At 43.4% G+C, this 60,948-nt stretch overlaps 1 protein-coding gene across 1 annotated transcript; it reads left to right on the top strand.

Moving 5' to 3' along the window:
* The first annotated feature begins 491 nt into the window (after positions 1-491).
* Positions 492-24,854, top strand: FAXC (failed axon connections homolog, metaxin like GST domain containing). Its single transcript, XM_035110680.3, has 7 exons — positions 492-720; positions 817-1,355; positions 9,551-9,686; positions 13,016-13,212; positions 18,850-19,067; positions 20,580-20,696; positions 23,460-24,854. Exons 2-7 carry the CDS (start codon positions 1,102-1,104, stop codon positions 23,744-23,746), a joined length of 1,209 nt encoding a protein of 402 aa, XP_034966571.1. The 5' UTR covers positions 492-720; positions 817-1,101; the 3' UTR covers positions 23,747-24,854.
* The last annotated feature ends 36,094 nt before the right edge of the window (positions 24,855-60,948 follow it).

Below are 60,948 nucleotides of genomic sequence, written 5' to 3'. Positions count from 1 at the left end.
CCCTTCCCCTCCCAAGAGCGGTTTGGAAGGACAGTCCATGCCAGTAGGCCTTTGCATCAATGCCATTTGAGTAAGTGGCAATAGGGTCCATCAGAGACCCACCCCATTCTCTGTAAAAAAAGCAACAACGGTCCTCTGCCCAACTGGTTGCTGACTTCTGGGCCAGGGGTATGGTGAATGAAGCAACCATGGTTCTGAGGGCCAAGAGGAGCTAGGTAGCAAATCTTTTGTCTGGACTCTGGACTCTTAGCTGAGAGCCAGCCCTATGGAATCTAGAGTGAGACTCGCTCCTAAGTAAACATGCATAGGATCACACTGTTCTGGCCAAACATGGAAGGAAAACTAATAATTAAAATAAATAAAAACCCGCATCTTCTAAGAAGCAGGGGTTTTGTTTACCAACGAGAACGCATGCTTTTGTTTGTTCGGATGCTGTGTCGTCGTCCCCCCGCCCCACACCACACACACACATACACCTGAACGCCACCCACGTGACACGGTCCGGTCTAATGTTGTGAAAGCTGCAGGGAAGGAACGACAGCACCATTATGATGAACCAATGAAGCAGACCGGGGCGCGCTTTCTCCCTCCAAACCAGCCATCAATCCCGCATCGATCCCCGCCCTGTTTGTCCCAGAGCTCTCGGCAGACCTGCCCTTTTGCCGCCGCGACCTTCCTCGTCCTCCCTCCAGTCGACGCCACAGTGGGATGCAGGCTTGGGTGGGTGCGCCTGGATCGTGGGGAGGGGGGCGGCGGTTTCCAATGTAGATGAATTGATCCTAAGGTTTATTTGTTTGTTTGTTTGTTTTTCCCAAGGCAGGAGAGCCATGACATCACCCCTCCTGCATGCAAAGGCACAAAGGCGAGGAGTAGCTGCAGGAGGAGGACGATGATGTTGCAGAGCTCGCCAAGGAGACCCGGCGCGGCGGCGGCGGCGGCTGCTGCTCACGCTGCTCTCGCTTTCCTTTTCCTCTTCCTCCTCCGCCTTTAACTAAGCCTCCGGCTCGCCGCCTGCTTCTCCCCCCCGATGCAGACGCCTGCCCTGGCTGCGCCCGTGCTCGTTGGGGGAACCGGGATCCAGCGCCGCCCTCACCGCGCAGCATGCCCTGGGGGGTTGGCTTCGCCTCGTCCAGGTCGTGCGTGGTGGATCTCAGCCGGAACCAGAGCCTCTGGTGCGCGGGCTCCGACGAGCGCTTCTCCTTTTATGGGGAGATCATCGCTTTCCCTCTGCAGGATTACGGCGGGGTCATGGCCGGGCTGGGGTCCGATTCGTGGTGGAAGAAAACCCTCTATCTGACCGGGGGAGCCTTGCTCGCCGCCGCAGCCTACCTGCTCCACGAACTCCTGGCCATCAGGTGAGAGGGGGACACCTCCGGGGGGGGGGTCTTTTGGAGAGAGAGATGGAGAGCTAAGAGGTGCAAAATAGCGCGCAGGAGGGCACTCCGGTCCCCTAGGGAGGAGGGTTGTTTTCCTAGGGTGGGGTGGGGATTCTTTGCTGGGTGGGGGAAGGGACGGGTTGTGATCAGCCATCATGCATCTATCAAATGGGGACCAGGATACCGGCAGAAAGAGAAGCTGCACCTCCTTTGTTTCAATGTGGACCATAACAACTGCAGGCCTTAGTCTGAGCCCAAGGTCCATCAACCCCGGAACCTGCTTTCAATGGCAATGCGTCCGTGAAACGCTTGTCATGGGCCTCTGAGCATATGTAGAGTGTATTTATGGCACTGAGAAAATGCAGCCTGCAGCTGAAGGGTGGGGGGCTTCCAGGTGCAATTTGCAGACAGGTTTAATGCCCTCCCCATGAATAAAGCTGAGTTTTATAATATGCTTCACGCTGATCAGGCCATGCCAACTATGTTTTAAGGTTAGGGGCTATGGAAAAATAATATCCCAATAATAATATATACAGTACACAGCTCTTAAATGCTAGCAGTTGATGTGGACTACTTTACAGGGCTGTGGTTTGTTTTGGGTTTCTTGCAACCTGGTTATTATGGAGTACTTGACACACAGCTAAATAATACTCGTTGGGCATGCAGAATAGTAGTCCCTATGGGCAGCCTCCTGAAAAATAGGGCTTGCACTGGAGACTTCCTGGTGGGTTGTGCCATTGGTTCATATGGCCCTCTCTACCCTATTATAGGTATGTGTTTATGCTGCAAAGCATATGATATAAGCACCAAATATGATAGAAATGGGTGTAGAAAACAGGGAGAGGGGGAGAATCAGAGCAGAAACTTTCGTTAACTCATTTTCATGTGTTGGATAGCAACTCCATTCAAAGTACAGCTGTACCAGTTGGGATGTGCCTTCTGTTATCTCTACTTCTGTTATCATTTTGAGTCATAATACGTCACCCTTACAAAACTGCTTGCTGTGGGATTTTTTCCATGGCACACAGCTGTCCATTCCCTGCCCTCCACTAGTGTTTTTAAACTCTAAATGACCAGTGTGTTGTCGGAGGGGCTGGAGGCAAAAGCAATTGAAGGAACAAATATAAATTTCACATTGACACACTAGGCTAGTTTCCACACCCCTCTCTATCACCCATCCAGGCAACCAAGGGGCATTATGGGAGTTCAACAAAACATTTCAGCCAGGAAAAGACACTCATGAGAGATATGAAGTAGGACTGGGGAGAGGCCCAAGGGCCAGGCAGGGAAGCCTGAGGGGCTGCATTTGTCTCCCAGGCCTGCAGTTCCTTGTTGTTGTTTAGTCGTTTAGTCGTGTCCGACTCTTCGTGACCCCATTGACCATAGCACGCCAGACACTCCTGTCTTGCACTGCCTCCCGCAGTTTGGTCAAACTCATGTTCGTAGCTTCGAGAACACTGTCCAACCATTTCGTCCTCTGTCGTCCCCTTCTCCTTGTGCCCTCCATCTTTCCCAACATCAGGGTCTTTTCCAAGGATTCTTCTCTTCTCATGAGGTGGCCAAAGTATTGGAGCCTCAGCTTCAGGATCTGTCCTTCCAGTGAGCACTCAGGGCTGATTTCCTTCAGAATGGATAGGTTTGATCTTCTTGCAGTCCATGGGACTCTCAAGAGTCTCCTCCAGCACCATAATTCAAAAGCATCAATTCTTCGGCGATCAGCCTTCTTTATGGTCCAGCTCTCACTTCCATACATCACTACTGGGAAAATCATAGCTCTAACTATACGGACCTTTGTAGGCAAGGTGATGTCTCTGCTTTTTAAGTTCCTTATACCTGCTCTAAGTCTTCAAGTTCCACCCAAACATAGCAGTTCCACTAAATATCTGGTCAGCCTCTAACTTTCTGGGAATGCTACTTCTTTGGGGAAGGTATTGGGAGGTGGTAATGGTGGGATGAATCCAGACCCAAAAAACTTCTTGCTAATCCCACTGGCATAAATATGTCACCACATCTTCCACACACCCCTCTCTCTTTTGCAACGGGAGAATCAGTTAGTGTTTCTCATCTGAGACATGTTCACATCCTCCCACAGTTGCTGAATTGTACCCCAAACCCTCCAAATCCGTCCCAGATCTGTGAAGCCCCTTTCTTACACTCCCTTACCTTCAGACATGAGGGTTTGTTGACATAAAAGTCAATATAGATGTGCCTACTACTTCAAAATGATACCATCTCCATCTATTTGCAATGGTCTTCTATAGTGTAAAGGTAAAGGGACCCCTGAACATTAGGTCCAGTCGTGATCGACTCTGGGGTTGCGGCACTCATCTCACATTATTGGCTGAGGGAGCCGGCGTACAGCTTCCAGGTCATGTGGCCAGCATGACAAAGCCACTTCTGGCGAACCAGAGCAGTGCACGGAAACGCTGTTTACTTTCCTGCTGTAGCGGTACCTATTTATCTACTTGCACTTTGACATGCTTTCGAACTGCTAGGTTGGCAGGAGCTGGGACCGAGCAACGGGAGCTCACCCCGTCGTGGGGATTCTAACTGCCGACCTTCTGATCGGCAAGCCCTAGGCTCTGTGGTTTAACCCACAGTGCCACCCGCGTCCCTTCACTGTAGTGTAGCTTGCTGTAAATGCCACAAGCAGCTTAAAATAAGAGACCAACAATGTTTAGATAAATTATGCAACTGTGATTGTCATAGGCCAGAACCTGAAGTCAACAACTAGTGTCGTAGTTGGTCTTTATTATTCTTGTAAACTATATTAAATAACGGTGGCTGCGAGTCCTGGCTGTCTTGGGGCAGCACCTGGCAAACCATTTCTCCTATAGATCTAGATGATAAGTATGGAGTGGTGGTGGTGGTGGAGGCAACATCCAGAGATTATTGTGACAGATATATTCTGGTAGACAAAGGAGCCATCCTTGCGCGAAGCAGTAGTAAACAGATTGATATCTTTGACATCTGAGAACTGTTAACAATTAAAGATGGAAATGCATGCCTTTATGCTACAATTTTGAGTAAGCTTGTAAAATGAATTAGGTGGATTTATCCTGAATTGCTGTTTGTGCTGGCCTGAGTCATCAGAGGAGAAGACTCTTGTAACACTAGTTAGTCAGTGCTCCAGAAAATCATTAGAGATTTTGCTGTGGTTGCAATCAGGAACCGGAACACTGTAGTCATTTATGCACTCATTTTGGTCTTTGACACCAAGCAAGGCCAACATCACCTATCTGTTGCAGTAGAGATGAGAACAGAGTGTCACTCTATGCACAAGTGAAAGCACCTGATAAGGGACTGGTTACTAAGCAAGGGGAGAGATAACTTTGGCTCCCTAAAAAAAGTTCAACAACTCTGGTACGTAAATACAATGCGTAGATCACTGCCAGTGTTTTTTTAGTGGGAGTAGATCACAGTCTCTCAGAAGTTGGACATCCCTGATCTAGGCCAACCCCCTGCAGTGCAGCTGTGCTGTATGGGGATCGAACCTGCAACCTTGGCGTTAACAGCACCATGGTCTCTAACCAACTGTGGTTAAAGACACTCAACAATTCTTTTTGTAGCAGGAGCTGGTGGAAGCTCAAAAGCACAGAGGAAGGCGAGTGGAGTGAGATTTCTTCCTTATTCCAAGGATGAGGGAAACAGTGCTTCAGAGTCCAGTGTAGACACCCCCCACCCCATCTCAGAGGATGTTGAGCTTGCCACAGATAAGGCACTCTAACCAACTTTGCATTCTTTGTAACTATATTTACTGCAATGAACAGCACAGCCTTAAGGCCAATGTCTGTTCCCTGGCATTAGTACGACGATACTTTCTGCAGCTGAAGCTAGACTGGACTGTGTCTATGGGAAATTTTGATATCCGGACATTGCATTAAGAGCTCAACCTATTGGAATGGAATTTTCTAAAAGTGCTGGGTGGGAGATACTTAGGTTAGACACACATGGTGATGAACAGTTGTGTTGTCATGCATCATATTTGCAGGCCAACCTCTGGCGCCAGAGTTCATGGTGAAGTCACTGGGTACCAAACTGATGCCTGACAGCAAGTGGAAGGTTTACTGTAGCTTTGATAAGGTCTCCTGTTCCATGAAGGTCTGCCTTTGTGCTACACAAGGGAAGGACATTTCCACTTCATCCTATGTATCCTTACTGCCTTGTAGCTATGTTTTATTCTCACTGTTCCTTTAACAGTGTTTTTGGTTATATTTGTTCACCATCCTGATATCTTTGATGATAGGTGACTTATAAATCTTAATTAAATAAAAATAAATAGGATCCCTGCATCATACAGCTTAAATAAGATGTACCTACCGGTAGATTTTATAACCCTTTAATTCCAACTTGTTCCTTTCACCTACTTTTACAGTCTTCAATAACTGGGCGTAGGCATGGGATGAACAGACCAGAAGACTTGCATTAGTTTATTAAAGCTCATTTAATATAGATCTACATAGAGGTATTTAAGCCAACAAATGTTGTTAAATAGGTGTTCACTTTTAGTCACCTTACAAATTGTTGCTGTAAAGTTGTGATTGTTGCTCAATATTCCCTTGTTCTCATCACTGTGCAAAACCAATAGCCACTTCTCCCTTTTGTCCTTCCCTGGTTAACTCATGGGCTTCAGTTGCAAGTCTTCTCTGTGGTCAGGGTCTCACTGAAAATATGTACAGTATTGTAAAATAGCCTCTTAGCCAGGCATCCCCAAACTTTGGTCCTCCAGATGTTTTGGACTACAATTCCCATCTTCCCTGACCACTGGTCCTGTTAGCTAGGGATCATGGGAGTTGTAGGCCAAAACATCTGGAGGGCCACAGTTTGGAGATGCCTGCTCTTAGCTGTTACTCACACTAGACTCCACCTCTTGCAACTATGGCTGCCCCTCTGATAGATTTGCTGCAGCTCTCATCTCAAGTCTTCCTTCTGGTCAGCTACTCGACGGCCAGGGCTCATGCACAATGATGTCAGTTACCTCCTGAAGTATTCCTGCAGCTGAGTGTCAGCTGCTGTCACTTTGACCAGTAATTATTCTGGAGAACTGAAACTGGAATGCCCTCATACTGCCTTCCCTCTGTGTGATTCTCTGTTAACCTTCTGCCTCTTTCTAGTCTCTTCACTCTCTGACCAACTGTTCTCTCATGATTGACTCCATACAGGGCAGTCTTTCCTTTCCCTTTCCCTACTTCTGTTCCCTTCCTCCACTCCTGCCATAATCCTCTGAACAATCACCAGAGTTCTCTCTGCACTTCTGAATCCCATTAGCCAATAAATGTGAGGACAAATGATATTTGAATAGATTGTCTGCTAAAGAACCTATGGCAATTTGACCCTTTTCAATTCTCCTGACCCAAATAAAAGCAAGATTCTTTGGTTAACTGAAGCCTTGCAAGTATGTAACAAAAAAAACACACAATATTTTGAAACTTTTATGGCCTAACCATTTCTTAGCAGACTGCCTGCTGAACCCAAGCACTTTTTCCTGGCTCTCTGGACAGGAGCAGGAGACCAGGTTCTTTCCTCTCACCTCATCCTGCCCCAATTGACACAGTGGACAATTTTCATCCAAACAGTATGCATATCATAACAATATTATTGTATTTGGACTTTACCTTAACTGTGAAGTTTCTTCACAGAGCTACTGTCAGGTTGACTTTGGTAAAGTACAGTGGTACCTCGACTTACGAACGACTCGACAACCGAATTTTTCGACTTACGATTGGGGGTAATGGCTGCGCGCTTACGAATGTCTCAACATCCGGGGGAAAACCCGCGGTGGTTTTAGATAGGGATTTTTTTTACTTACGAATCTTTAGATAGGGTTGCTTCAACTTACGAATTTTTCCGTTTTCAATGCATTCCTATAATGGCGTTTTTCGACTTACGAATTTTTCAACTTACGAAGTTGCCTTCAGAACGGATTAAATTAGTAAGTCGAGGCACCACTGTATATGAAATCCTGTAAGAGATTAGGAGAAGCACAATAATAAATACTGTTGTTGTCATAGAACTAGCACATTTTGAGTTGTATGGGACAAAGGCTCATAGTAAGAGTTTAATTCTATCAATCTCTTCATGAAGGGTGCCTCATAGCAACTGAAGCCCCCTATAACCAGAATTAGAATCATAGAATAGAATCATAGAATCATAGGGTTGGAAGAGACCACAAGGGCCATCCAGTCTAACCCCCTGCCAAGCAAAATTCCTTTTGGGTTATCTAGCTTTTATTTATCCACAAGTTTTATGTGTATCCCATCTCATTAAGATCAATGAGATTATAGAATGTGGAAATCTGATTAGCACCACTGAGGGAAATAATCTATGAAAACAAAGGATTTGCTGATCTGCATGTTTTAGTTTCCATGGAATTAACAAGCTTTTTGTATCATTTTAATGATGTGGCAGATGCCGAACCAAAGTGGGTGGGTGTTGTACATTATATTCAGGGCTCCATGTGTTTTATTTATTTTAAAATTCAAAATAGCCACATACAGGAACTTTGTCTGTTTGCATTTTACTTACTAATACACTTGCATATACAGTACCTGCATAACTTATATTCACTTGTAGGACAGGGAACGAGCTGTGCAAGGCACTGGGGCCACATTATCTTGGCCACTACTGCCCCTGCCCTCTGCCAGTGTCTTAAGTAGCCCTGCCATGTGGCAGACCTGGGGCAGCATTGAAGAAGATAGTTCCATTAGCACAAGGATTTCCTCTTCCTGTGTTCCTCCTTTTTGCTCTGGTTCCTCTCCCAACCCTATGGAGCAGATTTGTGTGGGCACACAGGGCAATGAGAGGGAGGGGAAGATCAGTTGCACAAATGGAAATTCTTATGTTGATAGAACTACTTTGCTGGACACCGCTTTCAGGAAGTGGACCTCATGCACCATAAAGCCTGGGGGCTGCGTGCGTAAGTGGGTGGACGTGTGCATTGCACATCTGTTTCCTAGAGTGGTTATTCTAAGGTGGTGCCATATTGGACAAGGTGGCGCCACCCTAAAGCAATCACTCTAGGAATCCTGCTCTTCCTGATGCTCCTGGGATTAGGATAGGGGATGTAGGCAAAGGTGGAGGCAACAGGCCATATTGAAGAGCCTGAATGGTGTAGTGCTGAGATTGTCAGACTAGGACAAGGGAAACCCAGGTTCGAATCCTTCCTCAGCTATAGACTTTAATAGAAGATACTGGGCCAGTCACTATCTCTCAGCCACTAGGCTGTTTCATAGGGTGTTGTGAGAGTAAAATTGATTGAGGAAGAACCATGTACAGTATGCCACCCTTATATAAGAAATACCTTTGTAAATATTTGCACCCCAGGGTTCTGGGACTTTTATTAACCAAATCTGTTTCAGCAATCGTAGTGGATTGAACCTTTCTTTTAAAATAGAAGTAAACTGATCTTCTCAGGATGTTAACTTCCTTGGTCAATACTAAATGTCCTGCTTACTGACATTGGGATTTCAGAATATACACAAGCCTTGTTATATATTTATTCTGAATTAGTTCCCCACAGGCTTAGAAAAAATTAAGTTGATCCTTGGATTGACTTGACTGAGTTTATTTGAAATAATGAAGGTGAGGTGGAGGGAAAGAGTATTTATCTCACCATGGGGACTAGTAGCTTGCTTCAAAAGAAATGGACTTCTCAACATTCTAACTTCAAAGGCTTTTGCCAAGTACTTTGGGTCCACGGCTACATGTTATCTTCTCCTTCAACATGTTGCAAGTACCATGCTAATTTTAGTATAGGATAATGTCCTGATGATTTTAAAGTAATACTCAACAGCATTAGATATGAAATAATAATAAATCAAGGCTCATGTTTTGCTATCAAGGCAGTTTCTGGACAAGATGGTAGCCCTACATGTAACACCTTCATCATAACTATGAATATGGTCATTTGTGTGTATATGAATTTAACTGTGGAAGGTTTTAGTTATTTTGAATATTGAATCATCTTGACTTGTTGGCTTATTTTGCCCTTGCAGTCCAAAGTGCTTCTTAGTGACTTAAAGCTTAACGAATACAAAATGGTGGCAGCCTATTGAATGACATAAGGAAAGTTTGCCTCAGCAGTTGCATTGTGCTTTGCAAGTTTGACATATTGATGCTGTATGACGCATAATGGATTCTGTTTTGTAAAACTTACTCGCTTGTTTTGCTTATAGGAAAGAGCAAGAGGTTGATTCAAAAGATGCTATTATACTGCATCAGTTTTCAAGGCCAAACAATGGTATTCCGAGTTTATCTCCTTTCTGTTTGAAAATGGAGACTTACTTAAGGATGGCTGATTTGCCCTACCAGGTAAACTTGTGCATGTTATGTTACTTTGGCTACTTACAGGCGCATGATGCCACCTATTTTAGGACCATTTGCCTCGCCTAGAGGATAGGTGTATTGGCCTGTTCAAATGAGAAAAGAGTCCCGTGGTACAGTCATTGCACAACAGTACCATCTCATGATGCACGTTTTTAGGCACCCTTGTTGGAAAAAACTCCCATATTGCACTCTTGGTGGAAAGCTTAAACATGGGAACACACATAAGCTTTGACATGTGTGTAATAGACAGGTTTGTGGGTGGGAGTGCTTTCAAAAAATGATCCTTGTTTATAAATGATGTAGTACAGTCATGCCAGAGTTCTGTACCATGTGATTGCCTCCTTCTTAGGGCTGCCTTCTGATTAAGGTGACATTTACCTGATTGAACACGTTAATTTTAATACATAGATAAATGTATTAGGTATGTCCATAAAAATAGCAATTCTGATTTAAAAAAACCATAGCTTAACACCGAATTTCAGTCTATCTCTACCATTTACACACACACACACACACACACACACACACACACACACACACACATACTTTTGTGTTTTTCTGACTCTTCATGGTTCTTGCTGCCTCCAAAATTCACAGAGATGAAGACTCCGCTACCCCTTGCTAAGAAAGTAACAGTCATATGAGTGTTTGGCTGCATAGCTATCTCACACAATCATTACCTTATTCAATGAACAACCCAAAATCCAGGAGAGCAGTATGCATCTGGACTGAATTTTCATGAAGACAAGTGGAACAGCCCAGGGGGACCAGGTCAGAAGAGCATTTCTAGAGTAGAACATCCCTTTTTAGGAAGCAGATGAACATAGGAACAAGTCAGACCATTAGTTCATCTAGCCCAATATTGTTGCCACTGTCAGGCTTTCCAGAATTTCAGCCAGGAGATTCTTCCCAGCCATAGCTGAGGACTGAACTTCGGACATTTTACATTCACAGCATATGCTCTACCACTGAACTACTACCCCTAAGTTTGCTTTAAAACATACAGAATCGCAGTGGGATCTGCCACATAATTTTGCTGTTTAATCTTGTGGTGCCCATGAGCCATGCTGCCCCCAGATATTCCCTTCTGCCTCCGTCAAGGGACACCCAGCATTTCATGGTCATTGAGAATGCTCTTTCCAGGGTGTCTGTATCCCCATTCTTTAGTTCCCCCCCACCTTCTGAAAACCTGGTGGGAGGGGGTTGTTTCCCCTGAGCCTGCTGCTACTTCCCTCTTGTAAGCGGGTGATGCGATTTTGGCTACGTAAGCACTGTTACTTGCCTCTGTACACTGGAAATAGAGGGAGTTGTTCAGATTTGCTTAGGGACCGCCTGAACACCTGCCTGGTGGTGTTAATACATTTTGTACCTGGCATTTGCAATTCCATGTGGAGGGGAAAGCAACTGCTGTTAAAAAGCAATTATTTCTTGGGTATACCCTGATTATACTGAAGTTTGTCTTTTCACATCCCTCGCTATTTTTGTCAAGTAACAGATTCAGGCAGAAGCTTTAATTATGGTTGCGCTTTCAGTAGATTGGGAGCTGACTGTTGTCTTAACTCGGCGAGGTCCATAGATGTGCAGAAGAGGTTCCCTCTCTTGCACGGCCTGCTGGAACCTGCCTGCCCAATGGTGCCATGCACATGTGCCAGGCTTGCGTCTTTCCCACTGCTACACGTGACAAGAACATAGAAACCATATTGTTTTTCTTTGTTGTAACAAACGACTGCTATTTTACAGCCCATTTTGAACTGGATTCCCCACCCCCAAATTTATTTATTTTTTCTGCTACCCTCCACAGATTTGATGTCCTTTAGCAGGTTTATTTGACTTTGTTTCCCATGTAACTAAAAGTAGAATTGCTATATTTGATTAGGGGATCCATAAAACACTTCATATGGTTTAAATGTTAATTTGTTAAAAATAATTCCCACGTAAAGGTGGGTTGTTTTTTTTTTGAGTACTTGTAAATATGTGATAGTGAGAAGGAGAGGAGAAACGTGTAGTGTTGCTGGAAGGGAAGCTGAGATATAAATATAATGACTCGGTTGCACACACTTCGCTTAAGTTGTTTAGATATTAAGGGGGTGGGAGAAATGAAGGCAATCAAAACATAGCAGGCCTGAAGAACTGTGCTCATGAATGTGCTTCCTAGGAATAGACTCACGAGAAGAAGTTAATTGCAGCTTTGATTTTAGATTTGACTGGTTTTGTCTCCATTCCAATTGCTCAATTTGACTAGCGTTATGTTGGTTCAGTATGTTACTAATTAAATTTGTGAAGCAATGAATTTCTAAAAGTAGAGAATGATTTACATAAAAATGTAGCAGCAGAGGTTTTTTTAAAAAAAAAAACATAATTTGAAAAAAAAAATCCATCATGGAAAATTCCCACCAAACATTTTTTCTATCCAACATCACTGGGTGTTATGCTTGCCTATAATCTATCTATCTATCTATCTATCTATCTATCTATCTATCTATCTATCTATCTATCATCTTGTCATCCCCATTATTAACTACTTGACAGGCTCTGTATGTTGCCTTTTTTGTTTTTCCTTTGCTGTTTCACCTGCCTTTAACCCTCTGCCACCTTCTTGTAGTGAGCCATATTCAAATGGGAATGAGAAGGCAGGTGTCCGACATGCAGAAAGAACTGGTTACCCATATTGGAACACTTGAAAGAATAAGGGCTAGACCTGGTTTGCAATTGAATCCTTCCACCCTCAGTCTAGCCATCTGTCTTGATTGGACTTGCCAAGGATTAAAGTTGGTGGTAGAGTCTCACATACACCCCACGCCCACAGAGTCTGAAGAATCCAGCTGAGGGCAATCTCACTTTTTGCAATTTTGTCTATTACCTACCATACTTTTGGTCTAGAAATGTCCAAAAATGTAGGCTGGTTCAGGAGATGGACATGCATACCTAGACAGGTCTAATGAGCGCATTGCAGTTTGGAATAGAAAGGTGCCAAATTTACCTTTAAAACATGTTTCTGACTCTAGAGGCACCTGTGATTTCTCCTGCCCAGTCACCCATCCCTGTCTGCTCTTGTTATCCTTCTCTGTTCCTCAACTGCTTTGCAATACACTTGCAGCAAATTTTCCTGCGGGCAGAGAATGAAAGTATAAAAGGTAGATAAAACACATCACCATTCATTCAGGAGCAGACATAATGCTTGGTTTTGACCTGTTGGTTTGTTGTTGACTTAGCAATAGAGTCTGAATTACTGATTTGTGATTGTTGTGTTATTTATTTTTTAAATGTTTGTTTGATTTCTCCCCTTGTTTTTGTTTTGGTACTTCTTTTCTTAGAACTACTTCGATGGAAAACTTTCCCCTCAAGGGAAAATGCCGTGGATTGAATACAATTGCAAAAAAGTGTCCGGCACAGAATTCATTATTGATTTTCTGGAAGAGAAGCTTGGAGTCAATTTAAACAAACATCTTGGCCCGCATGAAAGAGCTGTTTCTAGAGCTGTTACAAAAATGGTGGAGGAGCACTTTTACTGGTAAGTTGCCATGGATATTAGATGCTCTCTGATGATTTCAGACGTGGTAGCACACTTGTTAGACCCAATTCTCTTTTCTGTCTTCTAGTTATATTAGCATTGCTTTTCTGTTTACTCACACCACCTTAAAAGATTCCATTCACCCAAAAATACAAGAGGGCACAGATTTGCATAAACTTTGTAGATCAGGGGTGCCAACCTGAATAAAATATTTGGGGGGCTAGGTAGGTCCTGCCCCACATAATCGATCACAAAATGTGGTACACACACCATTTGAATGGCAATGCTCATCAACTTTGAGGGCCCCTGGCAATATCTAGGTCTGCATAGAAATATAGAGCTGCAGCCTCTGTTCATCTCTTTTTAATTTTGATGGCAAGCCTGCCCTTTCCCAAGGGCTACAGCAGTTCCCCAAAGTGGTTTTCTGGCCTCCTAAGGTTTTCAGTCTAATCAATCAGCTATAAGGCAACAAGTAAAGGTAAAGGGGCCCCTGACCATCAGGTCCAGTCGTGTCCGACTCTGGGGTTGCGGCGCTCATCTCGCTTTATAGGCCGAGGGAGCCAGCGTTTGTCTGCAGACAGCTTCTGGGTCATGTGACCAGCATGACACAGCCACTTCTGGCGAACCAAAGCAGCGCACGGAAACGCCGTTTACCTTCCCGCCGGAGCAGTCCCTATTTATCTACTTGCACTTTGATGTGCTTTCGAACTGCTAGGTGGGTAGGAGCTGGGACCGAGCAACGGGAGCTCACCCCATTGCAGGGATTCGAACTGCTGACCTTCTGATCAGCAAGCCCTAGACTCTGTGGTTTAACCCACAGCGCCACCTGGGTCCCAAGGCAACAAGTAGGAAGGAACAAAACAAAGGGATTATGCAAAATTGAAACGCAGATAATAAAGGTGGCTGAAAATACACAGCCACATCTACTTCCATTTCCTTGCACCTAGGCTTATTCTCTATTACCCCTCATCAAGTCAACAAATACCTGTCATGCACCCCAGGAAGAACAACACTGACTTGGAGGATTTATGATAATGGAAAAATCACAGTTAGAATGCCATAGAGAGATTTCATGTTCTTAGAAATTCAATGTTTGCTTCCATAATAAGTCAGTGAAAGCCAGCTGCTTCACCTCCCTAATCAAAGGCAGGATTCTTCACGTAGCAGCCTGTTTTAAGCCATTTTCTGAATTAACCTATGCTACCCCATAGTAGCATAGGTGGCACTGTGGGTTGAACCACAGAGCCTAGGGCTTGCCGAACAGAAGGTTGGCGGTTCGAATCCCTGCGACGGGGTAAGCTCCTGTTGCTCGGTCCCAGCTCCTGCCCACCTAGCAGTTCGAAAGCACGTCAAAGTGCAAGCAGATAAATAGGTACCGCTACAGCGGGAAGGTAAATGTCATTTCCGTGCACTGCTCTGGTTCGGCAGAAGCGGCTTTGTCATGCTGGCCACATGACCTGGAAGCTGTATGCCAGCTCCCTCGGCCAATAGCGTGAGATGAGCGCCGCAACCCCAGAGTCGGTCACGACTAGACCTAATGGTCAGGGGTCCCTTTACCTTTACCCCATATTATGTTTTACATTCGATTCATGTTATTTAACTTGTCCACTTCTTTTATAGCCTCTTCAGTACATTTAGTTAAGAATTGTAGCATCTAGATATGTCCACAAAGTCTCCTGAGTTTCAAGAAATTCCCCCAAAGATTCTGTATGGTTTTGGGCCATTTCAAAGCAGCTGACACCATACAATGGCAATGTGCTTGGAGATGCAAGGAGCATGTGTTGAAGGCAAACATTACATTTCTGAAGTCAAATGGGTTCTGGCTCTGTAAGCTGCCTGGATGGGAGGCCACCTATGGATATCAGTCCAAGGTACTTTGAGCTCCTTCATAGTTGCCACTGTCATCATCAGCATCAATGCATGCTAATCCCACATACTCATTGTTTGAACAAGGAAGAATTCCTGACGCAATGTTTCCTGTTGAGAAAGAAAGGTCCAAGAGCTCCCTCTAAAATAGGCACCCATTGCTATCTGTTAATAGAAATATTGGAAGCAGCCTTATACTGAATCAGATCATTGTTCCATCTGGCTCAATTTTGTCTACAGCGACTAGCAACAGGGTTTCAGACAGGGGACATTCCCAGACTTGTCTGGAGATGCTGGGGGATTGAAATGATTAAAGTTATACTTCTTGGTTTTTCCTTCTCGGCAATAAAAATGCAGGACAGAGGAGATGAAGCTGGGAGGGTTCCTCCCGTTCATAACATTCATTCTTCTTCAACCACGGCTTTCTTATTTCCTTTAAAGTACTGCTATTGATGTTGTCTCTCTCTTGTTCCATTTCAGCAAGTAGTTTAGCTTGATAAATAATTAAGGGTTTTGCTGTGCTGGCGTGACTCTCTCTTCCTCCCTCCTCCTCCTCTTCCTCCTTTCCAACCCTCCCCAACTCAGCATCTGCATCTGAGCTCTGGCAACCCAGAGTGCTTCCCAACGGACATTGCCCTGATTTCTTTTGCAGGGAGATTAGACTGTGTTGGCTATTGAATGAGCATGCATTCAGTCTTGGTTGTGGGGAGGTTAGATGATGTTGTGTCATCCCACACTTAAAACACAAGCAGACAAATAATTTTGGAAGGTTTTTTTTTTCATATTTCAGCGTGTACACATGCACATTGACTGCAGAATAGCTTCTGATATTATAAAAGTATATCCAAAACTAAACACTAAACAAAAGAACCCAAACAATCAGGGAGGGGAGAGAAATAAATATAACAAACATGTCATCATCATTGAACAATGCATCTTTATCTATAGAAGGCATGAAAAAACACATTAATGTATGCTAAACATTTCAGATTTGCATTCAGGGAGATTAGACAACATTGGCTATTGAATGTGCATTCAATCTATCTTGCTCGCAGGCAGGTTAGATGATGCCACATCAAAGCAAGTGTTATCCCATGCCTTCCAGTGCATCGTCCTATCGCGTTCCTCATTTCAAAAAAGTCTAATGTCACAGAACACCTGGTGTAGGAGCTGAGAAGCACTAGCAGTGATTTCAGGGCTGCTCTCTGGGGCTCCGAAGAAGATGCCCTGGCATGGCTCTCTTGCACAGGTTGCAAATGGGTACTCATTCAAGACCTTTGTATATAAGACCTAAAATGGCATTTGTTTTGCTCATTCTGTGTATATCTGGTTTTTAAAAAGAATATGGATAACGACAACAATGACAACAACAGCAACAACAACAGCAACAACAGCCCATCTGGCTGGGTTTCCGCAGCCACTCTCAGCAGCTTGCACCATATCTAAAAACATAATAAAAGCATAAAGCAAATAATAATAATAATAATAATAATAATAATAATAATAATAAATAATATTTATACCCCACCCATCTGGCTGGGTTTCCACAGCCACTCTAGGTGGCTCCCAATAGAACACTAAAAACAGAATAAAACTTCAAATATTAAAAACCTCCCAATACAGGGCTGCCTTCAGATGTCTTCTAAAAGTTGTGTAATTCTTTATCTCCTTGGCAATTTCTTCTCCTTGATCAATTTCTGCATGGTGTTGAATGATTTCTGTTAATGTGCCCCTGGCAGTTCTGACTGTTTTCTGTGAGCTTTATAGGCACTTGGAACTTCCCAAAGCCAGCTGGTTGAAGTGAGAACTGTGTGCTAAAAGCACCTTGCTGGCATGCTTGGCATATTTTCAGGGTAGGGGACCAAGTTTGTTTGTGTGATCTAACTGGAAAGCTTCCTCCCCCACCCCATAGTGGGGTCACCTGAGGCCACCCTCTGTCATTTTAGGGAAACCTTCACCAATCTGGTGCCTTCCAGATGTTTTGGATGGCAACTCCCATCAGTCCCAGTCAGTGTGGTCTTTGCATGCAGAAGCTCCCAGGTTTTGTCCCCAGTGTCTCCAGGTAGAGCTGGGAGAAACAACTGCCTTAAATCCTGGGCATCTGCTGATTGCCATTGTAAGATAGTACTGAGCTAAATGCTCTGGCTCAGTTTAAGAAGAAGAAGAAGAAGAAGAAGAAGAAGAAGAAGAAGAAGAAGAAGAAGAAGAAGAAGAAGAAGAAGAAGAAGAAGAGTTTGGATTTGATATCCCGCTTTATCACTACCCGAAGGAGTCTCAAAGCGGCTAACATTATCCTTTCCCTTCCTCCCCCACAACAAACACTCTGTGAGGTGAGTGGGGCTGACAGACTTCAGAGAAGTGTGACGAGCCCAAGGTCACCCAGCAGCTGCATGTGGAGGAGCGGAGACGCGAACCCAGTTCCCCAGATTACGAGTCTACCACTCTTAACCACTACATCACACTGGCTCTCTTTAAGGCAGCTTCCTGTGCTCCTACACTGGTGGGGCTTGTGGTCCAAAATATCTGGAGGGGATTTGGTTGGTAAAGCTCCATTAGGGTAATGGTGAAGCTCAACTTTGTTCAAAAGCCAGCATGAGGAGGCAAAGGAAGAGAGCCGGTAGACAGGCTCTGTAGGGTAAACGACCTGAATTGACGCCACTTAGAAAGTATTTCTGGGTTTATAAATATTTCATTCTGAACCTTGCTGAAAAACTACTGCGCCTATCTTTGAGAGCATTGTTGATCTCTTGCTCTTTTAAAGTTGTGATTTGCTCCACTTCCTGGAATAGTCCTGAGAAAGAGGTGAGGGGTGGGGCTGGCTGGCTGGCTGGGTATGGGACACGCAAGCACAAAGCCTGTCTTGGTAGCTTCCTTGAATTTTTAGCTTTTGGAAGCCTCTGTTAATATACTGTGTTGACAAGTGCATCTCCTGTTCTGGCTGCACACAGTCCTCTTGAAAGGGGAATATCCAAGTGTCGCTGAGAGAGGTAATTAACAATCCCATTAAACGTGGCTTTCACACTCAAACAAGCATTGCTATAGAACATTATTATTAATCCACAAGGCAGTCCTTTGTTTCAAAAATGTCTGCAGTCACTACTTTGTAATTACTGACATCATCATCATCATCGCCTAAGCTGAAGGGTTAGATGGGACCAAAATGCCACCTGGTTCAACGTCCTGCTGGGAGGTGGGGCCGCTCATACACCAACCCATATAACAGCCTTTCCAGATCTCAATATGCCACTGCATAAGATGGATGTCCGGCAAATAGCTCCAGAGGCCTCAAAAGAGTAAGCCACGCCATGTATAGAAAAGCAAAAGCACCTGAGATACTAGCCTGTGGGGGCACTAGCCAATTGCTCATACCTGAGCTTCAGAAAAACTTGATTCATTCAAGATAATTATGGGTATTTTGTGGAAAGGAAGGTGTAAAAATGTTTTAAATACAGTATTACTGAGGTTGAAGCCCGTGTGTGTGTGTGTGTGTGTGTGTGTGTGTGTGATTATTACTACTAATTTTAAAAAAATGAGTTTGAAAGAAGTAAGTACCCAGTGATAATTATACTGTCATCCTTCTCTTCATAGTAGATCTAGCAGCTTTTCTTTGTTTCAGTGTAGCACAAAAGAAATTTGGGGAATCTACTGCCTCAATGAAGCCTGTTCTTCCTATTATACATGTTTATCATCTTCCATTTTGGGTTGGTCGAGAGAAGCGTGTTTGTGTTCCTCACAGCTATAAATGTTTGTTCCCCCCTCACCACATTCTAGGACCTTAGCATATTGCCAGTGGGTGGACAATCTCCATGAGACTCAGAAGATGCTTTCCTTTACTGGTCCTTTTAGTGACCTGCTGAAGTGGATTCTCTGCCATATAACGAAAGGAATAGTGAGGCGGGAAATGTACGGCCACGGCATCGGGCGCTTCTCTGAGGAAGAGATCTACAAGCTGATGGAGAAAGACATGCGCTCTCTGGCGGGTCTTCTGGGTAATGTACAGTGCCTTTCATTACATTATATCGAAAATGCATAATCACTTGTTTTGAGAGACTACTCCAACAGATTACATTTTACCACTTTCATCCATAGCTGCCAAGTTATCCCTTTTTTTAAGGGATTTTCCCTTATGCTGAATAGGCTTCCTCGCGAGAAAAGGGAAAACTTGGCAGCTATGCTTTCATCTTATGCATAGTTTAGGTATATGCCTCATGAATGTGTTAAATTATCTCCCCCACAATCCAAATCACACATGCTTCAGAAATTCAGCCACAGTGAGATGCTTTCATATGCCACCTTCCATTTTATTTAGTTGCGTTGATTTTAGAGATTAATTTCTCATTATGCACAGTCTTGGCTATTCAACTCTGATTCTGATTCATTTTGTGTTGAAAGGAAACCTGCAGAGCTGGTGTCACTGAAGACTTGGCTCAGCATTCTAGGATTCAGACATGCTTTCGGGAATGCACCATGATTCATTCAAATTCTCTCCAATAATTAAATATACCGGCACTATGGATCACCTAAAATTACTGTACACATTTCCACTCCACAGTAATGCACACATAGAGTTCCCTTGTGAATGAGCATCCCCATTTGCCTCTGCAATGATGACCCTGATTCAGGGGGTATGGAACCTTTGTCAGACCCAACATCACAATTCTCTGTGGGCAACCTTTTGGAGGCCAGATGCCTATGGCATGCAAGGCTAGGCAGTGGTGTAGTGGGAGAGCACGGGGGGCCAGTGCCCCGGGTGCAAATGGGGGGGGGGGCAAACCAGGTGCACCCCTGCAGAGATTCCTGTTGTGCCCTGCTGCTGGTGGGGGCTGGTGGTAGGGGCTGGTGGGTGCCTGCCTGGCGGTGTCCAAGCTGAGGGCTGAACAAGCACACTCCGCCTCTGCCTCTGCCTCTGGCACTGGCGAGCAGCCCTACACCCCTGGGGCCAGAGGCAAGAAGTAGGCAGAGCAATGTGTAGTAGGCTGCTAGTGTAGTAGCTGCTAAATGAGCACTGTGGGATTACAGTATGTGATTCTTTGGGGGAAACTGTCTATCATTGCTTACACAGAAAACTCCTTGGTCGTATTGCAGTAGTCCTCAAATGCAGGCTCATACATGAACTCTAACACAGTGTTTCCCAACCAGTGTGCCTCCAGATGTTTTGGGACTACAACTCCCATCATCCCTAGCTAGCAAGACCAGTGGTCAGGAATGATGGGAGTTGTAGTCCCAAAACATCTGGAGGCACACTGGTTGGGAAACACTGCTCTAACACACTTCCTTTTGATGCATTAATTGGCTGAAATACCCCTGCAGTGGCATGGCAATGCCATTCTGCAATTGTTGAAATTTGTGCCTGGTGATTTGTGATTTAAAAGCTTGACTGCTGAGCTTTGAAGATAATAGCAGGTTATCACCAGGCAACACTGAGTATGTGAGTTGGGGTGGGGAATAAATAAATAAATACCCACAGGCTTTAAAAAAATGCTTTTGGCTTTGTTTTGTAGGTGATAAGAAGTACATCATGGGGCCCAAACTTTCCACTTTAGATGCTACAGTCTTTGGACACCTAGCACAGGCAATGTGGACGCTGCCAGGAACTAGGCCGGAGAGACTAATTAAAGGTAGGGGCTACTTTAATTCCTGCATTATAGAGTTGAAGGTATTATCTGATAGTGAATGAAAAGGACCTGTTTCCAATCTGATTCAAGGCCTATTCATGCAATGCAGGAATTTGCAACTGTCCCATATGAGGATCAAACTTGCAACCTTGGCATTAGCAACATGCTCTAACCAACTGAGCTGTCCAAGCTATGTGAGTACAGTTAGCTCACCCTTCAGATTTTTGACCAAGACAGGGAAGTCAGAAGGTAGAGCTGGGATGGTGAGCACCGTCAGGGAGGTGGATCCAGGAGGCATAGTTCTTTGCTCAAGGGGCTAAGTGTGCCTGGGAATTCTGACTTCAGGCAAAACCTATGATCTAAGATTGGAGTTTTAAATGTCAAACTAATATGCATCACCCTCTCAGAAAACATATGGATGATGAATGGCAACACAAAAAGCAAACAAACTACAAAGACAATAGAGAACAATCAGTAAATGTCAGGCTAAAATTTCCTTGAGTAAACAACTGTGTAGACCTGCAGGCATAAAATGGTTTTCAAGTGATGTCTGAAAGCAAAAAGCAAGGATGCCTGCCAAATCTCTGGTGGAAGAGATATTAAATGCCTGACTTCTGATTGAGGCCAGCTGAGCCTCTGCTGTTTGATACTGTACTAGCATCTTGATTTATGTTGCAGTTCATTTGCTCTCATCCAGTCCATGACTGCATCCAGGCAGGCACAAGTTTAGCCATGCACAAACTCTCCTGATTCAGATGCTACAGAGAAATAGACCTGGGTATCCTCAGTGTGCTGGTGACACCTTATTCTAGATCTCCCAGTGACTGCTCCCAGTGGCTTCATATAGATATTAAATAGCATTGTGGACAAACTGTACCCTTTCGTACCCCGCAGATTAGCTGCCAGAGGGCTGAGGTATGGTCTCCCAATATTACCTAATGCCACTATCTGGAACTGACCCCATTAGTAGAAAAGAAGTCACTGTAAAATGGTACCCCCAACTCTCTGAAGTGTTCCAGGAGGTTAGGGCTGAAAGGTCAAGGAGAATCAACAGGGTCTCACTGCCCCTCTCAGTTTCTCATCTCTCAAAGTGACCAAGGCTGCTTTTGGTGCCCAACTGGATCTGAACCTAGACTAGAATGGGCCAAGATAATCAGTTTTGCCCAAGAGCATCTGCAGCTGAACTGTCCCAAAGCGATGAGGATGATGATGATAATGATATATTATTTATACCCCGCCCATCTGGCTGGGTTTCCCTAGCCACTCTGGGCGGCTTCCAACAAAAGATTAAAAATACATTAAAACATCAGTCATTAAAAACTTCCCTAAACAGGGCTGCCTTCAGGTGTTTATTTCTTTGACATCTGATGGGAGGGCGTTCCACAGGGCGGGCGCCGCAACCGAGAACGCCTTCTGCCTGGTTCCCTGTAACTTCTCACAGGGAGGGAACTGCCAGAAGATACGTTATGTTTGTGTATGTGAAAGTAATATTGTTCTACAGAATATTTTCCTGTAGAATCCTGATGGAAGAATGGAGAGTTTCTCTCAGACAACCCTGCCACCTGGTGGTACAAGGTTGCACATTACCTATGTCTTTTACCGTTCTAAAAACAGGTTATAGGGGAAAGCATTAATCCACTGCAGTTTGTTGGGCTTCATTTTGTCCCATGTCGTCCTCAGGACATATATCATTTTTCTCTTCTGGATAATGGCTGCTGTTACATATAACAGTGAACAAGTCAATAAAATGTGTTTTAAAATATGAACTAATAAGATGGTACTTTGAGAGGTAGCCACAAGATTGTGAAGCAAATTGGTTGTATATGAAAAATACCCTTCATCCAAAAGAAATCAGCAAGATATCATAGGGAGATGCCTTATAGAATCATAGAGATGGAAAGAACCACAAGGGTCCCTTTTTAAATTAAACAACATTTTAAAATATTTTATGTATATATCCGTATATTCCGGCGTATAAGACGACTGGGTGTATAAGACGACCCCGAACTTTCCCAGTTAAAATATAGAGTTTGGGATATAATTGCCATATAAGAAATATGACCCATGGTCCTTATTTTTAACTGTAAGCTGCCTTGAGCCCTGTCAGGAAAACAACAACATGAGGTGTGTGTGTGTGTGTGTGTGTGTGTGTGTACAACAACAACAACACGAGGTATAATTAAATATATAACAACAACAACCTGACCACTCTTGTACATGCATTGGTAACCTCAAGACTTGATTACTGCAACATACTCTATGTGGGTCTGTCCTTGGGTGTGGTCTGGAGACTTCAGGTAATGCAGAATGCCAGGGCTAGACACAAGTATTAAAAAATCTGCATTGGCTTCCCATCTGCCACCAGGCCAGATTCGAAGTTCTTGTACTAGTGCACATGAATAACTTAAGCCTGGAAAACCTTTAGGACCACCTTAAGGCTGTACATCCCATTTTGCTCACTGATATTAACTGGAGGACCACTAATAGTGGTTTCCTTATGGACTCATGTGAACGAGAAGTCTTCCCTTCAATGCTGCAGGTTCAACTCTGTGGAACTGCCTCCCTTAGGCCCCAGCCCTGCTGAATTTCAGACACCTAGTTAAACCAGTTTTATTTCAGGAGGTAGTGAAAAGTGAGTTATACATTATGAAAATAAAATGAATTGTATTTTCTCAATGAAAAATGATAATATTATTACTACGTTGAGAGGCTTTGCAGCTGGGTAATCGTATAATGCTATTTCCTTACCTCCCTGTGTTTTCTTAGGAGAACTGATTAACCTTGCTATGTACTGTGAGAGAATAAGGAGGAAATTTTGGCCAGAATGGCACCATGATGATGACAACACTCTGTATGAGTCAGAAGAAAGCAGTGAAGCAAGTAAGACTCAGCCGTTGCTGGACTTCAGTTTTTACTCAAGGACAGAAACATTTGACGATGAGGGAACCGAGAATAGTTTTTCGCGAACACCTGACACCGATTACACGGGACATTCCCTCTTCGATTCTGATGTGGACATGGATGACTACACAGATCATGAACAATGCAAGTGATGTGTCTACAAAGCGCTTCTCCATCTTTTATCAGAAATGCCACCACCTCCTGGGAATCCTGCCAATTGGCCTAGGCTCTAAAGAGACCCAAATTGGTTGGGATGTGAGACAGTGTCGCTTTATGCCATTCATGTGGATCTTTTCAGCATTTTTATTTTTTATTTTTTTTTAGAACATTCCACTGGATTCTAGAGAAACCATTTTTAATTCTGTTTAACAAGGTGGTATGGTTGACAAGGAAGGTAATGAGATCCCCCCCTTTTTTTTAAAAAAAGAAGAACATTCCAGAATGATAAGCAGAAACCATCCATAAGCCAAAAGGAAGTATTGAGAAAGGCTGATGTTTGAGCTGATTTCTTCCCAGAAACAGGCTTGGTGGAAGGAAGGAAGAGGGGTTATTAGGACTTCATTTCTCATCTCCAAATAGATCAGGGGTTCCCAAACTAAGGGGCCAGATGCGGCCCAATCGCCTTCTAAATCCAGCCTGCGGTCGGTCCATGAATCAGCATGTTTTTACATGAGTAGAATGTATCCTTTTGTTTAAAATGCATCTCTGGGTTATTTGTGGGGCATAGGAATTCATTCATATATTTTTTTCAAAATATAGTCCGGCCCCCCACAAGGGACAGTGGACCGGCCCCCTGCTGGAAAAGTTTGCTGACCCCTGACATAGATCATGGAAATGGTTGAATAAAGTAAACACAGTGAGGGATTATAACATTATCTCCATTCTGCCCCTCTGTGTCCTCCATATGTTTGGGTGTGCTAAGTGACTGCATTTCCTCTGGGGAAGGTTCCTCTGGTCCCCAATTTCACAGAGAAACAGCCAACAGAGACAAAAATAATGAGGGGCGGTTGTTTTTGCATTCAAAATACCACCAATTGTTTCCCATCTGACTCATCAGCTTGGCAATTTATTTATTTATATTGTAACTTTTTTTAAGGGGTCAGTGCACCAATTTTGCTCTTCAGCCTTATGGATAAAGCCCACTGCCAACATTTCATCACACATTTGTGTGACTGAGAAGCAGAAGCCAAGTTCAGGTTATGCAGATTGTCAGGGGATTGTTGCAGCTACTCTCGAGTAAAGACGCTCCAGTCCGCACTGTCTTTAAGAGTTTTATTGTGCATACTATTTACAGTGCAGAGATAACAGAGATAACATTGCTGATTCAGAACCCAGCAATGGCTGCCGCCTGCTTTTCGGCCAGCATAAAAGCCTGGGCACCCCAAAACGCCGCCCCTTTGCCCTATGTGTGGGTGCGTGCCTCAACTTGGGCACCGGAAGGAGAGGTTTCCCCTCTTGCTGGCTGGGGCGGTACCTGGGCTCCAACGTCTCGGTGAGTCCCTCATCTGTTGACCCTCGACCAGAGCAGTGCCAGGGCTCTGACACGTCTGAGTCCTTCCTGCATGCTCTATTCTCCATAGCGTTGCCAGGGCTCAGACACCTCACTGAGCCCTCTCTCCAAACCACTCCATTCCTCATTCCCTCCTCCCGACTCGCTGCTTGTGCTGTCGCTGGGTGAAGTGCTGGTCAGGATGACTAGGGGAGGCTCCCAGTAGGGAGTCCCCTTGACACAGATGGAGAGGTGAGCTATGCACAGAGAAGCAGAACTGATTTTTGAGGACTTGAATTGTTGGAGGTCAAAAGAAGAGGTTTAGTCTTCACCCCAAAGCCTACCTTTACACTTAAAACCCCTTTCTCTACTACATAAATGAATATAGTGGAACATCGCTTTACAACTACTTCTGTTTATGAACGCCTCCATTTATGAACACCGCGGACCCGGAAGTGTTTAGATCCAGGTTCCACGGCGTCGGATGCGCAGATCGCATCTGCGCAGAAGTACTCTATCGTCGCTTCGCACACGTGCAAAAGCGTGCCTTCAGGGAGCGAATGCCTCCGTTTACGAACGCCTCCATGGAACGGATTGTGTTCATAAACTGAGGTTCCACTGTACTTGGTTTTCTGTCCTCTCCATCTCTGAAAGTGAGAGGTCTGTTTCTCACTAGCTAGGATCCTACAGTGTGCTGCAGCTTTCACTGATGTCCTCCCAGTATTCAAGTCTTCCTTACACACACAACAACAGGCTTTCTGCTAGTACTTAATAATCTTCCACCATCCAGAACATGGTGGTGTGCTGCAGATGCTTGCAAAGGCAACTGATTTTATTACAGGACAGGATTTCAAAAGGAAAGGCACTTGGGGCACCAGCTTCTGGGATTTTATATATAAGTATTTATGCTCCCCTATTCAACCCTAAATGAATTTCCAGAGCTCTGACTCCAGTTGAGCCCTGCACTTGGAGCAGTCTGTCTGTCAGCAAGATGTATTTGAAGCCACCTCTTTTGCCCATTATTAACCATTTCCCACTTCTTGTGGCTCCATCAGTGTTTGGGTCTTGATGCTAAACAATTGTCAGGGTATAAGCAAACTAATTGAGATGGAAAGAAAATGGTTTCTCTCCTTTTCTCCCCACCCAAAGAGAATGCAATCCTACACAGACTGGGCTACTGTAGGGATGGTATATTGGAGTTTGCAGATTAATTCTATCATTTTCAGGGTGTTTTGGGGTTCCCATTGAGCCAGATAACTTGAGCTATACCATTCAGCTCCAAATCCATATCCAGATGTAATTATATCCATCTTCTTAGTGAGCTGCTCAGCCAGGACACAAGTGTCCTTGCAACAGAAACCAAGATATAAAACCTCCAGAGATAAACTGGGACACACTGAACCAGCGTGCCTGGTCTCCTAACGAATATGTGCTTTTAGTTTACTTATAATAGATCTTCTAATTTTCTGATTCCTGGAATTTTCTTAGTTGCTATGTGTTCCATTCCTTCTTTGAAATGTAGTTTATGAGAACAGTAGCCACTCTCATTATCCATAAAAAAAATGTTCGTAGGCTATCCTCTTTAATGTCCCAACACTTGGCTGATACCTTTGAGAAACAAAAACACTATGGAATGTTGGATGGGAGGTTAACAAAGACTTTGCTTTACTTTTGCTGGTTCCAAATATGCCTGAAAAGACAGAGAAGTTGGTAGCAGTGGCAAAAATTCATTGTGCCTTGTCTGTAACGTTGATACTTGGTGATGGATGCCAACTGAGGCCTTGAGTCTTGTGAGCTAGGGAAATCTTGTTGGCCTCTCGGCTTCCTCTGAACTTCTGTGGCTTTCCAAAGGACCAGACACCCAACTAAACACAGGGTTGAATGTCTTTATTTGTATTTATTTATTTATTCCCATGTCCTGCTCTTCTTCTTCTTCTTCTTCTTCTTCTTCTTCTTCTTCTTCTTCTTCTTCTTCTTCTTCTTCTTCTTCTTCTTCTTCTTCTTCTTCTTCTTCTTCTTCTTCTTCTTCTTCATCGTTTTAACGGCTCCCAGTGTGGCTTCTAATCCATATACAACCAGTCCAACTTAAAAGTCTCATCAGTACAAATCACTCCCCAAGTGAACCATGGTGGCTGGTGCTGAAAACCACTTAATAAATCTCCAGATAAGCAGAGGAATACCATGGTGGTTGATGGTACTTGAAAGGTGCTTTGAGCCCCTTCTGGAACAGCTGGGGCTGGAGTCGTCTCTGCCAAGTTTTTAGTGGCTTGTGAGGATGCTTGGAAGTGTCTGAATGTGGATGGGGCAGGATTCTCTAGACGGTGCATGTGATCACTCTGCTTCTAAGCTCCATTTGCTCTGTTCATATTTATTAATATATTGGTTGCTTTTCTGTGTCAAAACACACTCAAACAACTGAACACTATGACATATAGATAATGTAAAATTATTGAAACCTATACTTGGATAAATATAGATGGCTAGATATGTTAACAATTAAAAAGCAAAGCAACAACTTGCAGCAACAATAAAATGCACCAGCACCCATAAAACCAAGCTCTGTAAGTAATCTTTAATTGGGGAGTGCTTTCAGGTCCCCACCCCACTGTGGCGCTTCCCACAGCACACTGCAGGGAACCACAGAAGTGCTTCACAGAAATAACAGTGTTTTCCACCCCTGCAACAAAAACATCTCGTGTAAATTAAAACCACATACTTTCTGGTCTCCAAAATCATAGCACTTTGGGCATGCCCCTGAAAAGAATATTCAAGATGATTGTCTCCCCTTTTGAATATAGGGTCATACAAAGATTGTACATTCTTCTCTTTAACTGCTTGAACGATAAATCACTGCACTGGTGCAAATGTGTTTGAAAATAATTAGATCCTTGTTTGGGTTGTATCCAGTTGTGTTTCTCAGTTGATGGTAAGACTCCCATTAATGGAATGGAGAGGAAAGCAATTTTTGGCATTTTGCCCCCCACTGCACCCTGTCCTAATATTGCGTAAATGTATTCGGGGTGTTGGTACTAACATATAAGTCCCTATACAGCTCAGGTCTAGGTTAGTTGTGAGATTGCTTTATGTCTTATACACCCAGTAGACAGGGGCATCCCCTCCCATTCTTCTGCTTACTGGGGTCACACACCTGCCAGGGTTCCAACTAGATCTTGCATAACTTTTGCAAGATCTCACCAGAAACCACCACCGTGCAACCCTGGTGGCAGAAGTGGGCATGGGAGGAGCGCTAGGCAGGATTCCACCACCCAAGGCAGCTGCTTCAGTTGGCCTCATGAGCAGACACTTCCAGTAGATCATTGTGGTCAAATTAATTGGAATGATGATGATGATGATGATGATAATAATAGTAATAATATCTTCTTTACAGGGTTGGTGGAGTTTCTGGCACAGTTTTGGATGAGTGCATGAGGGGTGTTATAAAAAGGAGGTTGAATTGCTTCTCTCTCCATTCTGCTGATGAAAGCCTTACCATCACCTGAGCAATCCTGTTGGGTACAACCCTAAGATGACTTTGTTTGTATGCCTGGAAAAAAATTACTTGAACCTTTTAAGCAGTTTCTTTTCCTTCTTTCTGTCTATCCAAAGAAGCAGCCTTTGGAAACCTTGCAAGGAAGCTACAAAGGACATGGTGTTATGTCTGGAACCCATGATATTTTTTAGCTGCAGGGTTTTCTGTCCCCTCCCCCCCCGAAATGTGTGAATGTATTTATCACATTGTACTGTATGCGTTTTCTTTCTTAGGGACAACTCAGGTTATTTGGAAGAAGCTAAGTAGCCTGTGTTCCCCCCTTGGTGAGGCCAATTGAGTTGCTTGAGTTTAAACTGGATAAGGCAACTATGCATGGGCACACAAACCTTTTGGATACCATAAGTATATTGATTTATAAGGTATATAGTTGAAGATCTTGCTTCTATTGAAGAAATATAATTACTCCCTTCACAAAAGATGTCTGGTAATGACTGAGACCTTATAAAAAGTATTGAAATTAAAGAGCCAGATCATATTGTAGGTTGTGGTGCTAGGAGACTGATTGGTGTTTTTCTTTTTTTCTTTTTCTTTTTAAAAAACAACACCCAAAACAATTTGAAATTACTTTTTGGATAGATGCCGCCAAAAGAGAGGCTGTACCACACAGAAATGAGATGCATGCCAGATAAGGTTTCAGAGATCCCTGTTCTTCCCTAGGGGAAATGTATCCCACACTTATACAAATAGCCAGTTTTTTTTTTAAAAAAAAAGCTGTTTCTCTGAGAGACAGTAATGGATGCAATCCAATAATTGGTAAGCCAAACCTGGAGAGACTACTTGGCAAAATATCAATTAGCTTGCTGTATAGATGCACAGTTCTCTTTGAAAAATGTGAGTATTCAAATGCATCAGGAAATTTGACAGTTAGGTTTGTCAAATTGTACAAGTTACGTGGCACCCGATGACTTCTTCCTCTCTTAATTTTTCTGCTTTTTTTGTTAGCACAGAATGAACATTGTGGTTGTCAAGTGGCTCTCTTCTCTCTCCATGGGCCACCAAGACTGCCAATTTGAGCATTGCACTCTTGATACCTGTATCAAGTGGGCATATGACCACCTTAACATTCAATTCCTCACCCTTTCCTCTGCCACAAATAGGAAACGAGCTCAAGAAGCAGATATGTATTTGGACCTAAGCAAGAGCATGTTGCCAATTTCAGCAGAAGGTGTTTATCCAAAGTTAACTAATGTGATTGAGCAACAGCGTGCATTTCATGTGTCCTCATTTCCTTAGATGTAGCAGATTGTGGGGGAACATGCTGTACCAGACAAAAGCAAGACCAGGCATACAAGCAGGAGGTCTCAACGTATACCTTACTTGTATCTCTAGGTGACAACCAGTTTGTAGATTTGTACTCCACAGAGATGAAAGGGAAAGATGTGCAGCATTTAGGAGGCGGCTGTCATTGATGGGCCACTACAGGTGAATACTTATCTTCTACTGGTGAATGAATCAGTAGATCATACAGGCATAACATATCATTCATCAAAGTGAACACAGACCTTTAAGGAGTACCTGGGACTACATAGCATGGGCTTGTCAACTAACTGGCAGGCCACAATACATGGTCCATGTTCAGTCTGGGTGGAGTACCAGTTGTGCTGGCCTGGCTAGATCTTTCACTGATGAGTCAATATTTCTGTTTTGATACGTTGAAATGGGTAGTATATAACAGGTGCTATGCTTTCTTTTATTTCCCTAAAAATGTCTGAGCTAGTGTGTGTGTGTGTGTGTGTGTGTGTGTGTTGGGGTGTGTGTGCACCAGCTATTCTGCTATGCCCTCCAATCATAACCTTCAGAAGAAGACAGAATATTTACGGTATGGCGCTAGGCTTTGATGAAAAGAGTTGACATGACTGGGATAGGAAGGAAGCAGGATTTTAAATGTTTTGTTTTTTTGCTTTTGTTTTTGCCTTGGTGTTGGAAATGTGCTCAGACCTCTGGCTTGACAGGTTTGAAGGTTTGCGCTGGAGGGTGTCCCTTTGTGTTTTTTTGTTGCTGATATTTTGTCAGTGATACAATATGCCTCTCTTGATATTCTTTGATTTTGGCATCTAGAAGATGAGTGCTGTGATTGTGTACTGAGCAGGAGATACGAAATGCAATGTGTTTCATGTGATACCTTACTTCTTAGCTTATATGATGCTATCTGCAGAAATCGTTTTGGCAAGGGAGGGGGATGTAGATTAATAAATTAGCCCCATTCTTTAAGCTCAGAAGAGAAAAAGGCCACATGTGATGTGGTCTATGGGTGGTTGCTGTTGGCTATAGGTGGATGTGACTTGCCTGATACAAACTGGTGGGCCAAATGGGGATGTCTTGACAAGCCAGATTTGGCTCAGGAGCCAGAGCTTCCTCACTCTGGTCTAAAGCATGGATGACTAACCTTCAGATATTTCTGGACTATGAGTCTCATCCTTCTTGACCTTGGGGTTGGGACTGATGGAAGTTGTAGCCAGCAACATCTGGAGTGCTACAGCTTAGCCATGCCTGGCCTAAAGAGAGAGTGTGTACACTGGCCCCTGGACATAGTTAAAGATATATTTTAGCAAATGGCGGCACATTTCTTTAACAATTTATAGACCTCTTAATACCCCTCGATAGTATAAAATATAAGAAAATACCAATAAGTTCAACAGACCTTAAAAGCAAGTAGCCATCATAAAATTATCATAATATAGATTAAGATCAACTGCATTTGAGGACAAGTATACATAATGAAATCATGTGTTTGTTTAGGTTTGCCTGAACAAAAGTTTTTATCAGGCATGGAAAAACCTACAAATGAAGGCACAAAGAAGCTTAGCTGCAACGGAACGACTGGAGGTTGTTACCATGTAGTTTCCTTTTATCAGTTTGCAAATGATCATTGTATCATCTGACCTTGAAACTGGTGTTGCCATTCATGTTGCATAATGCGCATGGTTAAGGGAAAGTTCACTGCAGGCTATGCAGTGGAATAGATGGTATGAAATAAACACGAGAGTGGGAAATTAACATGGTACTGCATATGCAGATTCTGTCTCCAGACATCTTGAACAGTGCTACACAAATTGCATTGGACTATCTCAGGCATCCCCAAACTTCACCCCTCCAGATGTTTTGGACTACAGTTCCCAACTTCCCCGACCACTGGTCCTGTTAGCTAGGGATCATGGGAGTTGTAGGCCAAAACATCTGAAGGGCCGCAGTTTGGGGATGCCTGGACTATCTGGTCCAGCATATGTATATTACAAATGAGTGGATCGCTGATGGAGTAGTACCATGTTATCTGTTTTGTATATGTTCACTGGTAAGTCAAGACTTTGCGGTAATTAGCAGGATTTGGGCTGCTGTCGCTGTTCAGTTGCTATTGTTTTTGCACTCATTAAAAAGATGCAGGATTCTTTGGTTTGCGGCATTTTTAATTATTATTATTTTTACAGATCAGTGTACTTGTCTGTGCACTCTTTCAAAATTATTTTGACTACAATAAATTTTGTTCAGAACAATATGCTGATTTTAATTTTAAAAACACTGATAACTCCAAAAGTCTTTCTAACCAGGGTATCCAAAAATATTGGGGAAAGAATGAAATGTATGTAGCTGGTGTGGAACAACAAGCTAATGGCCAACTGTTCCCTGTGCACTGTTTTACAGAAATAAGTAACACATTGTTAGAAGACAAAAACGATGCTATTTGTTATTTTTAATTTTTAATTTCTGAAGTTACATGGGGTATCCATTCTTTTAATACTTTTATTACTACTAATTTATAAAGCCATATTTAAACTTGTGCACTTGAGTGTAACATACCTTTAAACTGTGCACTATGTTGATCAATGTGTGTGTGTAAATATATACATGTGGAAATCTGTATATTTGGTCTCAATGCTATATGTAGTTGATGTTTAAATGTAAATGACAATGAACAGATATCAAATATAATGTGAGTCCATCTTTGTTCTTCTTGCCTTGAATATTAAGAAATACCAGTGCTTGCCACCCCCACATCTCTACACTGTGTTACAGTATATAGATCATAGGTGGTGGAACCTCAGGCCCCAAAGTGGAACCTCAGGTGGAACCTCAGGCCCCAAAGCATGCCTCATCTCAGGTCACACACATTCTCCTCAAGTCACATCCTTCACCATTTAATCTGCAGACCTTCCTCAAATGTTTTTTGCTGAGCTAGAATGTGTCCTTCCCTTCTTGCTTACCTGAATGGAGAGAGCTTCTTCTTCTACTTCTTCTTCTTCTTCTTCTTCTTCTTCTTCTTCTTCTTCTTCTTCTTCTTCTTCTTCTTCTTCTTCTTCTTCTTCTTCTTCTTCCTCCTCCTCCTCCTCCTCCTCCTCCTCCTCCTCCTCCTCCTCCTCCTCCCCCACACATCTGGCTGGCTTACAGCATATATAAACACATAGTAAAACATCAAGCATTAAAAACTTACCGATACAGGGCTGCCTTCAGATGTCTTCTAAAAGTTGTGTAGTTCTTTATCTCCTTGACAACTGCAGGGAGGGTCTTCCACAGGGAGGGCATCACTACAGCGAAATCCCTCTGCATGGTTCCCTGTAGCTTCACTTCTCACAATGAGGAGACCAGCAGAAGACCATTGGAGGAGGATCTTGGTGTCCATGCTGAGTGCTAACATAGGTGTGTAGAATCCTCTGACTTTGCTATGGCTGAAATGTTGACTATTCCAGAAAGGTAAGTGTTGTTTCTATTGCTCTGCCCACTTTCTCCTCAGGCCCTGCCCATCACCAATAGGTTCCTTGCTATAATATAAAACCAATTTCTGGTACCTGCTGCTGTTCGTTGCAGAAAGAGAGAGCAATGCAATAAAAAACAATATATGACTTAATTTTTTAATGATCTGAGTTCTAGAATCCTTTTATACACTTGAAATTACATTGCTCTCATGGTGCCCTTTCTGTTTTGTAGGCATCTCCTATAGTAGCTGCTTTCGGCCATTACTGGGGGACAGAATACCTGGCTAGATAAAGTGTTGGATGGACCAGTAAAATATTTCTCACATATTTCTCACATATTTCTCACATATTCCTTTGCACTGCAAGATTGCTTGCTCTCACAGTCAAAGTATTTATAAACAAATCACAGGAGAATTGCCAGTTGAATACCCATTTCAACCTGAACTCCCTTTGTATGGTGTAGAGAGCCAGCGTGGTGTAGTGGTTAAGAGCAGTAGACTCATAATCTGGGGAACCGGGTTCGCGTCTCCGCTCCTCCACATACAGCTGCTGGGTGACCTTGGGCTAGTCACACTTCTTTGAAGACTCTCAGCCCCACTCACCTCACAGAGTGTTTGTTGTGGGGGAGGAAGGGAAAGGAGAATGTTAGCCGCTTTGAGACTCCTTTGGGTAGTGATAAAGCGGGATATCAAATCAAAACTCCTCCTCCTCCTCCTTGTATGTCCCCCCCCGAAAATATTGTGCCATCTTATCTGGCATACAGTTTTGGGCAATCCAGTCTAATTTGGGCTCACATCTGGGTTTGGGACTGAATCTGCCTTGATTGACCTGGTGGTGGAAGACCTCAGCTGGGAGAGTGACAGGGGACTCTGTTGCCCTTAGTAGATCTCTTATTAACTTTTGATATCATCAGCCATGGCATCCTCCTAGACTGACTATGGGAGATGGTCTACGGAAGCTCTCAGAAGGTAGTATTGGATGAGTGCTCCTCACCCCCAGGCTGTTGTGCCATGGAGTACAACAGGGCACTATAATATCTCCAATGCTATTTAACACCTACATGAAGCCAGGAGAACCATAATATATATAGGCAAGCTAGATGACCTTTGTTGAACGAAGAAGTAGGAGCACCTGGGACTTTTAATAATTTCTCACACACAAACTCCAGTGCTTAGTTGGGCACTACAGATAATCTTTATATTGCTAATGACCATGCTGCTTTAATGAGGATATTTAACTAGAAGCTAGTTTAGTTTCCGTGAGCCTAATCAGCAGGATCCAATTAAGTACCTGTAGTTCCATAACCTGCCACCATCTTGCAATTCATTATAGAAGAATAATAGGACTGATCTATATCAAACTAAAAAGTGGCAGGTTCACACCCATATCACCGTAGGTCCTGCTCTCCTTAGGATTGTTTTTGATTCCCACAAAAGTGCTATTTTGGGGTGCTACCATTAAACATGGTTTAGTGTGGGTTATGACCCTCCTATGTGATTGTCCCATTACTCCTGACTGTATGGAAAGGGTTTCAAACCCTCTCAACCTTCTGCACAGCCTTGCAACATTAAGGGTTAAGAGCCCCAATGACCAAAAAAAAAAAAAAAAGATAGGCTACATAATGTTAGCGTATTCAGTTCTGTCCACTGCCCAGCTGCATGTGAGACAGGCTGATTGTTTGGGTGTGTGACTGCTGTAACTTTCCCACACAGGAGAACGGATGTAACCTGATCTCCTGTCATGTGATGTTCTTTGTTCTCTCTTACTTTCACTTCTAACTGAGAGTGATGGCGTACACACTTTTCCATTGCTCTCTAATAAACGTAGTTAAAAGTACGATTGTTTGCTGTCTTCTTTACCAAAGCCAGTGGCAGAAGAAAGAATCTAGGGCTTGTCATCCCTATATTCTAACACATAATACCCTGAAACAATTTTATGTAACCAGCTCAGTGCCCTCAATATGAAGGGACATGTTTCAACTCTCCCCTGTTCTTCCAGATACAGTGTAACCTCGGTTCCCGAACATCTCCGTTCTCATACGTTTCGGTTCCCGAATGCTGAAAATCTGGAAGTAAATGTTTCCATTTTCAGACGTTTTTTGGAACCCAAATGTGCAATGTGGCTTCTGCTGAATGCAAAAAGCTCTTGCAACCAATGGGAACGTTTTGGTAGCCAAACGGGCTTCTGGAATGGATTTCGCTCAGGAACCAAGATTTCACAGTATCCCTAAAAGTCCCAGGGCCCTAATAATGGAAGAGATTGCTTCTATACATACATCATTTTATTTGTATGCTGCCTTTCCGTAATTAAAACCATGCTCAAGGTGGCTTATCAACATGGCAAAATTACATCATTACAAACATAACAAAAGTAGTCACAAATAATAAATAAAAGATCAAAATGTACACAACCAAATTAAATAATTTCCACATAAATCATAATAAGATCTTAGATAAAGAGAGAAAACCCCCCAACAATCCCCCCAACTATATCTCAGTCCAAGTGTCTGTTCAGCAGCCTCAGCTTTTGTAGCTGGAGTCAGTCAGGGCCCTCTCCTCCCAGGCCAGGTGGGAAAAGGCCTGCAAGGTAGGGAGCAGGTCTTCCAGGTCTCACAGCCAAGATGCTTTCAATCCTTACAGTGAAAATCAGACAGGACAACTGCCACTTCTTAGTTTGATGGATAGTAGCCCTACCATTCTTTTCATTCATTTATTTATCACATTACATTTATATTCCTCTTCATGTTCCTCTTCATATAACTGAATTCTCTAGGCAGTTCACAGACCATTAATCAATTGTAGCCCTCAGTGATCTATGCCTCAGAACATTTAGGGATATATCTTTTTTTTAAAAGGAAGAAAGGTTTCTTCCACTGCTGGTTTCTATACTTAATGCAGAGCAAGCCAGAAATGTAGGTGTCTTTTACAGCAAGCTGAGACGTGGGGTGCAATACCATGGCTCATTAATGGCATTTGTGTCTCTTTCACCAACCTGTTTCCCATCTGACATGTGAACTAGGACATGGATCTGGATTGGTGGGTAGTGCAAGTATTGAATGAGGACATAAAGACCTTACTCAGAGTGGGAAAATAGCCATTTTCATTGTCCAAAGACTTAGACCCCATTGAGTTTAGAAGTACACCAGTGTCCTCAAGTAGCTTGAAAGCACTGCAGTGGCACTGAAGTCTCCATTACTTTAAGCTTAAAATTGCACAATCACATACAGAGTTTAGAAAATCTGTAGCTCTAAAGCAACCACATAGTTATAGCTGTTGCAGAGCTTAAAAGTGGATAATGATGAAGACTGCTGCACTGGGGGGTGATAAACTGTCAAGCAGGCAGTCTTTAAGCTGAAGTTGTTATATAGTGGTTTTGTGTTCTTCATGGCAAGTTTGACCTAAATATGCAGAAAGGAATCCATCGTTTGTGGTGTTACTCTGTAGTAGGATAATATTCTGTAGGAACTTTAGATCTATTTTTTAAAACTATTAAAATTATTCTACAGTAGGGGCAGGCAAATCTGCCACTGTTTCCCATTTTTTCAATCTGAAATTCAGTTCTCAAATTGCTGTGAAAATGTGGAGTGTGTAATGAAAATTCACTAGCATTTTGTGCAAATTTCTCCTAATAAGCACATCTTTGTATGTAGTTTTGACTAGGTACCTTTTTTTTTGCAAGAATTTTCCCCTGACTGAATGCATTTTCCTATGTTGTATGTGCATTTTGTGAACCTATCCCCTTAAATACATGAAGTTTTGTATGTATTGTTTGGTTGGTGAACTGCTATTGCCCACTTGTGGATCATGAACCACCAGTTGCAGGCCAGTGGCCCAGATGATCAAAAGATGTGCATCTCAGCATAAGGCAAACTTTGAATGTTGTTTTAGATGAGGGATGAAGAACCTTTGTCCTTCCAGATGTTGCTGAACTCCAGCTTCCATCAGTACCAGCCAGCATGGTTGATGGTCAGGGATAATAGGATCTGTAGTCCTAGAACATTTGGAGGGCAACAGGTTCCCTAACCTTTCTTTCGGCAAAATAGTGTAAGTTATAAATGCTTCGAGATTTTATTTTTACCATTTAGATTTTCTCCCTTTTTTACTGACACCTTATGCCATGTTTTCCCACAATGACGTTCAATAATAACCACCACACTGTATGAATGTGAATCCCAAGCCAGAATTAAGATTGCCGGAAGAAATATCAACAACCTCAGATATGCTGATGACACAACCTTGATGGCAGAAAGTGAGGAGTAATTAAAGAACCTTTTAATGAGGGTGAAAGAGGAGAGCGCAAAATATGGTCTGAAGCTCAACATCAAAAAAACCAAGATCATGGCCACTGGTCCCATCACCTCCTGGCAAATAGAAGGGGAAGAAATGGAGGCAGTGAGAGATTTTACTTTCTTGGGTTCCATGATCACTGCAGATGGTGACAGCAGTCACAAAATTAAAAGATGCCTGCTTCTTGGGAGAAAAGCAATGACAAACCTAGACAGCATCTTAAGAAGCAGAGACATCACCTTGCTGACAAAGGTCCGTATAGTTAAAGCTATGGTTTTCCCAGTAGTGATGTATGGAAATGAGAGCTGGACCATCAAGAAGGCTGATCGCCGAAGAATTGATGCTTTTGAATTATGGTGCTGGAGGAGACTCTTGAGAGTCCCATGGACTGCAAGAAGATCAAACCTATCCATTCTTAAGGAAATCAGCCCTGAGTGCTCACTGGAAGGACAGATCCTGAAGCTGAGGCTGAAATACTTTGGCCACCTCATGAGAAGAGAAGAATCCTTGGAAAAGACCCTGATGTTGGGAAAGATTGAGGGCACTAGGAGAAGGGGACGTCAGAGGACGAGATAGTTGGACAAGTGTTCTTGAAGCTACCAACATGAGTTTGACCAAACTGCGGGAGGCAGTGGAAGACAGGAGTGCCTGGCGTGCTATGGTCCATGGGGTCATGAAGAGTCGGACACGACTAAACAACTAAACAACAACAACCACACTGTACTGTCCACTGCTCTTTCCATGTGGACTGGCTCAAGAATTCTAGAGACAGCAAACATTAGGATTAAAAAACCCCCAAAACATCATACAGTACAGCTGTTAATTCATAGCACTACTGTACCTGGATGCAGAATTTCATAGCCAGAAACTGCTCTATGCTACTCTGACAAAAACCACAGGAGGGCAGTAGAAGATTTGGTTTAGCTGAATGCCATTCCAGTGGTCCCTATCTGTGTATTTTAATCAGCTGGCATCCCTCCCACTGAACTCTTATCATGTCAGGAAGTAAAAATTTGGCACTGATGCAGAAAGGGGATTTGATTTTCAGTTCTGTGTGGTACTTCATGCATTTTCTTCATACTTTTGTTGGCTTAGCTTATCACTAGTGCATGGCAAATGAACATTACCAGTTCCATCCTTCGTACTATTCACCATCAAAAGCAGAAAGCTGGGCATAGAAACAATTGCTACAGGGTGTCCAAGGTCAGGGCTTGATCTTCTCAGGAATACAAATAGCTATAAAGCATTTTACGGTAATCAGAGACTATATTATATTTATTTTTTCTTCTTCTAGTGGCCTGTTACACTCATTTCTTTTTAAGATGACTTACTCAGGGGCAGCTGAAGTTCAATGGAACCCCAAATTCCCCAATAGTATCATAGGGGATGGGCCTCACTGTTAGCAGTGCAAGAGCAGTACAGCTTCTCCCCCCACCCTTCAAGGTTGTAGAAGTGACAGTAGCAGTAACTGTGTTGGCAGCCTCCCCCCCCCCCCTTTAGCACCCTTCCACGATAAACTAGGCCTAGCACCACCCTGGGACATTGTGTGTGTGTGTGTGTGTGTGTGGGAGAATGGCAGCTGCTTCAAAATCAAATTTAGATAACATTCTGCAAAGCTGCCATTACCTGTATTGACCTCTTACCAACCATCACAATATAGTTTTACCCTTACTTGGGAATGTACAGCTTGTGACCCAACAAGCTGAGCACAGCCCACCTGTCATGTGCCGTTGCTTCACCAGCTCATGAATCCTGCCAAAAAAGGGGAGGTTTCTCAAACCACAAGCAGGCCACCATAACTAGCTGGTGGACTGAATTTGGCGTAGCAGTGAACAAGGGAAAGGGTTCTAGCTCATAACTCTCGTAATTTGCATGACCTCACCCTAGAACCCTGGAGAGTAACTGCTCGTGTCAGTAAACAATACCGGGCCAGATGGACCAAGGAACGATCTCAAGGCTAGTGATGCTTGAGGAATTCAGTTTCTGTGAAGGCCAGTGCAAAATTTCCTGATTCTGCACCTCTTGGACTGATTGTAAGGCTTGGAACATAATTGTCTTTCAGAACTGCAGTTCTCTGAATTTTGCAGTATAGTTTTCAGCTGAAAAGAATACCCCAAAATGAATACTTTTAGAAATGCATTTATTGTGATAAAATATGTATTTAAATATGTGTTATGTGGAAAAATACACACTTAACTTTGAACTTTAATACAGATTTTGAAAAATGCAGACTAATGCAGAACTAGGATGGAATGGAATGGATCCATGCTAAATGGACATGGAGCAGATGTAGACAGACACATCCATTCCTACTAAGTGGAAGGCAGATTATATGCTCAGGTTGTGCAGGGCTTCTCTTCTTTATATCTGAGCAGGGCTGGCCCAAGATATTTGCTGTCTGAGGGGAAGGACAAAATGGTGCCCCTGCATCCCATATACTGGGCTGGCATTTGAACTTTGTTTCAACTCTGACAATGGGGTAGTAGCACCCTCCACTCATACCTGAGGGAAGGAGGCTAGCTTAGGGGGTTCACGACAGGCTTGGTGGCAGACCCAGCTGTGTCACCCAACAGAGATGCATGGCTGTTGGGCTCAGGAGGGGAGCTTTACCTGCCATCTGAGCAGGGCTGTCTTAAGTATACCCGGCACCCTGGTGCGAAGATCCCTCTGGCACACCCCCCCCCAATTTCCCAGAGTCGACCCCCCCCCAGTCCTTCCAGCTTCCTTTGGGCTCTTACCTCTCCGGTCCCAGTCCTCTCCAGTCCCGGCCTTGCACAGAGCGCGCGGGTCGAACACCACTGCTGCTGCCTCTGGCGGCGGCGGGAGCTGCGTGGGACTCGGCGGGGATGTCTTCATCGCCTTGCGGTGCTGCCGCGGCACTGCTAACCGTGATGCTGGGCAAGGCGCTAGCAGTGGCTGACGGCTCGGCAGTGCCCATGGCCTCGCTGTCGGCACAGGGCGTCTCGCTCGTGGGGCTCTACTGCGGCGCTGGCAGCAGTGCAGCTGCCACTGCTGTGGCAGGAGCCGGAGCCGGAGCCGGGTTGGGCGTGCAGCTGGCCACCTTCTACGTGCGCTTCCAACCAGCCCGAGTCAAAGCCAGAGCAGCGCTGGAACAGCAGCAGTGGCAAGCAACAAGCACTGGAAGGTGGGTGCTGCAGACCAGAAAAGGGAGGCCGCCGCGCAGCTCCCCCACTTGCTGGGGTGCCACTCAGCGCCCCATAGCGCCCCCTGAGTGCCCAGGTGCCCTGGCGCCCTGCACCACTAGAATCAATGGGCGAGCTGGCCCTGCATCTGAGGCAGTTGCTGAGCTGTGGCAAATGATAGGACTGGCCCTTGATATGCATTTCAATAAGCCTTCATGAAACAACATACTACTACATGAACCCCAAAGCAAACATGATTTAAAATAAGTTTAAATGTGTGTGTTGTTTCGTAAAATGTAAAAAAATAAAAAAGGATGTTAAAAAAAGAGTGGAAAGTCTGGTTTAAGATAATAAATGAAAATTGCTTAATTTGGAGTTAAAAATGGACCCAGTGCGAGGGGAATCGAGGAAGTCTACAATGTTAATTAAAATGTTAGAATTGATATGTTTTTCTTTTTTATGTTTTTATTCTTGTTTTTTTTGTGAATTTTTGTAATTTGTAATGTTTGAAAATCAATAAATATTATTTGAAAAGAAAAAAAGTGGAAAGTCTGGCTGATAGTATTGTGAGCAAAGGCCACAGTGGCCAGTTACGGCTTCTGCCTGGGTTCCTAATATTATGCGTGAACTTACAATTCCCAAAGAGATCCTGTTGAGCTCAACAGGATTTACGATAGTCTATGTGGATTCAGGATTGCTGGCGATAAGAAGGATGCCTGCAATTAAGGTCAGACTTTTGAAAAGATATGAGCAAGTGAAGAATATTAATACTACCCATAATCTCTGCTGGCTCCATGCCTGGCCATTAACTTTGTTTATTTTCCAACACCATTGCCTTGTGCTGATGCTCGAAGCAAACATCAGTGACAAATGATCCTCTTAAGCAAGTGCAAGTGGCTGGAGGCAGTGCTTGGGGCTAGGAACACAAAGTGGACTCGCACCAAAACGCCTTTTCCCCCTGCCCTCTGTGCCACTGGTATCGCTAGAAGGCTCATCCATTTCAGCTAGCAACAGCAACACTAGAAAGATCTGGCCCACGGAGGGCAAGGAGCCTCTGCCTCGGCATCAAGCAATAACAGCTGACAGAAGGCAAATGCATTTAACATATGATCATGAGCTAAAATCTGCCAACCACGTTTGCTTCCTTCAGGGATATCCACACTGCCTATCCACACTCACCCAAATTATTTTTCCTAAAAGCAGTGGGGCAAATGTCCCAAACAAAGCTTTTTGTCATTGCTTCCAGATTTAATGACCATTCATTCTTATTTGTTTGTGCAGTTTGTGTGCAGGCTATACATTATTGGCTGTCAATCGAGCATATGTTTTGATTTCTTTGCGGGAAGATTATGCTATGTCATGAAAAGCAGTTGCTATCCCATACTTGCATGAACATTTTCCCAGTGCATTTTGGGGGAAGGGCTGTAGCTCAGTGGTAGAGTGTAATTTTTCCCAAGCTCAAAATATGGTGTTTCCTGGTAGGGCTGGGAGGCAGACAATGTCTGAACACCTGGAGAACCTTTGCCAGTCAGTGTGAACAATTACTGCCATAGATGGACCAATGGTTTGACTCAGTATAAGGCAACTTCCTATGTTCCCCTCACTTTCCTTACTGCAAGCAGTCCATTTTGTGTGTGGAAGTGCAGCCTTAAGTTGCTGGTGTGAAACTGAGTTCCACTCGAATTTTTTTTAAGTGCCCTGAGACTCATACTGGGACGGCATATGGCAATTATTGTTAGGCGGTTGCTAAGGGGCAACCAGGAAAAGGGCTTTATTTGTGGTGGCACCTATTTTATTAAACAGTCTCTCCTCTGAGCTCTAGCAAGCACCTTCTGTGATGTGCTTCTGCTGACAACTGAAGACAACCTTGTTTGCTCATGCGTCAGCAGACCCTCAATCACCAGCTCACTCACTTTTTGAGATTTGTTCGTGGTCTATTGTGTGATGTATTTATGGCTTATGAAGTTTTATGAAGTTATGCACCAATCACTGCCAGCAAGATACAACCAGAGAATATATTAATCCTGTCCCCCCTCCCCCCAATGCAGCAATTCACTTCTCAATTACTTCCAGAAAATCAGGAGAACTGGAAAGTGGGGTGTTTTCTGCTGGGCAGGGCTCTGAAAAATGTGGCTTTCCTGGCTGCAGTCGCCTGAGAGAGATGAGATTCTGGTAGGCTTCTGTTTAGAACTCTTTATAAAAACAATTCTATTTGAGGTGATCATCTCTCTGCAGCATTCTTTGTACAGGATTGTCATACCTGTACATATGTTTGCAAAGGGGGATTGCCACATTAAATTCAAATCCACATTTAGTGTTGCACACCCTTTTCATGTTTATTCTTCCATGTTCTGAGCTAGAACGTGACTGCTTCAACTGTAGTACCAAACAATCCCATTGCAATTCATATGGGAATAAAATGAAGGATTTCAACATATGTATGATGCAAGCCACCGCTCTCCCACAAATATGGCATTAAAAGGTCATGGTAAATATAAGAATAATATCTAGCGTTTGCATGTAGTGTTCCAAGCGCCCTGCTTACATTATTTATTGGTAAGGATTACAACATTACTGTGCTATTATCCTCTGTATTGCAGATTGTGTGGCAGGGAATGGGCAAAGTCAGAGGGAGGATGGTTTGACTAAGGCTGTTAAGTGAGTTTGTGCCACAGGTGAGCAGAGCTAGTTCTTATCACCACAACTCATACACCAGCAAACAACAAGACATTACAGATTCCAAGGTGTTTACAGAACAGATGCTGCAAAGCCAGCCACTGGTTAAATCAACTTCAACTCAGTGCTTATTTGCATTTTTCTTGAAAGCTACCAGGGGAAGCAGGATTTTGGAGAACTGATTTGATATACCGAAGCCACATGAATTGACTTCCGCTTTCTAGAGATGATGCTTATGCCATAAGAAATTGGTTCGCCTTTAGGGTGCCGCAAAACTCTGTGGTTGTTTTCATCGCTGCAAGACTATCACAGCTACTCCCACACTGGGAATTTGGAAACTTCTTTTCCCTTTATCTAAGAAATGTTCGTAGAAATAGTCTAAAAATGAAAGCATCAGAGAAATCTCGCCATCGGTGGTATCAAAGTCAGGGAACACGGATGATGTTAAATTACTTGGAAATGGTTGTGTTGAGCTCGCGAAGAGCTGAGCATTTGGCACCCTGTCCTAAGCGGGGTTTGCTTTTTGCTTTTTGTTTGCAGCACAGTGTGATCTGTGCCCTTCCTTCTCTCCGTGATAGGCAGACACCACTCAGCTTCACGGTTCCTGTTGAGAGATACAGCCAAGCGTCTGCCCTGGGAGCTGAAGCCAATTGGAATCCTGGCAGGGTGTCAGGAAGGCCCAAGGGACAACACAGCGCCTTCCATCTCTCTCTGTCTATCCCTTTAGTGTTCCAGCAAAGGGGAAGTGAGAAGGCGAGAGGGTGTTTGAATCAGGTGTTTTTTTGGTGTGTGTGTGTGTCTCTGTCTGTGTGCAAATAGATTTTTCTTTTCTTTTCTTCTTTGGAACTGAAGATAGATGTTGAAGTATACTCTTAGGCTCCGAGAAGATTAATCATTTTGTTACCAAAAGGTCAACACTCAGCAATTGAGCCCAGAATGAGCCTGCCTCCTCAAAGCAACAATAAAAGATAGCAAAGCCGCGGGTGGTGTGAACCTGGGTGGCAACCCCCCCCCCACCCCGAAAAAGTAGATGGGATGCTGCCAGTTCCCCTGAGTCATTTGTTAAAGTTTTATTTGGTGAAATGAATTAGGGTGTCTGTTTTCTCTTTAATACGAATATGGCCTTCAGGGAAGAATGGACTTTAAGTTCCTAACATTTGAAATACTAATAGCAAACTCATTTCCTGAAGGCGAGTCCTTATATTGCCCAACTGGCCCCATTCGTGCACAAGCAGGATAGTACTGACAGATTTGGGGTTATCCTGCAGTTTGCAAAAGTACGGAAGAAAAAATCCTTGTGTAAAAAAACCTTAAGAGGGGTGTGTGTGTGTGTGTGTGTGTGTGTGTGTGTGTGTGTGTGTGTGTGTATAAAAGCAGCCCAATGAAGACAGCATGCTCAGTGGTCGTGGAATTTTGGTTGACTGTTGTGGGAGAGAAACAACTGGAAAAAAAGGGGAGTGGAAGACACAATAGCTGGTTGGCAGCAACCTTGAGCAGGAGTATTCCACACGGCAACATTTTCAGGCACTTCTCACTAGTTCCCTATATTTCCAATGATCATGGGTGAGTGTGGATCCTTATGCAACACAAATGGAATTATGGTGCACAGGATGAAAATATTGGAAGGGCTGAGTGGGTTTCAGAAATACAAAAAATTAGGAAAAAAGAGGGGGCTCCCAAAAGAATTCAGTGAAGACTGAACATCTATGAAGACTGACTGATGGTTGGAAAGGTGGGCAGAAAACCATGGGTGGAATGGAATGTTGTATCTTGGAAGAAAGCATGGCTGGGTGGTTGGCTGGCTTGAACCTTGAATAGGAGTATTTCACACTGCAACATTTTGTTGCAGGTCTTACTTGTTCTATGTATCAATAGCCATTAGATAAATCATTTCTTGGAAGAGCAGTGTTATGCTTGTTTGTCCAGGTACACAATTTCCCCAGATGCCTGCCTAAGTAAGTTAAGAATTTCTTTTCTGGATGAAAACAAAGAACTCCATAATATAGGAAACCTACGATATGTTTTAAAATTTATTTTTACTCTTGCATTTTGATAAAAAAAAAATCTATCCAGTGCCAAAACCTAAGAACCTTTAGTTTTAACTTTGGGGTATCTTTTGAGGGAAAAGGGAAAAGTCTTGATGGTTGATAATACTTTCCCATAAAGGCAGACCTGACTCTACCTATGAGGTTTTCATTATGGGACTGGACCAGGAAAACTTAAATGTTCAGGCAAATAACTGAAGCTCCGAATGATACCTGCCCAGTTATTTCTGCCTGCATCATGCAACCACATTCTACTAACAGTTTCATGTGGATTCATTATAGAGATTCAGTTATGTAGAAATGATTATTGACTGTTTATCCTGTTCCAGTCTGGGGCCTAGTGGGAGGTCAAAGCTCAGCAGATGTCTAGAACTACCGTAGTTTGCAGGAGATCAGGACCATGGTCAGCTCACTATGGAACCAAGTACATACAGTATTGAAATTGGATACAAGACTCTCAAGGGGTGCAACCTCCTAATAGTGGTCTGGAGTCAAATGAGAGGTTATGGGGGCCTCACATCAGACTGGTGTTTCAAGGTTACATCTGAGGAACCTGTTGGGGCTGAAAGGAGCCCAAGCCCTACTCCTCAGAGGCTTGCCTCAGTTGAGGTGGAGAGACTCCTACTGTCACTGCCTGTGGTGTGGCACCTGAAGAGTGTCCTCCTGTACTGTTGAGTGTTCTGAAGAGGAGGAGCCAGGCCTACATCTTCATACAGTCAGATGAAGGCATTACTGGCTCCAGAGGCTTCCCTACAGGGTGGGGGGGTTCATCTGGTGAAGCAGTGGTTTCTGACACGCTTTGGACTTCATGCGCCCAGCCTTCCCCGTAGTCTGTGTCACCAAACTCATTCTCTGCTGGTGGAGGGACAGACTCCTGGGCCATGGTTTGCTTTTGCTTTTATTTTTTGTGGCACTAAGAATCATGGTTTTATTCATGATCTCAAAAGCAATCAATCCCTTCAAAATAATGTGCTTGTTTCTTACTACCCATAAGCCAAAGCACCCCTCAGCTTTACTGAGGTGATTGTTATAGAAGGAGGGTCACAGAACTGGTACAGATGTCTGGTATGGCAGATATCCTACTGACGATAATGGTTGAAGGCTTTGCCAATTGCCTTAGGGTGAACTGGCAGTTCTTGGTGATCAGCGGCACCTTCAGAGTGGGATAACTTTCCTGGATTTTTTGGTATGTATTTTGAGTGGAGTATGTTAGTGAGTGAGACTGGGGGAAACCAGAGGTATATGGCATTGTAAAAATGTGTATGCCATTGTATAGATATGTACCAAATCAGGGTCATAGGCCAGGATTAAATACAGTATTTGCACCAGTAGTTCCTGGCATGCCTTAGAAGCATATTGAATAAACTAAGAAATGGTTGGACATACAAGTTCTATCCAGGTTCTATCTACTGGTGGTAGTGGTGAGTGCTGTGCAATACAAGAAGTGACACAATCTAAAACAGAGGGAGAAGAGATGCCTATTTTTTATATGAGCAATAAGAACAGGATAAGGAGGGAACTGGAGTGATGGAGGAGGGGCATTAGAATTGAATGGGCAAATTGAATGAAGAATTGAGCCTCGAGAGGGAGCTTTGAGAAAAAGCAGGAGCTGTCCTGCTTAACAGAGGAATACGTTGCACAACTATGAACATCACTTGTACTTGACAGGCAACCAAATGACTCCAGCAAAAAGTGTCTGAGGTGATTTGAAAGTCCTGACTGTAGTGTCGGATCTTTCAGATTATTGGATCCAGGTTCGTACAGGGGTTGGTAACTTAACTGAGTTATTGGCAAGATTATATATGGCTCTCTAGCATAGCTCTAAAATACAGACCTGCAGAAAAGTTTCTCTTGGGCTTAGACTAATGGAAAAGAAGGGAGGTGGGCATCTGGAGCCTAGGCTGACCTTAAGAAGATGCTGCACAGTTATTTCACTGTGCCTAAATACAGCAAAGGTACACCTCAAATTAAATGCTGAATAAAAGGGACTCAAAATACCTTGCATCCTATGACAATTGGTATCCAAATCTGGTCTCCAGCCCTAAATGCATTCCTTTGACAGTCACTTTCCTCAGTCTCCAGTTTAAATACATTTATTCCTTCCTGCTTCTCATCACCCCCAAGCCCGACTCCTGCCTTTGGTTCAGAAGCTCTGATGTCTTAATGCTCCCAACGGTTGTGAGGTTCCTGCTTGACGTTCAAATGTGAATCTCAGTTTTCTGGCGTGAGTCTTTCTGTAGCTGCAGTTAATAGCAAGACATCCCCCTTTCCCCCTTTATTATAAGCACAAACAGCTATTATTGCTTTTTGAGATAATCTAGCAGAATAGTGCACAATTGAAAAGACTGGCGATAAAAATCTAAATGCGAGGGCAGGATAAGAACATGCCCTTTCTTCCAGCTCTGTCTATTCTCTTGTATGTGTTGTCTAGCTCTGTAATTAGGATGGCATTCAGAAAATGTGAACAAAGTCGGTATTCTTTTCATAACACCCCCCCCCCCCAAAATCTTTGCATTGCTGCATGAAACTTTTGGCTTCGGCTTTTCCCTGTTCATTAACCATGCCAAAATTTTTAATCTAACACCACTGTTAAAGAGTGGCAGGCTTCCAGGGAAATATATCAGCCAGGCTTATTAATTTCATGCCAAGTGCTGGAGGCGTGAATGTAGAGAACGCTGTTTGACTTTGGATAATAGGAATCAGGCAGCTTAAAGGCAGGGGATAAAGATCAGGAGCCCTGGGTCTCTGGAGGAGGAGCAGGTGCAGGCTTCAAGCAAGGCCTGCAGGCCCAAAGGGGCAGCCTATGCTTAAAACAATCTGCAATGCCTTTTTTTTTTAATTTGGCATGTGCCTCTCACAGCTTAACAGACCGCTGCTCCACAAAGAGTGGTAAACAGAGAAAGGGAAATTAAAAAGGGAAGTCCCTTGACAGACAAAAACAAATTAGGGCAAACAAATTACACAGAGTCAACAAATAAACAAGGGAACATCTGTGAATATATTTCTTGGATTTTCGGATTCTGAAAGCAACCTGAGCAATGGTGTCGGGATGTATGAAAGAGAGGATGGAGAAAGCCACCCTCCCTCCACTTTGGAGAAGGTGGGAGAAATGGAACAAAGAAGAAGACTGCGCACACTGGCAAAAATATTATTCACAATTTTTATTTCCATTGGAAAAGCCACGGAATAGGAGTTGGGAGCAACAAACTTAAGCCCAATAGTCTTCATTGGGATGCGTTGCAACTAGTTTCTTCCTTGGGCTTTGTCAGATAGGTGCAAGGTATCATAACAGGGTGTACAAATATTCTGGTAGGCATAATTGTGCTGTCCTGTTAGGAATTATTCACCTCCACCCAATGTAGAAGAACTTCCTCTTCTCAAATTCCAGGCCTGCTATGATTCAAGTTAGTACAGATGCAACAGGTAGATGCAAACAGTAGTAAATGTGTTCCAATTTTTTTGCAAATATATGATATACTTCATATGGCCATATTTGAATAGTACGTAGCTTAGCCCCAAATATGAAAACTATATTACTTGAGCTACCCCTTCCAAGGCAACCTTTATGTCTACCTTTTGAGATCAGCATGAAGTGATCTAAAATTTAACAAACTTAGTGAGTTTTGAGTTGAAAAGTTTATGGTTTGACTGTGTATTTCAGTCTATAGATTGTGTAAGGTTACCGTAACTTCTGTCATAGAGCTTCAGTATGCTGATGACAACGTAGTGTGCGCACGCTCAGAGGATGACCTCCAAACCATCCTAAATATCTTTGCAGAAGCTTACGAAAAGCTTCGCCTATCACTCAACACCCCAAAAAACAAAGTGTTGCACCAACAAGTACAAAATAACCCCTCTGCAGGGCCACAAATCCAACTCAGTGGTGTAACGTTGGAAAATGTTGATCACTTCTCCTACCTAGGCAGTTACCTTTCAACAAGGGCCAACATTGATGCCGAAATCCAGCATCGCCTGAGCTCTACGAGTGCGGCTTTCTTCCGATTGAAGTGCAGAGTGTTCGAGGACCTGGACATTTGCAGGGAAACCAAAGTGCTTGTTTACAAAGCTATTGTACTACCAACATTACTATATGCTTGTGAAACATGGACCACTTATAAACGCCATCTCCAACTCCTTGAAAGATTCCATCAACGATGTCTCTGAAAATTTTTACACATCACTTGGGAAGACAGGCAAACTAATATCAATGTACTGGAAGAAGCAAAGATCACCAGTGTTGAAGCAATGATTCTTCAACATCAACTTCGTTGGACTAGTCATGTTGTGCGGATGCCTGATGATCGTCTTCCAAAGCAACTACTGTATTCCAAACTTAAAAATGGAAAGCGTAATGCTAGTGGTCAACAAAAGAGGTTTAAAGACTGTCTCAAGGCAAATCTTAAAAAATGTAGTACAAACACTGACAACTGGCAAACACTGGCCTGCGAGCGCTCCAGTTGGAGAACAGCCTTTACCAAAGGTGTCATGGGCTTTGAAGACACTCGAACACAGGATGCAAGGGAGAAACATGCTAAGAGGAAGGCACGCTTGGCAAATCCACGCCATGATCAACTCCTGCCTGGAAACCAATGTCCCCACTGTGGAAGGACGTGTGGATCCAGAATTGGCCTCCACAGTCACTTACGGTCTCATTGTTAAAATCGTGTTTCTGGAAGACAGTCTTACTTGGCTACGAGTGATCGCCAAAGAAGAAGAAAGAAGCTGAGGTTGCTCAACCCATATTAAAAAAACATTTGCTATGTAATGTTGCATCATTGCTTGGGTCCCATCTTGCAAATCTGTGCAAGAACAGTTTTCTTCCTGAGCATTTGGCATAGACCCTATCTGTGGATTCAACTGGGTTGAGCATAGGTGACACAATGGAACCATGCTTCTTACTGAGTCACAATAACAAAGTAAGAGCTGACCTACACATTAAAAGAAATCACATGGAAACCTTTTGGGGGATGATACTGCTTCAGACTACAGGTGCACATGTCAAATTCTCTCCTGCATTAAAAGGCTGCCTACCAAGCCAGGGAGAAATCTAAATGATACCTTTTCTTCCTGTCAAGGTTGCTTAATATATGGGGTGGATATCACTGGACATTGGCTATGCTTGCTGAGGATGATGGGAGTTGTGCTCCAGCAACATCTGGAGGACCAAAAGTGCCCCACAAGTGCTTTATACAAACAGATAATCTTTGACTGTGTGGTCACATGATCCACCACCTGCATTTAAAAAATCTTTAGTCCCAGAAAGGTTGCCTTTTCTGTAGATCAGTTTCAGACTGAAGCTCTGGGGTTTGTGAAGCTCCTTTTATCATCCCTGTTAATATTTTCTCACAGCCTGATGCCTCCTTTCAAAAGTTGGTGGCTGTGCTCAGGATCGAGGAGCCCAGGATGACACTTCCTTTGGTATCTTCAAGCTTTTTGGTCAAGCTAAATACCTGGCCCACACATGCAGTAGAAAGAGGGGTAGAGATGACAACTTAAGAGGGAAGATGATGCATTTTAGAATGCTTTGCTTGACAAAAAAACAAACCTCCTTGTAATTAAAACCCACCAAACTGTGATCAGACAAAAAGTTCTAGCCCAGCATGCTCCCTGTTGTGGTAGATTTTCACTTTCAGGGTGTTTTTTGTAAAAATGTATGTAGAAGGTCTAGCCTACTTCTCTTCATGAGAAGAGAAGACTCCCTGGAAAAGACCCTGATGTTGGGAAAGATTGAGGGCACTAGGAGAAGGGGACGACAGAGGACGAGATGGTTGGACAGTGTTCTCGAAGCTACTAACATGAGTTTGACCAAACTGCGGGAGGCAGTGGAAGACAGGAGTGCCTGGCGTGCTCTGGTCCATGGGGTCACGAAGAGTCGGACACAACTAAACGACTAAACAACAACAACTTCTCCACATCATTCTGCTTCATGTGTATGCCAAGCCTGATTTTAGTCAGAGTCCAGCAGCACTTAACATCAGCATCAGCATGTGCTTTCAATGTCAAGACTCAGCCACGGGAAGACTCTAGAGGTGCAGACACAGTGAACAGAGTTGGGCTAGGGAGTCTTGGATTGAAACCCTCTTTCCGTCATGAAACTCAGCCTTGGGGCAATCACAATTCTCCAAGCCTTTTTTTTTTTGTGTGTGTGGTGGTTGGGTAAAATGCGAGAGCCCATTTACTCCACCCTGAACTCCCTTAGAGGAGCAGGATGCAACTGTGATTAATAAAGAATGCAAGGCAGTATCCTAGAGCATTTGCAGAGTGCACTTCCTTTGCCACCGTGTAGCCACCATAAGTCCTGATGCAGTCGCAATTTCAGGAAAGGGTTCTGAAAAAGAGAGCACGACTTCAAGGCAGACTTGAGCTCTGAGAGCTCTCAATTTAGAAACAAATCTACTGCTTAGTTTGCCTTAGTTCTACCATGTCACCAAACATAAAGGGTTGTCAGCAATACCCCCCTCCCTTTACTGGTGCTATCTGATTTTTAAAATTATCGATTATGACAGTTTGCATACTAAAAGTGCTGCAGGAATGGCAAACTGCATTACAGTCCTTATCTCATTCATTTTCTTGGTAGGTTTACTAGTTATTGCATTTAGAGAGCCGGCACGGTACTGATCTTCTTTGCCGCTCTTATCTTTTGGCTGCTTGAGTGGAAGTGAATAATTTGCCCATACTTACAGCCATGTCTCTTTCAGAGCACTCTTTATTGGAGGCTAAAGGGTGACTAAATAAAAAATGGGACAATGTTTGGAGACCTTTCAAGTGCCTCATCAATGCGACTCGTTATTGTGATATCTTTGGATGCATCGCTGCTCAAGAGTTTGATGCTGAGAGCAGAATCCTTCCCCGTGCTGTGCTGCTACCTATTGCTGTGAGGAGCACGCAGGATCAAAATACCAAATGACAATTTCTTTTTCTTCCCAGCGTAATTTTTCTCTCCGCTTCTGATTGCTTCAAGGTGCTTCACACTTCAGAAATTAAAGTTCTCCTCCCTATTATGCAAGCAGATCTGTGAATTCTTGCAAGGCATTTCTTAAGTCCTATTTGCATTTGTTACCCTTGAAGCTCAGCTTCTTAAATCTGAGTTTGAAGGCCTCCATTGAAGTTTTCTTAATTTCACTGGTTTCGTATAGCAGCTATTTCCCCCACTTTATTCTTAGCAGTGGGGAAAGAATTCTTAGCCTAATTTCCATTAAGTGAAATGAGATCAGGTGTTGATGCCATCATACTGTGGGTCATATCTAGCCTACCAAGGCTTCCCCACATGGTTGTGCAGCCTCATGTGAACATCGTTCCAAGAAAAAATGTCTGGATAACTTGTCTGCAGGAAAAGCTTAGGTAGATCAGATACAGTCTGTTGTCATTAGGTTGCCAACCTGTATGGGATTATAAAGAGTTATTATTATGATTATTATGATTATTATGTAAATTTATATACCACCCTTCATCAAAAGGCCACAGGGTGGTTTATGACAGGAAACACAAATGTCAACACATCACATAATATCTAGGCAATATAAAGAATTAGGATTAGCCCTCTCCATTCAACTACAACTAATGCAGAATAAACTATTAGGCAATTAATTTTTTTATTTTTTATTTTTACATTTATATCCCATTTTTTTTCTACCATGGAACTTAAGATGCCATACATGTCACCCATCCAGGAATTGTAACCAGGCCTAGATCTGCTTAGCTTCAGTAAGGTGATGGCCTCAGGTATCTTCAAACCATACCAGAGGGACACTATTGTCGTTTCTGCAACTAGAGCTTTAATTGCTTCTAATGAAAGCAGACATAGAGTAAGACATGGTGCTAAGATGGTGGACGCAGTGGGGAACATGGCCATTCTCTCGAGCGAAATATGCAGAAAACCTATTAGCCACGGGTTTGCATTTTCCACTTTTAAAAGTCCTCAGAAGTATAACCTTGCAGCTGTAAACATATGCCTAAATAATTATTCTGGCTTTATATATATAAAAAGCCCACCTCTGCCAGTGCAGCCAATTTTAATTTAGCATTCGCTCCACAGCTACAAAGGGCAAGGTGGATGATTGCAAGGGCACTGCTTCAAGGGCTATCTTTTTTTTTGCATGAATGAGTCACTGGAAAGCACACAAATATCTGTAAGTAAATTCTGTCTGTCACTGACAACAATCTAAATAGAATTACAGTTGTGTGAAATTCTTTGCTACACACACACACACACACACACACACACACGTTTAGCTCCCTTATTTTAGAGCCATAGAATAACAAAGAGTTGTAGTTTCTACCTGCATTCTATATATGGATCCACAAGTGGTAATGGAAATCTGCTCACCTTCGCTCATTTCCCAGTGGTAGAATTCAAGTCTGTGGCTTGACTCACTCTACGTTAGACCGCAGAACTGCTTTGGAAGGGAAATAGAGACATTTCTCTTCCCTGCAACACATCTCTCTCATGCCTCCACCTTCGTTTTTAGTCGAGACTAGGGCCACATTCACACCATACATTTAGAGCACTATGATGCCACGGCTTCCATATAAGAATTCTGGAAGCTGTTGCATGTTAAGGGTGCAGAGAGGAGACTCTAATTACCTTCATGAAGTGACGATTCCCTATAGGTCTTCCAAGAACTCACAGCACCCTTAACAAGCAACAGCTCCCAGAATTCTATGGGGGAAGTCATAAGCATGGCTTTTGAAAAGTGTTAAACATACATTGTGGAAGGGACCTAGTGCAGAGCTGTGCTGTCTTCCTAGTACCCCAAAGACCACAAGGATGCCAAAGCAGCAATTAACAGGCTTGTTTATGTCCTTTCCTAGTACTAGTAGGGTATTGTCCCACTTTTCGGAAGTTATACTGAAAATTTGGTGGGCAGAGGGAAGTAAAGTACACTGCTAATAACTTTGGTCCAGCATTCTTGCTCTGACAGCCATGCATTCAACTTTAACTGTGAACAGATCCTACATGTCTTCTGCTGTAGCCAATGTAGGGCACTTCATAGAATCATAGAGTTGGAAGAGACCACAAGGGCCATCCAATCCAACCCCCTGCCAAGCAGGAAACACCATCAAAGCATTCTTGACATATGCCTGTCAAGCCTCTGCTTAAAGACCTCCAAAGAAGTAGACTCCACCACACTCCTTGGTAGCAAATTCCACTGCCGAACAGCTCTTACTGTCAGGAAGTTCTTCCTAATGTTCAGGTGGAATCTTCTTTCTTGAAGTTTGAATCCATTGCTCCGTGTCCGCTTCTCTGGAGCAGCAGAAAACAATCTTTCTCCCTCCTCCATATGACATCCTTTCATATATTTGAACATGGCTATCATATCACCCCTTAACCTTCTCTTCTCCAGGCTAAACATACCCAGCTCCCTAAGCCGTTCCTCATAAGGCATTGTTTCCAGGCCTCTGACCATTCCAGGCCTTTGACTTTCTGTGCGATTTTGAAACCTGGGCATGCTGTGAACAAATTATTTGCCAGCAGACCACTTCTTTGTATGATGCAGTGGCTGTGATTCTCGGAAAAGTGTGCCAACATTCAGCAGAATCATCTTTGAGCAGGGTGCTCCAAAGTTGGGGCTCTACAACCCAAAGGTGCTTCCATTGAGGGTGGCACTCGGAGAAGGGCAGGTTGAATTGGTGGTGTGATTTCTGTAATGTACAGCATATGACATATGTAATCAAGATTTAATTTGTGCATGTGTGATCTGGTTCTCATTCAAGGTTGCCCTACATTATAACACTCTAATGGGCTCAAGACTGGGTCTTCTGGCAGTCTTTTGCTTGTAATAAGAGCATAGGAAGAGCCCAGCTAGATCTAGTCCTGCATCCTTTTCTCTCAATGACCAACCAGAGGCCTATGAGGAGTTTGCAAGTGGGACATGAGTGGAACAGTGCTCTCCGCACTTGTGATTTCAGGCAACTGGCATTCAGACGCATCCTACTTCCAAGAGGGATGGGAGAATTTAGCCATTTTGGCTAGTAGTCAGGATTTGTCTAATCCGCCTCTAAAGCTAGTGCAGTGGTGGACATACATTTTGGGGGCCTTGAAGCTTAACCTGTTATGGGAGCCACTTCACAACCAGCAATGAGGTCTGGGTATCCCCTGCTATCTTCTTCAATAAGGTTGTTCCATGACAGATCACCACATTTTTATTTTTATTTAAAAAAAATTAACTACTACACCTCAGATTTTGATTAAAATTGCTGTACTGGATTATCTCACATGTCAAAATCGCTGGTGTGAATAAATATGTCCTATGCCTTATAGTTTTCAAGTTATGGGGGGATGATAATTAGGGAAATATATATATGCATGAATAGTACTGCTTCTGGAGCCCCTGTAAGATTAGGGGCCCTGAAGCTGAAGCTTCAATAGTTTCATAGTAGACCCAGGGCAGTCTCGAGAAGGTCAGGCGCCCTGGCGCTGAGGGGCGGACATCGCTCCGACGCCCCCGCCCTTGCAGGGCGCAGCATGGTTTCCGCACGGCTTTGCCGCGCAGCGCCCCACCTACCAGCTCGGCACCCTGGCGCACCGCGTCACCAGGACTCTGCGTAGAGCCGGCCCTGAGTAGACCCACCCCTGAGCTGGTGGCCATCACTACCTTGTGTAGCAGCAAATTCCTTAGTTTACCTATGTGCTGCTGTTTGAATAAACACAGTCCTGGACCTTTCAACTTTCAGCTTCGTTGCATGGCCCTGAGTTCCAGTATTATGGGAGAGGGAGAAAAAAGTCTCTCTACTTTATTATAATAAAATGAATGAGCCCTTGGTATTCAGTGTCCTTTTGCATTTACAAGGAACTCATTTGTGTGTGTGTATGTGGAATCCTGCCTACAGATGCTGTACTTAACTGGGGATTGGCAGTGATCAAGAACTTGTCGTTATTATTTTCCCAACAGCAACTACCATGTCACCATTTGTTCGGGTTCATTTTTGAAATGCATGTGCTTATATAACTAATGAATGACATTTGCCTTGTATTATATGCATGCAGGAGAATTTTGTGTTTCATTCAGTTTCTGTGTGATCAAGGAACAGCTGGATCTGGTGGGTGGTTTTGTCTTTTGTCTTATGCATCAACATCTTACTCAAATCCTTAACTCAGAAGCTTCTTTGTTTGGTGCACGCTGTGTGTTCATCAGGGCCATGTGCCTAGACACTCTGCGACTCCTGGTTGTTCTGGCAAATCTTCCTTTTACTTTGGATAGATGCTGTGTTAACACCGTGCACCTGACATGTTCACAAATAAAGAGATGTATGTGTGCAGGTACACATTTGTAAAATGAATGGCATTAGAGCTTCTGTATGATTAAACATTTCTTAGGGGTGGACTGGGGAAGGATCATAGGTCTGGTGCCAAGTTAAGCAAGAGCAAATAGGACTTCAGCCAGTTTCCAAAGACTTCTGGCTTTAAACAGGAGGTGGGTGGCAGCAGCTATTTACTCTTGGATTTGGGGGTTTTGGCATTAAAACTGGTGCCCCAAGCCACAGGAATGTGCCTGCGAGTGGGTAGTGGAAAAGTTGTCAGGCCAATTCTGGCTCTATGACACTGCTCCATGCACCCTCAAAATCTGTTCTGGTGGGTTGGGGGACCTTCCAGAGCAGATTTCGGGTCCCTCTAGAGGAGGGGCAGGAGAAGAAAGAGAAAGTCCTGTTGCATGAGCAGCGTGCCACTCACGCAGTGTTGAATACAACCCAAAAGCCGGTAGGTATGCTAATGGCTTCAGCAAATGTGCTAAAAGGACCCCATTGTATGATCAAACATTTCTTAGGTCTTGACTAGGCAACCTAGGAGCTTTAGAAGGGGGCTGGGGGTGGGTAGCCACAGTGGTGCCCTCCAGATGCTACTGGTTTACAATTCCCATCATTTGCCATGCTGGCTGTGGCTACTGGGAGTTGTAGTCCAACAGTTGCTGGAAGGCATCATGTTGGCTGCCTATGCCTTAGCACAAGCATGTTTTGTGTGTGAACTGGTGAACAGTCTCACTTTTGCAGCAGAATCCTACACGAGAGGCTCAGCCTTCATCATCTCCCCAGAGCTGGAACAAGTCTAGCCAGTAATCGGGGACTATTCCCCCAATTTTTTCTGCCCTAGGTTCCTCAGTGGTTATTAATTAATTGATTAAAGTTCTATACTGCCCTTCACCTGAGGATCTCATGGCAGTTTTACTACAGTATATTTTATTCAGGCAACAGTAATGGGTTTCTATGTTTTGAGCAGACCCATAAACGGCACCAGTTGTATAATATGCTTTCAATAGCTGGGCATCCTTTCTGTTTCAAGCTGCTCTTTTACATTATACTCACTGAAAATGAAGAACAAACATTTCCACAAAGAGTTGTCTTAAAAGCACGTCTGCCTAATGCCGTTTCCATTGTGCTGGCATTTCTTCAAGCCGATCAGCTGGCATTGGGTCTTCTCTGTACTGTAAAACTCGTTCTCCAAAACCTGGCCAAATGACCCTCTTTTTTTTGTCTGAAACAGTAGCTCTCCAGCTTTATATTCCTCAAAGTTCTTCAGATGCACCCCCAGGATACACCTCTTGCTCTCTCAATCATTGGCTTGGAAACGATAACCCCAGCCTAATGGAGTGAGTGGATGAACTGAACAGATTGTGCAAAAACGAATGTGTTCATGAGTCTAAGGTTCAGGGGAGAGATTGTAGGATCACCGAGCAGCTGTCTTAGCTAACTGGGGCCAAAACATTTAATTAGCAAGCTATGTAAGATGAGATGGGCATATAGCTAACCTCACAGGTTTCTCCTGACTTTTCCCCATTAGTTGATTTTAGCAAACTAAATTTTCATCCTGGTTCTCAGCCAATGTCTCTCTTCCTCTTTCTAATACTGGTTAAAACATTTTGAATTCATATGTAGCTTTCTTTTAGGACTCCAGCTCCATGGTGGATCTGGAACATAAGGGATTTGGCTTCTGCATCACTACCCGGGTCACACCAAAGGATGGAGTCATGAAGGAATGTCATGAGGTATTTAGTTTGAACCATAAGGACACTTCTGATACTGTTGCATCTTCCTCTCATGGCTGTTGCATTGGACTGATTTTACTTTGCCAGTACCCACATCTTGGTAGGAGGTAGATTTGACACTATATTTGATGCACACAAGCCTTTATATGACTACAGTCTATGCTGGCAATCTGGTAGCTTGGTGAACCTGCTGACAATGCCAGTTATTACATGCATAGTTAAATTGAATTTGGGTTTTAAAAAAACGTTATTAAGAAGATCATGTGAATTGGCCTCAACATTAGAATGTTCTTCACTGGACTTTGGTGGGATTATTCAACAGAAAAATGATTTGAGTGTCAGAACTATCTCCAAATATCATGTATAAAACTGTTTCCTTTGGTCAGTGCCAATGTGCAAAGGGCTTGGAAGGAGAGCAGGGTTTCCCTCTGTTGTCATTCTGTGATGACAGAATAGATGTCTGGTCCACAAACAAGGGTTTCATGTTGGTGGGGTTATTAGATTACATCACTATGTCCCAATTTTCAACATTTGCTCTGATATATCATTTTAAAGTCCTGCTGTAATGCTCCTGCCATGTTGTCATAATATCATGGCTTGCATTTGCGACCCAACAAGTACACCCCACTCAAAGCTTTGATTCGCTGATATAATGCAACAATTACTCATCCTAATATGGCAAAATTCAAAGCTACTTCAGTAAACCGCAGTTCCCATGATTTTCTATGACTGTTTAATTGATATAAGAATGCTTTAAATGTATGGTATGGATTTGACCTTACCATCTTACTACTGTTTGGGATGTGGGACCAATGGCCATTTCTGAATCAAAATCTGTTTTGTGCGTTATGCAAAAAAGATGTCAAGATGATTTGTGGAATCCTGAGCACATGGGAGATGGACCTTCCCTCAGTGCTCAGTTTTTATTATTATTAAAAAAAACCAAATCTGTTTGGGAGTAGGTGATCAGGACTCTACTGGATGAAGGTGTGATCAACAGAAAGCATTTTCTGTTTTCTGAAACTCATCTTGTTGGGCTGAGGGCACCTGTATGTACAAGGACCTCTGAAGATGATATAGGGACTGGGCAGATAGGTATGAGAGGAACTCCAGGCTTAAGGTAGATATGGTGATTCTTTCCCCTTCTCTTGTGCGACTGCCACACTGAAGGTATTTTACTAGATTGCTGGAAGTCTCTAGTTGAGCTAGTCCACTGGGGGTGGGCTTTATCCAGCATCTCACTTCTTTCCAAATAGCTTGAGAAAAAGCCATAACATGGTCTTGATTTCAGTGCAAGGATATATAAGAAGAGTCCTGTTGGATCATGTCTAAAGCCCATCTAGTCCGGAACCCTTTTGTTGCTGGAAGACCATAAGCAGAACCTGAGTGGAACACCATTCTCCACACCTGTGATTCCTTTCAACAGGTGTGCACGCACGCGCGTACACACACACGGGACTCTCAGGTGGAAAAAAGCTATAGCAGATGAAAAATCTGTTTGTCCTGTTTTTAGCAGTTTTCTTTCTTTTTTTGCAACATGAGAAAAACTAGATATTACTTCACCCCCCTGTCAGCCCAACTGAACACTCTCTTCGATGTTAAATAAATAATGACATGAAATGTTAATATCACCGGTGGTTTTCCTGAAAGATCTGGAGATCTGAACACACAGGTCTTGGCACGTAGAAAATGTTGAAGTTTAATTTTAAATGTTATATTTTTGTTTGTTGCGTGGGGGGAGACTGTGCTGCAGTCAGAGTCTTTTTGAACTGCTGCAAACAGCTTCAAAAGACTGTTGCGGTTTGTGAGAACATACTCAGCATTGTCTCAAAGACGAGGTCTGGGACTAGGGAAATTCCCTCTTCCCCACATGCAGATGCTGTGCAAATCTTCACCAGGGTTTGTGGTGCAAACATGCGCTAGACAGGGTGGGGTTCGGTTTCAGTGCAGACACGGACAGGCAAATAACATTTCTCAGGCATTTCTGCCCACCTTTCACTGACATCCTGGAGCAATCTGAATTTCAATTGGGTATTAACTATTGACTGCTAGGCACTTCTCCTTGGAGAAGGAGTCCAAGATTTGATTAAACTAAAACTGCAGATGTTACAGAATATGTCCCCCTGGAGTTGATGTTGGATTCCTCCATCTATATAAGCTACATTGTGCAAACGGCATTTTTCTTGCTTCGAATAACCCCCTCCTAGTCATGTCAGCTCAATGTGTCCCTTACAAGGCTTTATGCTGATCGTTTCTCTGAAGATGGAAAATGCAAGACACATTTGCTCTTTTGGGCCAAGAAACAGGGCCATCAAATCTACCTAGGATATTTTAAATATCAACATGTCTGAGAATTATGGGCCTAGCTCAGGGTGTGGATGGGTAGTCTTCAGCCTTCTCAGTTTTACTTTGTGGGTTTGTTTTTCACTAAAACCCAAAGTTCTACCAACCGGAGCCAGGTGCAATATGTATAAGTACATGCAAAGTGATGGGGGTT

Source organism: Zootoca vivipara, chromosome 3 (assembly GCF_965207765.1).
Source record: "Zootoca vivipara chromosome 3, rZooViv2.hap1.1, whole genome shotgun sequence".
Lineage (NCBI taxonomy): Eukaryota > Metazoa > Chordata > Lepidosauria > Squamata > Lacertidae > Zootoca > Zootoca vivipara.
The sequence above is the reverse complement of the archived record's forward strand: the minus strand, read 5'-3'. Positions and strand labels throughout refer to the sequence as shown.

Bases quoted from the DNA above. Each gene is read 5' to 3' on its own strand.
- FAXC (XM_035110680.3), top strand. From the start codon at position 1,102: ATGCCCTGGGGGGTTGGCTTCGCCTCGTCCAGGTCGTGCGTGGTGGAT. The intron at 9,687-13,015 runs GTAAACTTGTGC...TTCTTTTCTTAG, and splicing joins TGGCTGATTTGCCCTACCAG to AACTACTTCGATGGAAAACT. The intron at 19,068-20,579 runs GTAATGTACAGT...TTTGTTTTGTAG, and splicing joins CTCTCTGGCGGGTCTTCTGG to GTGATAAGAAGTACATCATG.